The 71666-nt window shown below is 46.0% G+C and overlaps 3 protein-coding genes across 3 annotated transcripts; all 3 read right to left on the minus strand.

The window, feature by feature from the left end:
* Positions 1–7529: 7529 nt before the first annotated feature.
* Positions 7530–15154, minus strand: LOC307137893 (vitelline membrane outer layer protein 1-like). Its single transcript, XM_079835900.1, has 5 exons — positions 14712–15154; positions 13401–13522; positions 13192–13305; positions 8061–8242; positions 7530–7988 (listed from the first exon to the last, which is right to left on the minus strand). Exons 1-4 carry the CDS (start codon positions 14916–14918, stop codon positions 8062–8064), a joined length of 624 nt encoding a protein of 207 aa, XP_079692026.1. The 5' UTR covers positions 14919–15154; the 3' UTR covers positions 7530–7988; position 8061.
* A 22646-nt stretch (positions 15155–37800) lies between these two features.
* Positions 37801–43924, minus strand: LOC307137892 (vitelline membrane outer layer protein 1-like). Its single transcript, XM_079835899.1, has 4 exons — positions 43621–43924; positions 40288–40424; positions 38480–38593; positions 37801–38135 (listed from the first exon to the last, which is right to left on the minus strand). The coding sequence occupies exons 1-4, from the start codon at positions 43819–43821 to the stop codon at positions 37952–37954; spliced, it is 636 nt and encodes a 211-aa protein (XP_079692025.1). The 5' UTR covers positions 43822–43924; the 3' UTR covers positions 37801–37951.
* Positions 43925–50655: 6731 nt separating this feature from the next.
* Positions 50656–54697, minus strand: LOC307137896 (vitelline membrane outer layer protein 1 homolog). The gene is made up of 5 exons (XM_079835903.1): positions 54282–54697; positions 53940–54049; positions 53710–53820; positions 50993–51174; positions 50656–50918 (listed from the first exon to the last, which is right to left on the minus strand). Exons 1-4 carry the CDS (start codon positions 54453–54455, stop codon positions 50994–50996), a joined length of 576 nt encoding a protein of 191 aa, XP_079692029.1. The 5' UTR covers positions 54456–54697; the 3' UTR covers positions 50656–50918; position 50993.
* Between the last annotated feature and the right edge of the window lie 16969 nt (positions 54698–71666).

Consider the following 71666-nt stretch of genomic DNA (forward strand, 5'->3'; position numbering starts at 1 on the left):
GGTTACATGGATCAAAAAAACAATACTGGGCTTATTTTATTTATTTATTACTTTTTTTGTGGTGGGGCCAGTGAAAATTTTGGCAGGGCAAGTAGAAAAAAATCCTTATATAAAAAATGAAAAAAAAAAAAACCACCAACAGACGCGTGAGCTCCATGTAGAACGGAAAAGGTGACAATACTAAACAGACAAAATTAGTTTTTTTTTCTTAACAACAACAAAATCCGGAGAAACAACTCAAGCAAAGCCTCCTCGGTTGTGTTGTAAATAGTTGTGTGATGTGTAAATAAATGTTGTTTTATATTTCACGAGTTCGCACTTACATATAATTTATAGAGAGTAATTCAATGCGTATTTGGCGTGCTGTCCGGGGGGAGGGCTTCGAGCTCGGAATTAGGCCTGAACCCAGAGAACCCCCCGTGTATGTAAGTGGTTTTAGAGTTAAAAGGTGTGACGAAGGGGTGGTGGAAGGGTTGCTGAAAACTGTCAACAAACGGAGGTAGGACTGCTACGTGTATATATACCTCTATTGTTGATTAGCTGAGTGCTCTCCACCTGTATCAATTATCTGAACGTGCTTCTCCCGAACCTTGTTTATAAAACATAATTTATGTACCAAATTTATGTGCACTCTTGTCATTTCAGCTCACTGTAGAAATGCACCAATACAAACATCCGCTACTGCGTGCCACGTCTGACAACACCGCGTATCCGTAACACGCCCGCTCCTCGACACTAGTAGTTTCGGGAGTTCTACCACCCCCCCTGAAAGGGGAAACACTGATATGAGACAAATGTGTTAAAAGCAACAAAATATCAGTGTCTAATTCGTTTCCTAATGAGTTTCATGTTAGAGTTTCACAACCTAAAACTAATAAAATATCAACGTATAAATGTTAGAATCTGATGTTGTGTGGACGTTGGATTTTGGTCATCATACCTCATGACTAAATGTCAGTATTTGATGTCAATATGACATTGGCTCAACGTTGGATTTTGGTTAGTTAATCAGATAACCAAGGGTTAGAGGGAGTAGCACGTGCTGGCCTAAAAGAAAGAGGGCAAATACTGTCTAGACAAGAAGTTAAAGTGGAGCATAACGTGTCAGTTGTAGTGTTAACATCCATAGAGGAGAATTGTGTGGATGAGGGAAGGGAGGATGACAGAGCAGAGGAGAGATGAGAAGGAGAAAGTGAGCGCAGGTTTCGCCTGAAAGTAACTGGTGGAGGAACTGGTGGTGCATGAGTAGTGAGTTGAAGATTGAATGTGATGAAGAAATGATCTTAGATGTGTAGAGGTTTGACCAAAATGTTGTCTGTAGAGCGTGTGTAAATGAGGTCCAGATGGTTACCAGATTTGTGGGTATGTGAAGTGATGAGGCGTTTGAGATCGAATGATGCTAGGAGGGAGTGGAAATCTGAAGCATAAGATTTGTCCAGGTGAATGTTGAAGTCGCCAAGGACTTTGAGTGGGCTGCCATCCTCTGGAAATGAGGACAGCAGAACATCTAGCTCATCAACAAAGGTGGTCAATGGACCAGGGGGTGGTGAATGACTACAATATGGATTTTAAAGGGAGTCGTAAGCGTAATAGCGTGGTATTCAAATGTGTTGTTATTGCAAAGAGATGTGTGAGTTGAGTATTTCCAGTTGTTATAAATGAGAAGACCTGTGCCTCAACCCCTCCCAGTCTGGCGAGGGGTGTGGGAGAAAGAGAAGTTATTAGAAAGAGCAGCAGGTGTTGCTGAGTCTTCTGGGCGGACCCAATTCTCAGTCAAGGCCAAGATTTTTAGAGCGGATTGAGTGGCAAAGGCTGGAATGAAGTCAGCTTTATTGACAGCTGACTGACAATTCCATAGCCCCATAGAAAAAGAGGGAGGGGCATTAGCGGAGGAGGGAACAGGACGTAGATTGGCAGTGTTACAGTGTTGTGTAGGCCTACGTGTAATAGTGGGGCGTGGTTGAGAGATAACGGGAATGGACTGGACACACATGGTTAGAGAGGAAAGGAAGGTGAAAGAGGACAAGAAACTGAGATAACTCGGTGCCTTACCGGAGTCCTTGCATCGGAGGAGTCGCGCAGAGGAAGAGTCGAATACAGATGTCTTTACCCGCGTCAGTCTTCACACACGGAGGCTGAAAATGCGGGCTGAACGCTTCCGCTGACGCTTCCACGCCAGCTTTGGAACGCTCGTTAAATAGATACTATTCACTGCTTGAGTGAGCTCAGCTGGAAGCTCGGCAGGCTCTGATAATTATACTTAAAGGGGTGGTAAAACACATTCTTTTGAAGGCTTGACTGTGTTTGTGGGGTGCACTGTAACATGTGTTCATGCTTCGTTTTAAAAAAAATTGCCTTATTTTTCATATATTTGACCTTTATTCTACACTGCTCTGTCCCTCCTTGTAAAACGGTCTGATGCTTTCCGGGTTGTATGAAGCCAGTCCCTCAAAAATACGCAGTGGGCTCTGATTGGTTAGCTGGCCCAGTGTGTTGTGATTCGCTAAACGCCTAGTGCACGTATGTCGGAAACGTCACGCCCCTTACCGGAGGCTTTGCTTTGGTCAGTGTTAGAAACAACGGCGTCAATAAAACCATATGAGCCCGAATCAGACCCAGAGCATTTGAGTGAAGATGATCGAGCAGAACCTGTTCAGTCCTCAAGAGTAAAGACTGCGGATCTATAATGATCGCTACTGAATGGCATTTTAACTTTTGTATTTTTAGAACGATTATAGCCAAATATCTGTCGCAAGAACTAACCCAAAACAAACACTAAGCACTGGCTTTAACTAGTAAGTTAGCCAAATCACACACAGAACCATGTTTAGCATGCCTGTAGATAAACAATACATAAAAGCTCTAATCAAAGAATCATTTACACTAATGTCAGGTTCGCTGTTGAGATTTTAACGTTAGTGTTTGTAACGTTAGGTGTTCGTCGGATAACGTTAAGTATGAATGAGCATTTAACAGACTGGTTTGCAGAACAGCGTTGTCATCTGTTTACTTCCTTGCTACAACCTATTACAGGAAAACACATCGATGAAAAATAAATCAGACTTACAGGTTGTGGCCCGTGAACAGCTTCTGTTTGTAAATCCAGCTTTCAGGACAAGCCGTTGTGCATATCCTGTAATGAACTCGCGAAGTTTGTGGAAGTTTGTGTTGTCCTCCGTGAAATGTGCAGCGCGCGCGTCGTGCATCCACGCACCGGCAGTGTTTTTTTCACGCAGCTGACGTTGTGCAAATCTGGCATTGAAATCGCGAAGACGGTGGATGTTTTCCTCTGTTAGATGTGCTGCAGGGAGCCCCGCGCGCGCCTGATTCCCCGCTGACTCAAACACACGTGCATATAACATGCTGTATGTTAAACGCTCTGCAACGCACCCCCGTCCCAAGGAAGGCTGAACAGAGCAAGTACCCCAGACCTGCAATCCGGATGAAAATAACAGCGTTTCCTCGGCATCGCGGCAACAACACTCCAGCCTACTATACCACAACAGCGCCGCGATACAAAATGGCCTCACCCCCCCTTATTTAATATTCTCGGAGGAGGGGTTTATGTAAATATTGAGCCTGTTGATGTCACAAAACCCTGGAGGAATGTGTGTAGTCGCCTACTGGCCGTTTGCTGTAGTTCTTAGAAACTGATTTCTTTAAAAGCAAATATCTCCCTTTGCTTTAAACTTTGAACGTTGTAACTTTGCAGATGTTGTTTATGCTCAAGCAGCAACATTACACGTTAGCTAAAGTTAGAATAGTGAAATCGTGGTTTACCACCCCTTTAAACACACATGAATGGCTTCAAATCAATACCAATCTCTGCCTGAATAGGGCAACTTACTTAAGTGCAAAAGGCTCGCTCAGTAATAGCGAACTCAGATATTATTCAAATGCAATTTACTATGACAGGATAAATTACAGACAGACAGAATAAAACGCAATACCAGTAGGAGAATCAACACTGTTCTAGCAAGTACTACTTTAAGCCGTGCAACAGAAATGCAGAATAAGTTCAAACACTTACATGCGCTCTCCCGAACTGCTTCACGCGCCGTTCGCTTCCCGGTGTGGTTAGTTAAAACCACAACCTGAAACCAACACAATAATGATGTTAGAATTTGACGTTGTGTGGATGTTACTATTGCGACATTAAGGAGATGTTGGGTTTTGTTCATCATACCTCATGACTAAATGTCAGTATTTGGCGTCAATATGACGTTCGCTTGAGACGTTGGCTCAACATTGGATTTTGGTATACCACAACCTAAAACCAACAAAGGATCAACGTCTAATGATGTTAGAATCTGACATCAATATGATGTTGGCTTGAGACATTGGCTCAACGTTTGATTTTGGTTGGTTAATACCACAACCTAAAACCCACAAAGGATCAATGTCTAATGACGTTAGAATCTGACGTCAAAATTACATTGGCTTGAAACGTTGGCTCAACATTGGATTTTGGTTAGATAATACCACAACCTAAAACCAACAAAGGATCAACGTCTAATGATGTTAGAATCTGACTTCAATATGATGTTGGCTTGAGACGTTGGCTCAACGTTTGATTTTGGTTAGTTAATACCACAACCTAAAACCAACAAAGGATCAACGTCTAATGATGTTAGAATCTGACGCCAATATGACATTGGCTTGAGACGTTGGCTCAACATTGGATTTTGATTAGTTAATACCACAACTTAAAACCAACAAAGGATCAATGTCTAATGATGTTAGAATCTGACGTCAATATGATGTTGGCTTGAGACGTTGGCTCGACGTTAGATTTTGGTTGGTTAATACCACAACCTAAAACCAACAAAGGATCAACGTCTAATGATGTTAGAGTCTGACGTCTATATGATATTAGCTTGAGACGTTGGCTCAACGTTAGATTTTGGTTGGTTAATACCACAACCTAAAACCAACAAAGGATCAATGTCTAGTGATGTTAGAATCTGACGTCAATATGACATTGGCTTGAGACGTTGGCTCAACGTTAGATTTTGGTTGGTTAATACCACAACCTAAAACCAACAAAGGATCAATGTCTAATGATGTTAGAATCTGACGTCAATATGACTTTGGCTTGAGACGTTGGCTCAACGTTAGATTTTGGTTGGTTAATACCACAACCTAAAACCAACAAAGGATCAATGTCTAATGATGTTAGAATCTGACGTCACTATGATGTTGGCTTGAGACGTTGGCTCAACATTAGATTTTGGTTGGTTAATACCACAACCTAAAACCAACAAAGGATCAACGTCTAATGATGTTAGAATCTGACGTCACTTTGATGTTGGCTTGAGACGTTGGCTCAATGTTAGATTTTGGTTGGTTAATACCACAACCTAAAACCAACAAAGGATCAACGTCTAATGATATTAGAATCTGACTTCAATATTACATTGGCTTGAGACGTTGGCTCAATGTTAGATATTGGTTGGTTATTTCCACGACCTAAAACCAACAAAGGATCAACATCTAATGATGTCAGAATCTGACGTCAATATGACATTGGCTTGAGACGTTGGCTCAACGTTAGATATTGGTTGGTTAATACCCAAAACCTAAAACCAACAAAGGATCAATGTCTAATGACGTTAGAATCTGACGTCAAAATTACATTGGCTTGAAACGTTGGCTCAACATTGGATTTTGGTTAGATAATACCACAACCTAAAACCAACAAAGGATCAACGTCTAATGATGTTAGATTCTGAAGTCAATATGATGTTAGCTTGAGACGTTGGCTCAACGTTAGATTTTGTTTGGTTAATACCACAACCTAAAACCAACAAAGGATCAATGTCTAATGATGTTAGAATCTGACGTCACTATGATGTTGGCTTGAGACGTTGGCTCAACGTTAGATTTTGGTTGGTTAATACCACAACCTAAAACCAACAAAGGATCAACGTCTAATGATATTAGAATCTGGCTTCAATATTACATTGGCTTGAGACGTTGGCTCAATGTTAGATATTGGTTGGTTATTTCCACGACCTAAAACCAACAAAGGATCAACGTCTAATGATGTTAGAATCTGATGTCAATATGACATTGGCTGGAGACGTTGGCTCAACGTTAGATATTGGTTGGTTATTACCACAACCTAAAACCAACAAAGGATCAACGTCTAATGATGTTAGAATCTGACGTCAATATGAAGTTGGCTTGAAACGTTGGCTCAACATTAGATTTTGGTTAGTTAATACCACAACCTAAAACCAACTAAGGATCAACGTCTAATGATGTTAGAGTCTGAAGTCAATATGACAATGGCTGTAGACGTTGGCTCAACGTTAGATTTTGGTTAGTTAATACCACAACCTAAAACCAACAAAGGATCAACGTCTAATGATGTTAGAATCTGACATCATTATGATGTTGGCTGGAGACGTTGGCTCAATGTTAGATTTTGGTTAGTTAATACCACAACCTAAAACCAACAAAGGATCAACGTCTAATGATGTCAGAATCTGACGTCAATTTGACATTGGCTTGAGACGTTGGCTCAACGTTAGATTTTGGTTGGTTAATACCACAACCTAAAACCAGCAAAGGATCAACGTCTAATGATGTTAGAATCTGACGTCAATATGATATTGGCTATAGACGTTGGCTCGACGTTAGATTTTGGTTGGTTAATACCACAACCTAAAACCAACAAAGGATCAATGTCTAATGATGTTAGAGTCTGAAGTCAATATGATATTGGCTTGAGACGTTGGCTCAACATTAGATTTTGGTTGGTTAATACCACAACCTAAAACCAACAAAGGATCAACGTCTAATGATGTTAGAATCTGATGTCAATATGATGTTGGCTTGAGATGTTGGCTCAACGTTAGATTTTGTTTGGTTAATACCACAACCTAAAACCAACAAAGGATCAATGTCTAATGATGCTAGAATCTGACGTCAATATGATGTTGGCTTGAGACGTTGGCTCAATGTTGGATTTTGGTTACTTTACAACACAACCTAAAAACAACTTAATATCAACATCAGCTGACGTTGGTATTGGACATCAAATTAACGTTGGCATTAGACGTTGAGCTGACGTTGAATTTTGGTCACTTGACGTCGCAACCAAAATGTAACCAAATATCAACGTCTTATAACGTTGTGTGCCTGCTGGGTATACTGTAAAATATTATCGAAAAGAAATGAATATCAGCAAGCCAGTGGTTGTGTTGAGTATAAAGATAGGAGATTTAAGTTCATCCGTAGACATTAATTCATGTATGAAGTAAAGTAAACTAGTATAATAGTAAATAACTAAACAAAAAAACACATTAACAATGCTGAGTTAAATAAACAACCCAACATGTGTTTCTGTTATAGATTACCAAAATTTTGTGGTTTTTAAACCCGTGTTTTTAAGAGTTTTGAATTTGTAGTTTGAAGTTGTGTTGCATCAAATAATTCAGAATTTGCATTGTGCCATTTTAGCTCAAAAATAAAATTAATAACATATTGATGAAAGAATTATACCTTTAGAAAGGCAACAAGTTGAGGGTAACAGGGTTGTCAATATCACACTTTAATTGAATGCAGTGTTTATGTAGAGTATGCTGGTCATTCCCAGGTTATGCATGAACGGATAAGACAATTACTTTGAATGCAATAGAAGTGGCTTTAGATTGAACCATCTGCCACGTGCACTATACTGATGTACAAGTGTTGTGCAGAACAATGAAACTACAACAAGGCACTGTTTAGAAAGACTTTAATGCTGATATTTGGCACCAGTTGACTGACAGCAGAAGTTCAGGAGTCTTTACTCCAATAATAGGCGGGATGTCCAGTAAATGACCTGATCGTCCAGTTAGGCTTTGTTTTGTGATAATGACCGGCTGACTGTGCATTAGATTTACTGTTGAATGACATGGTTCATGTTGGTTTATCATAGTATGATGATCAATTATTACAATTCATTTGATCTTCTTGCTGTTCTTGTCGTCCTCATACACCTGAAAGAGAAAACAGATTTAGTTGATCTGCAGTGTGTGTAAGTCCGAGTGTTTTATTGAGATTCACATCACCTTAATCACAGCAGTACATGACCACGTCATTGAGAGCGGTGTCATCTTCATTTCCCTGTGGCTCTTCTATCTTAGTCATGAGGCCGCAGATTCCTCTTTTATCACACTTTGGGCTCCAGTCGCCCCATTCACCCCAGAATGTGCCGTCACCCTCCAGCACATTACCACCACTGCACAAGAACCTGGAATAAATTCAGATGTGACAATATTATGATGCAATATCGCCTCGGTTACGACTGTAACCTCGGTTCCCTGAAGAGGGAACGAGCGTTGCTCGAATGACGCTATGGGGAACGCTTGCGTGATGAAGTCATGAAGCACATGTGAAATCAGTCCAATAGTGTGAGGTAACGTCAGGGGCGGATGACGTCATGAACCAGGAAGTATAAAGCCTGCCAAAACAAAGCCGCGCTAGCTTCGAAAGTCTGAAGTAGTCGCTTTGACAGGCATGTAGGAGATATGGCAGGACGATGCAACGCTCGTTCCCTCTTCAGGGAACCGAGGTTACAGTCGTAACCGAGGCGTTCCCTTTCAAGGGAACTCCCGTTGCATCGAATGACGCTATGGGGAACGTTAATACCAACGCCACCATAGCGAGACGTGCCTGTCCAGTGTGAAAAAGCAGCACTAGGACGACAAAACCCCAGACCCTGGTGTAGAGTCCAAGTCCAAAGAGTAGAACCTGACGAATGTATGCGGTGAGGACCAACCCGCCGCATCACAAACGTCCTGCAGAGCCACTCCTGAAATAAGGGCCTTAGAGGCCGCCATACTCCTAGTAGAGTGGGACCGGACGGCCAAGGGAGAAGGCCGTCCGACCGACTCATAAGCCAGTAAGATAGTCTCAACCACCCACTTGCTCATTCTTTGCTTAGATGCTGGGGACCCCTTGTTGGGGGGCCCGAAGCACACGAACAGTTGTTCTGTTTTACGCCACAGGGCAGCTCTGTGGACATACGCATCTAAAGCCCTCACAGGGCAAAGCAAATAATTTTTCTCCTGGTCCGGATTGAGGAAAGGTGGAGGACAGAAGGCCTGAAGAATAATAGATCTAGCTACGTTAGTAGGGACCTTAGGAATATAACCTGGCCTAGGATGAAGGAAAGCCTTGACCATGCCAGGTGCAAACTCCAAGCACGAGGGTGCAACAGAAAGAGCCTGAAGATCTCCTATCCTCTTAAGAGATGAAATAGCAAGGAGGAACAGAGTTTTTAAAGTCAGAAACTTAGCCTGAACCTCTTCCAGCGGCTCAAAGGGAGCCTGGGACAGGCCCTGGAGGACCGTAGCCAGGTCCCACGCCGGCACCCTGGTGCGAACTACAGGCCTCAGCCTCAAAGTACCACGAAGAAAACGAGACACCAACGGATCTTTACCCACAGATAAGCCACCCAGAAGAGTGTGGTAAGCACCAATGGCCGCCACATACACTTTCAATGTGGAGGGGGATAGACCTGCATTAAACCGTTCCTGCAGGAACTCCAGCACTGTACCAACCGGGCAGTTAACTGGGTCCTGGTGACGGCTACTACACCAAGAAGTGAACACTGTCCATTTCAGAGCGTAAAGCTTCCTCGTGGATGGAGCTCTGGAGTGAAGAATGGTATCTACAACCTCGGTTGAAAGACCCGACCTTATGAGCTGGGCCCCCTCAGAGGCCACGCCCATAGATTCCATAGTTCTGGACGGGGGTGGAATAGTGACCCCTCTGCTTGGGACAGAAGGTCCCTCCTGACCGGCAACTGGAGTGGATGCCCGTCGAGGAGCGACACTACATTGGGAAACCATACCCTGCCCGGCCAACGCGGGGCTATCAGAATAAGGCGCACTTGGTCCCTGCAAACTATCTCCAGAACTTCCGGGAGCAGAGCGTTCGGGGGAAAAGCATACAGGCGCAGCCTCGGCCACGCCTGTACCATAGCATCCAGCCCCAGCGGAGCTGGATGCGTGAGGGAGAACCAGAGTGGACAGTGAGACGTCTCTCGAGACGCAAACAGATCCACTTGAGCCCGGCCGAACAACCTCCAAATCTGCTCCACCACCTCGGGGTGGAGCCTCCATTCCCCGGGCCTCAGCCCCTGCCTCGACAGGACGTCTGCTCCTATATTCTGGGCCCCAGGGATATAAGCCGCTCTGAGGGAGAGGAACTTCCCCTGAGACCACAGGAGGATCTGGCGTGCCAACTTGCATAGCGGACGTGAACGCAGACCCCCCTGGTGATTTATATAGGCGACCACCGATGTGTTGTCCGTACGAACCAGCACATGCTGGCCCCTGACGTCTGTGAGGAAATTCTTGAGGGCAAGAAACACCGCCAACATCTCCAGGCGATTGATGTGCCACGAGAGGTGGTGGTCTCCCCACAGACCCTGAGCTGAGCGACCCTCCAGGACCGCTCCCCAGCCTGTGAGAGAAGCATCTGTCGTTAGTATCTTGCGACGACCAGAAGCTCCCAACACAGGACCCTGGGACAGGAACCATGGTTTCTTCCACATAACCAGGGCACGTAAGCAGCGCCGCGTAACCCTGATCATGCGAAAAGGGTTGCCCCTCGGGGAAAACCCTTTGGTTCTGAGCCACCACTGTAGGGGTCTCATGTACAGCAGTCCAAAAGGTATCACGTTGGATGCTGCTGCCATCAGACCCAGAATTCTTTGAAACTGTTTTATAGTGAGTGACTGGCCTAGTTTTACTCTCTTTACTGCTGACAGTATAGACTCTATCCGTGCCACTGACAGGCGCGCCTGCATCGACACTGAATCCCATACCACGCCTAGAAAAGTGGTCCTCTGAAGTGGAGAAAGCACACTCTTTTTGGCGTTCAGCCGTAACCCCAACTTCTTCATGTGAGCGAGAACGACATCTCGATGCCGAACCGCTACCTGATGCGAATGAGCTAGAATCAAACAATCGTTGATGTAATTCATGATACGAATCCCCTGCAGGCGCATAGGTGCCAGGGCTGCATCTACGCATTTCGTGAAAGTGCGGGGTGAAAGTGCTAGACCGAATGGAAGAACTCTGTATTGGTATGCTTTCCCCCCGAAAGCAAACCTCAGGAACTTCCTGTGATATGGAAGGATGGAAATGTGGAAATATGCGTCCTTGAGATCTATCGTGACAAACCAGTCCTCGGACCTGATCTGTGGCACGATTTGTTTCAAGGTTAACATCTTGAACTTGAGTTGCATGACCGCCTCGTTCAGCACCCGAAGATCTAAAATGGGACGCAGACCCCCATCCTTCTTTGGAACTATGAAGTACCGGCTGTAAAACCCGGCTTCCCTGTCTGAGTGAGGTACATATTCTATGGCCCCTTTCTCTAACAGGGCTTTTACTTCTTGTTCCATTACCAGAACCTGCTCGGGGCCCACCACTGTGGGTAGGACCCCCATAAACCTGGGCGGGCGAGACCCGAACTGTATTTGATACCCTTTTTCTATAGTGTGCAGGACCCAACAAGAAACATTTGGCAGTAGCTTCCACGCTGCCAAGAAGTTTTCTAGAGGTACCATCCTCTCGAGAATGGCTTCTGGTTTTTGTTGAACTGTCAGAACGGTGCCCTGTAACGGCGAACCGGCAGGGAACACCTGAACTGACTGCTCTAGGACCCTCCTTGGAGGGGGCATGCAGCCCAGGACCACTACATTTCTGGGTGGACCCTGGGATACACACTCTTGGGAGACCGCTGCGCCCTGTAACACCAGAGGTGGCAGGGTTGGCAGACCGACCTCCAGAGGGCGCCGAAGGGAGACAGGCACCGTATAATGAGGTGTACACTGCTTCCCTTCGGGGAGGAACGCCCCCATAATCCTGACCCCTCGGGCGTCTGGACCTTTTCCCCGCAGCCTTCTTGGAAGTAATGACGGTCCGCAGATCCGTCTTACCCCTCGAAGGCTGCGGCAGATTGCGCTTCCCGTGTCCCCAATCTTTCTGAGGGGGAGCACGGGAAGCCACACTCTGTTTCTGAGTGGCACGGTATGAAGAGCTGGCTTTTGATGTTTGGGGCTGCTCTCTGTGATCGGCAGCCCCAGTGAAATGTGAGCGACGGGGGAGGAGCTTCTGGAACGCGACCATCTGTTTGGATGCCTCTTGGAACCTCTCAACAACAGCATTAACTGTGTTGCCGAAGAGGCCCGAAGGAGACACGGGCGCGTCCATCAGAAAGTTCTTATCTTTCTCCTTAATCGAACTGAGATTCAGCCAGAGATGTCTCTCAGTAGCCACCAATGCTGCCATAGAGCGGCCGATTGATTTAGCCGTCTCCTTGGTAGCCCTAAGAGACAAATCTGTGGCCCGACGTAGCTCATACACTACTTCGGGCCCAATTCCCCCACCCTCATCAACATCACTTAATAATTCAGCCTGGTAGGCCTGCAACAGCGACATGGTGTGTAAGCATGCTGCAGCCTGACCAGAAGCTGAATAAGCCTTACCCACTAGAGCAGATGTTGTGCGAACTGGCTTAGTGGGTAATGCCGGGGCCTTTAGGGAAGATGCCGAATCAGGGGATAAATAGCTCGCTAAATTATCTTCTATTTTGGGCATCTCCCCATAACCGTGCTCTTTATAGTTTAATATAGTGGAATAGTTTGATGTTTGTGCACTATACACCCTATATGAAACTGGTTTCTCCCATGATCTCGACACCTCAGTGTGGAGATCAGGGAAAAACGGCAGACCCCGGCGTTGAGGTTGTGATCGAGTCGGCAGATAACGTTCGTCTAACTTGCTTTTTGTACGAACGTCCTGCTTATCAGCGGGCCAATCAATGTTTAATCGCTCTACAGCCCGTGTCACAACCTCAACTAGCTCTTCAAATGCTTGTGACTGAGGTGCCCAAGACTTCCTGGTTCATGACGTCATCCGCCTCTGACGTTCCCTCACACTATTGGACTGATTTCACATGTGCTTCATGACTTCATCACGCAAGCGTTCCCCATAGCGTCATTCGATGCAACGGGAGTTCCCTTGAAAGGGAACTGATTGTGCTGTTGGATAGAATGTCAGTCACGTGATCGCCTGCAGCCTCTTGCATTCGGCTTACTCACAAACATGAACCGCACGATGAGGGAAACCCGAGTCTTTAAATAGCAAAATAAAACCAGGACGACTTATAGCATCACATGCTCACCTGATGTTGTTTGCGGCCGTGTTATCTCCACTTCCTTGGGGGGATTCGACTCTCAGCTTGAAAGCTGTGAAGAATCCAGAAGGACAATATTTGACAACTGTCCGCTCACCCCAGCTGAAGAAAAGACAGAGGTTTCTCAATCAAATAAAAATCCTCAATTTACTTATTTTAAACATTTACTGCAAGAATTGTTAATCTAAGTCCATTACTATCCTATCCCAGATGCAATCGAGGTGATGTCATTCGAGGATAAAAGTTGTTCGGACCGATCGGTACAGTAAAGATGAATCCCATTGAGCGCTGTATTATCACCATTGATAAGATCTTTCACCTTAAAACAACAACAACAACATTGAGGCAATCTTCCATTTGAAAGTTAACTCTAACCCAACCCATAGTAACATTTACAGGGTTTCTGCAGGTTTTATGAAGGTACATTTAAGTTTAAAACTAAAATTTAAGGAATAAATTGAAGGGAACATAACACGTCAATATATCAATATCCATTGAGTTGCATTCGTGACGTCAAAGAAAATAAAATTTCCAACAGATCTCCATAACTTTTATCCATAAAAAACAAAAAACAAAAATATATATATATAAAGTTTGAGATTAGAAATCTCATGAAATCTTGTTAAAAAGATTTTGTGATTAAAACAAGAATACGTGTGCCAGTGGGCTCTTAATCCCAATGGAAGTAACTTTCATACCCAATGACAAAATCACTTAATTGTGTTAAATTTCTCAAAAAACAAGACTTAATGTCTTCATTTTGCATGTCAAGTAAATGTGTCTTGATTTAAAGAGTTGACATGGAACACAAATCCTGAGGAAGCATTAAATGTAGGGTCCTATGAAATCTGTTATTTTGTTTTATAGTTTTTCATTTCTGGACTCCGCATTTATGGTGAATTCAATCGTACTGATTGTCATCTTCGGAAAACAAACGAATACATTTAATGAAGTCGGAAAGAGAGCAACTACCACTTTGATGCTAGAGATCGTAAATCTAATCCATAGGAATCAAGCGGTTTATTCTGATTTTACTGAAGAGACTCGATCGCTTTATATGATGAACGAAAGTTTTACGGGTTTGGAACGACATTAGGGCGAGTAAATGAAGACAGGAATTTAACTTTTGGGTGAACTGTCCCTTTAAGTGTTCTGACCTACTTTTGATTCATTCATCCAAAATTTTACAAATTCTGTGACTTTCTGCATTATACAGTAAATACCATTTTAATGAATGATTCTACAATCCCGTCCACGTTCTCTGCACAGAAATCATAGGGCCCTAATTTAAAGACATATTTAATTTAAGATATTAAGATCTTAAATTGTGTAAAGGTCAAATTAAGACTTTAAGACCCACAGAAACCCTGCATTTCTCTTCATGCTCTTTAGTATTACACAGACACCTTAACAAAATCAGGTGCAGTCTCCTGGAGATAATTAAATAACTAACAACAACTCCACAGTTAATGAACCTTTGAAGCACTAAAAGTCAATGCCCAACTTACCCTCAGACTAAACCCTGCGGCGTACGTTCCATCGGGACACATGCTTTTATTCATCCAATACCCCCAGATCGCTCCATTCGTCACATTCAGCTCTGATATGTATTCTCTGCTTGAGTTCTGCTCAGAGCTTGTCTCTTTGGTCTGAACGCTCACATGCTGCCCAATAATTGCTAGCAGTGAAATCGCAATGAAAAATAAGTGATCCATTGCTTGAGCTCTGACCTGATTGAGAGATGAATCTTCAGATGATCTGAAGCCTCAAAGCGATCAGTTGTAAATGGGCGGCTCAACCCCTGTGATGTGAGAATGATCAGGCAGACTCAGAGACAGTGCAGTACCACAACACTCTCGAGTGAAGCCTCAGATTTATACACAAGATTGAGCTGAATCATCCATAATGGCCATCCAAACACAGCACTAAAAGATCAACCCCTACCATATATGGCATTTAAAAAAAAATGTCTTTCTTTAACAGTATGTACTTTTATCTTAACACCTTTGACCTTATTATCTATTCTCAGGTTAGGTAAAGTAAGTCGGGTCAATGACAATTTGGTCAGAAGACACTAAAAATCAAAGCCTCTGTAGTTTTTGTAATCAATTAAATTTATTTTGAATGGTTACTTTACTGAAATGTATTTAAGTATTAAAGAGTAAAATACAATAATCATGCTTTGAGTCAAAGATGTGGTCAGCTCTGGGCTTCTAGGCTTCAGGACTTTGATTACTTTCATATCTTATGTTAAGTATTTTTGTTTAATATCTTCATTTCTTTTCGATTTGGGGATTGTAGGGGAGGGTGCCATTTTTGGGAGTTTCATTTCAGGGAGAAAGGGAAGTTTCACGTCATTTATTTTTCGGATGACCTCTTTCTATGTAATTTACTAAGATTTTTGGGTTAGTTACCTTAAATTTTGTTTGTTATTTTGGCCTAGCTCTCCCCTGAAGTCATTATCCCCGGTTTTGATTATTATTTTCTTTGACATTATTATTTCTGTTGTCCTCATTGTGATTTGTTATCATTCTTTATCTTTTCAAATTAAAAGAGATTATTTGAATTGGTTGCTGTGTTGATTTTGGGACAGGAGGTTGGATTATCCTGGTTCTCTCTTTCTTTTTTAAATTTAATTTTAAATGTTTTCTTTGTTTTGTTGCTGACTGCCCAACTCTAGACGAGTAGTTATGTAACATTTGTTTCGAAATGTGATGTTCTCAGAACATTCCGAGAATGTCCTGGCAATGCTTATGGGACCATTACTGTAGGACGTTCCCTCTACACTAAATTTGCAGGACCATTAGGGCACCAACCTAGAATATTATTATTTTGGTCCTATTGACTGCCCAACCTTAGATGAGTAACCTATTTTATTTGGAAATGTGATGTTCCCAGAACATTCTCAGAATGTCCCCCCTGTTAAATACAAACACTTGCTGGCTATTTAAAGGGAGTTTGGAGTTAAAGTGTAATACTAATCTTTTATTTTGTGTTAGCTTGATGCTAACTGTAGTTCCCCTTCGTTCAGTCACTACGACGTAACGTTAGTGACTAACGAATGGGGGTTTCGCTTAGAAGCCTATCAACTTCGAGTTTTGAGAAAACGCCCAATGGCGTGCCAATGCCATGGGGCATGCGGAATTTGCATACGTAGCTCCGCCTCACTGCGTGAGTATATAAGGAAGTACGAGGCAATATCGCATTATGTTTCTGCTTTCGGAGCCAAGAGTACCTACCTCTTCACTCCTACAGCCTTCTGAGACTCTGTCAGCTTCTTCGAGACGAGCAGCTTTCCAGTCGGTGTTGGTGTGACGGCGCGTTCCAGTGATCGCATACTTCCTGCCTGCTGATCTGTGCAGTGGTTTGCATCCAGCTGGTGTGTGTTTCCCTGGGCGCTTCGGCATCGGCTGCAAAGTTTCCTCTCACAAAAGAGCTTGCACGTGACGCGTCCTTTTCAGGATGTTTCGTCCGTGCACTTCTGGGTGCGGTAGATCGCTTTTTTCTTTCGACGGGCACGAGCGCTGTGTGACGTGTTTGGGCTTTCAGCACGCTCAGGCAGCGCTCGTGGATGACTCATGTTCTCTCTGCGGGAACCTGGCCATCTCAGTGCTTCGATCGAGACTCCGTGAATTCCGTGCTGATGCCGGGATGAGAGTCCCCTCCGCCACCCCCCAATCTGCGGTCTCCTCTGGAGGCGGCACTTTGGCTGGTGACCAGGGTGATCTGAGGGTGACGGTGTGGAACAAAGCTCCGACGCTAGTTCCTCGGCCCACACCCCCCTCTCAGGCACTTGACCCGGCCCGCGCTCAAGCGTCTACATCGGGGCCGGCTCCTGCTGTCCCGACTGTGGCGTTTGGCGCGGCGGAGGAGGTAGTATATATAGGGGGTTTGTGGACAAAAGCCCATGTTAATCGATTGCCATTGGGCGCATAATGACTGCGAGGGATCGTAGTGCCAATTGGGAGTCCAAATGCCTGCTTTTTAATTGACCAAACTGACGTTTCGTGATTACCCCTTGCCCGCAGATTGCCCCGGGACAGGGGGTATTTGTACCATATAGGGGGCGCTGTCGAGGGCAAATACCCCCCCCCCACACATCCACGAACCCACTATTTGTCCAATTACCCACTAAAGTGGGCAAATGACCCCAGGACCCCCGCTGACCCACCCCCCCACCCCCCCCACGTCCACGAACCCACTATTTGTCCAATTACCCACTAAAGTGGGCAAATGACCCCAGGACCCCCGCTGACCCACCCCCCACCCCCCCCACATCCACGGACCAACTATTTGTCCGATTACCCACTAATTTTACGGACCGCCCCTGTTCGGACACGGAAGGTCGTTGGATCTTGAGATCTGAGATCCGGAGGCTCAGTGGGCCCCCAACTCGGGGCCTCGAATCGCGGAGCTCTGCAACATTCCAATTTTTTTCCCTACACCCTAGGGTCACGCCCTTTGGGTATGTTGCTCAGGGCCCCCCCAGGAGCCACTGTGCAAAATCTGGGGCCCCTGGGACCTTTCTGTAAAAATCCCACCTACCCATTAAACTAATGCGTTTGCCATAGTGGGTTCACGGATGTGTACGAAACGGCTTGGGAAAGGCCGATTGACTAGGGGAGGCCATTTTTCTTCTCGCCACGTTCCCCTGAGTCGGGCGGTCAAGTTTGGTGGCCTTTCGACCTCGTTCAGGGGTCAAAAGGTCAATAAAGGGACGAACGTCCACCAAAGGCCTACGCGTTTAATGGGAGCAATGCGGGGCTCCCATACGGAGATGGAGGGTCGTGGCCCCTTGAGGTTTGAGATTCCTACTCTCCAGGGGCCCCCGACTGATGGACCTGAAGCACGAAACTCTAGGACCTTCCTGAAAAAAGTGCCCCTCCCCCACCATCAAACCATTTTTGACTCAAAAGGCTTTTAGATGGTATGAGTGTTAGAGGCCTGAGGTCAATATTAGGGTTAGAAGTTGAAAAAGAGTTCTCTTTGCTCTAGGGCCACTCCCTTTGGGTATGTTGCTCAGGGCCCCCCCAGGAGCCACTGTGCCAAATCTGGGGCCCCTGGGACCTTTCTGTAAAAATCCCACCCACCCATTAAACTAATGCGTTTGCCACAGTGGGTTCACGGATGTGTACGAAACGGCTTGGGAAGGGCCGATCGACTAGGGGACGCCATTTTTCTTCTCGCCACGTTCCCCTGAGTCGGGCGGTCAAGTTTGGTGGCCCTTCGACCTCGTTCAGGGGTCAAAAGGTCAAAAAAGGGACGAACGACCACCATATTAGGGTTAGAAGTTGAAAAGGATTTCTCTTTGCTCTAGGGCCACGCCCTTTGGGTATGTTGCTCAGGGCCCCCCCAGGAGCCACTGTGCCAAATCTGGGGCCCCTGGGACCTTTCTGTAAAAATCCCACCCACCCATTAAACTAATGCGTTTGCCACAGTGGGTTCACGGATGTGTACGAAACGGCTTGGGAAGGGCCGATCGACTAGGGGAGGCCCTTTTTCTTCTCGCCACGTTCCCCTGAGTCAGGCGGTCAAGTTTGGTGGCCCTTCGACCTCGTTCAGGGGTCAAAAGGTCAAAAAAGGGACGAACGTCCACCAATAGCCTACACGTTTAATGGGAGCGAGGCGGGGCTCCCATACGGAGGAGGAAGGTCGTGGCGACTTGATGTTGGGGATTCCGAATCTCCAGGGGCCCCCGACTGACGGGGCCAGAGCCCGAAACCCTGGCATGTTCCTGACAGAAGTGCCCCAATTTTATCCAACTTTGACTCAAAAGGCTCTTAGATGGTATGAGTGTTAGAGGCCTGAGGTCAATATTAGGGTTAGAAGTTGAAAAAGAGTTCTCTTTGCTCTAGGGCCACGCCCTTTGGGTATGTTGCTCAGGGCCCCCCCAGGAGCCACTGTGCCAAATCTGGGGCCCCTGGGACCTTTCTGTAAAAATCCCACCCACCCATTAAACTAATGCGTTTGCCACAGTGGGTTCACGGATGTGTACGAAACGGCTTGGGAAGGGCCGATCGACTAGGGGACGCCATTTTTCTTCTCGCCACGTTCCCCTGAGTCGGGCGGTCAAGTTTGGTGGCCCTTCGACCTCGTTCAGGGGTCAAAAGGTCAAAAAAGGGACGAACGACCACCATATTAGGGTTAGAAGTTGAAAAGGATTTCTCTTTGCTCTAGGGCCACGCCCTTTGGGTATGTTGCTCAGGGCCCCCCCAGGAGCCACTGTGCCAAATCTGGGGCCCCTGGGACCTTTCTGTAAAAATCCCACCCACCCATTAAACTAATGCGTTTGCCACAGTGGGTTCACGGATGTGTACGAAACGGCTTGGGAAGGGCCGATCGACTAGGGGAGGCCCTTTTTCTTCTCGCCACGTTCCCCTGAGTCAGGCGGTCAAGTTTGGTGGCCCTTCGACCTCGTTCAGGGGTCAAAAGGTCAAAAAAGGGACGAACGTCCACCAATAGCCTACACGTTTAATGGGAGCGAGGCGGGGCTCCCATACGGAGGAGGAAGGTCGTGGCGACTTGATGTTGGGGATTCCGAATCTCCAGGGGCCCCCGACTGACGGGGCCAGAGCCCGAAACCCTGGCATGTTCCTGACAGAAGTGCCCCAATTTTATCCAACTTTGACTCAAAAGGCTCTTAGATGGTATGAGTGTTAGAGGCCTGAGGTCAATATTAGGGTTAGAAGTTGAAAAAGAGTTCTCTTTGCTCTAGGGCCACGCCCTTTAGGTATGTTGCTCAGGGCCCCCCCAGGAGCCACTGTGCCAAATCTGGGGCCCCTGGGACCTTTCTGTAAAAATCCCACCCACCCATTAAACTAATGCGTTTGCCACAGTGGGTTCACGGATGTGTACGAAACGGCTTGGCAAGGGCCGATCGACTAGGGGACGCCATTTTTCTTCTCGCCACGTTCCCCTGAGTCGGGCGGTCAAGTTTGGTGGCCCTTCGACCTCGTTCAGGGGTCAAAAGGTCAAAAAAGGGACGAACGACCACCATATTAGGGTTAGAAGTTGAAAAGGATTTCTCTTTGCTCTAGGGCCACGCCCTTTGGGTATGTTGCTCAGGGCCCCCCCAGAAGCCACTGTGCCAAATCTGGGGCCCCTGGGACCTTTCTGTAAAAATCCCACCCACCCATTAAACTAATGCGTTTACCACAGTGGGTTCGCGGATGTGTACGAAACGGCTTGGGAAGGGCCGATCGACTAGGGGGCGCCCTTTTTCTTCTCGCCACGTCCCCCCGAGTCAGGCGTAAAAGTTTGGTGGCCCTTCGACCTCGTTCAGGGGTCAAAAGGTCAAAAAAGGGACCGAAGCCCACCAGAGGCCTGCACGTTTAATGGGTTGGAGGCGGGGCTGAAAAGGATTTCTCTTTGCTCTAGGGCCACGCCCTTTGGGTATGTTGATCAGGGCCCTCCCAGGAGCCAATGTGCCAAATCTGGGGCCCCTGGGACCTTTCTGTAAAAATCCCACCTACCCATTAAACTAATGCGTTTGCCATAGTGGGTTCATGGATGTGTACGAAACGGCTTGGGAAGGGCCGATCGACTAGGGGAGGCCATTTTTCTTCTCGACACGTTCCCCTGAGTCGGGCGGTCAAGTTTGGTGGCCTTTCGACCTCGTTCAGGGGTCAAAAGGTCAAAAAAGGGACCGAAGCCCACCAAAGGCCTGCACGTTTAATGGGTTGGAGGCGGGGCTGAAAAAGATTTCTCTTTGCTCTAGGGCCACGCCCTTTGGGTATGTTGATCAGGGCCCTCCCAAGAGCCAATGTGCCAAATCTGGGGCCCCTGGGACGAACGTCCACCAAATGCCAGCACGTTTAATGGGTTGGAGGCGGGGCTGCCGTTCGGAGGAGGAAGGTCGTGGCGCTTTGAGATTGGAGATTCCCACTCTCCAGGGGCCCCCGAATGATAGACAAGAGCACAAGAATGGTGGCCCTAGACCCTTCCAGACCCCAACGGGAGCCCAAAACACATGACGTCCCAATTCCCAATTAAGCAGTAGCCAAATAAGTGGTCCACGGAGACTGTCATTTCTATGCAAATTAAGCACTCAAATGAGTTGAAAGTTACATCAATGTGTTCAGTTGAGTGTGCCAAGTACAGTAGAGGTGTTTAATTGACAATAAATGTTAAGTATCATCCATAAACACTGACTCCATGGACCACTTATTTGGCGCCCACTGCTTCAATGAGAAGTGGGACGTCTTTGCTTTTCCAGCTCCGAATGTCCGAAAGTTGCTCCGATTGTCTCCAAACTCTGGATTCCGATAGGGGGCGCTGAGGCGCAGATAGGAGCACAAGAATGGTGGCCCTAGACCCTTCCAGACCCCCACGGGAGCCCAAAACACATGACGTCCAATTCCCAATTAAGTAGTGGCCGCCAAATAATTGGTCCACGGAGACTGTCATTTCTATGCAAATTAAGCACTCAAATGAGTTGAAAGTTACATCAATGTGTTCAGTTGAGTGTGCCAAGTACAGTAGATGTGTTTAATTGACAATAAATGTTAATTATCATCCATAAACACTGACTCCATGGACCACTTATTTGGCACCCATTACTTCAATGAGAAGTGGGACGTCTGTGTTTTGGGCTCCCGTTCGGCTCTGGAAGGTACTAGGGCCCCCAAACTTGCGCTCCTGTCTATGTCTCGATGCCCTCTACCAGAATCCAGAGTTTGGAGAAGATCGGAGAAACTCCAAAATTACCCTCCAAAAACACCAAAGGGATACCCCTTACAGTTTTTTGGGGTCGGAAAATAAAGTTGCTCCGATTGTCTCCTAACTCTGGATTCTGATAGGGGGCGCTGAGGCGTAGATATGAGCACAAGAATGGTGGCCCTAGACCCTTCCAGACCCCAACGGGAGCCCAAAACACATGACGTCCCAATTCCCAATTAAGCAGTAGCCAAATAAGTGGTCCACGGAGACTGTCATTTCTATGCAAATTAAGCACTCAAATGAGTTGAAAGTTACATCAATGTGTTCAGTTGAGTGTGCCAAGTACAGTAGAGGTGTTTAATTGACAATAAATGTTAAGTATCATCCATAAACACTGACTCCATGGACCACTTATTTGGCGCCCACTGCTTCAATGAGAAGTGGGACGTCTTTGCTTTTCCAGCTCCGAATGTCCGAAAGTTGCTCCGATTGTCTCCAAACTCTGGATTCCGATAGGGGGCGCTGAGGCGTAGATAGGAGCACAAGAATGGTGGCCCTAGACCCTTCCAGACCCCAACGGGAGCCCAAAACACATGACGTCCAATTCCCAATTAAGTAGTGGCCGCCAAATAAGTGGTCCACGGAGACTGTCATTTCTATGCAAATTAAGCGCTCAAATGAGTTGAAAGTTACATCAATGTGTTCAGTTGAGTGTGCCAAGTACAGTAGATGTGTTTAATTGACAATAAATGTTAATTATCATCCATAAACACTGACTCCATGGACCACTTATTTGGCACCCATTACTTCAATGAGAAGTGGGACGTCTGTGTTTTGGGCTCCCGTTCGTACCGTGATTCCCCGAATGACTTGAAATTTTGCACAGTGGCTCGTGGGGGCCCCTTGAGCGGCATACCCAAAGGGCGTGGCCCTAGTGCGTAGGGAAAAAAAATGGAATGTCGCAGAGCTCCGCGATTCGGGGCCCCGAGTTGGGGGCCCACTGAGCCTCGGGATCTCAGATCTCAAGATCCAACGACCTTCCGTGTCCGAACGGGGGCGGTCCGTAAAATTAGTGGGTAATCGGACAAATAGTGGTTCCGTGGGAGGGGGCGTGGCCTGGGGGGGGTCAGCGGGGGTCCTGGGGTCATTTGCCCACTTTAGTGGGTAATTGGACAAATAGTGGGTTCGTGGATGTGGGGGGGGGGGTACGGTGGGTGGGGGGGGGTCCTGGGGTCATTTGCCCAACTTAGTGGGTAATCGGACAAATAGTGGGTTCGTGGATGTGGGGGGGGGGGGGGGGGGGGGGGGTCAGAGGGGCCCCGGGAATCGGGGGTAAGTGCGAAAGCGTCCAATGGCAGCCTAAACCAATGGCCCGAGATCCCATTGAACTAATGGGGCCGTGGACCTGGTGGTGGAGCCACACTGTGGGCGAAGGCAGTACTGCATCTGTGGGCCTCATACTTGGGGGGGCTCCCGTCCGGCCCCCGGTGGGGTCAGGCCCCCCGAAATCCCGATCAGGGTCATCGAGCGGCCGGGGAGGGTCGTCGGGCGTCGTCGGCCGGACCCCCAAAAATTTCGGGGGGGCGGCGCGCAGCGTCCGAGAACAGCCTACCGCGAACCCACTTTATAATGGACCGTTTGGACGCTCTGATAATTTCTGAGCTACCTAGAGGAAGTGATGTCTATCGCCGCATCACAAGGTGGGCTGGAGTCATCTGAGGATGATGATTCGGCTGTGCTGCCACCTTCGGGTGCGCCAGCATTGCCCGAGTCGGACCCAGAGTTGACAGCCATGCTCTCTCGGGCCGCCGCAGCGCTTGGACTGGAGTGGAACCCTCCGCCTCAGCCCGAGCGTTCGCGGTTGGATGATTGGTTTTTGGGGGCAGCGCGTTCGGACACCCGTCCGGCCGCTCCCCCAATACCTTTCTTCCCCGAGGTGCATGAAGAGGTCGCGCGTTCCTGGAAGGCCCCGTTGTCTTCCCGTGAACGTTTGGCGGCCTCTTCCGCCTTCACCTCTCTCGATGGAGCCGCGGCTCATGGGTACACTGGGGTCCCCCCAGTCGAACGTTCTGTTGCGATGCAACTGTGTCCTCAGAGCGCTTCGTCCTGGCGTGGTGACCCTAAGCACCCCTCCAAAGCCTGTAGGTTTTCGTCATCCCTGGTGGCGAAGTCCTATAGAGCTGCGGGGCAGGCCGCCGCTTCTTTGCATACCATGGCAACTCTTCAGGCTTACCAAGCCAAGTTGCTGTGTGATATGCACGAGAGGGGGGCTGATCCAGGACTCAGCAATGAGTTGCGTGCCGCCACCGACCTCGCTCTCCGGGCGACGAAGGTGACCGCACGCTCCCTGGGTCAGGTGATGTCCACAAATGTGGTCCAGGAGAGACACCTATGGCTCAACCTGTCCGATATGCGCGACGCTGAGCGAACACGTTTCCTCAACGCCCCCATATCGCAGGATGGGCTATTCGGCGGAGCGGTCGAGAGCTTCGCCCAACAGTTCTCGGCCGCTCAGAAGCAGACTGAGGCTATAAAATATATCCTGCCCCGGCGGTCAGCTGCTGCCTCCACCCCACCGCCCGCGCAGGTGCCTCAGCCTGCTCGCCGCCGAGGATGCCCTCCCGCGGCTTCCTCCGCCTCTGCGCCACCCAAGCAGCAGCCTCCACCCGGGCCGCGCAGAGGCAGCCGCAGGAAGGCGTCCCAGTCCGCTCCAGCCCCGCAGCCCGCGAAGAAACGCCAGGCTAAGCGGCGCTCCTGATGCGGACGGCTCAGGGATGGGCAGTTCTTTCCAGGAGACGGCGGCAGGGCCGCTCCTTCCCCCGGTGGAGGGCCGGGGGAGAATCTTTTGTTCAGCTGCTGGCCCCCGGGTCAGCAGCACCCTAATGTGGTTAAAGAAAGAACTGACAACCCCATCCCTGAGCCCCCAGAGATCGGTGACGGCAGTGCGCGCCACCCTCGGGTCTCGCCACTCTCGTCCCTCTCTGTCGCCAGCCCCCTGGCAGAGCAGACCCCAGTGGAACGCGAGTCCTTCCCTGGTCTCCTCTGTCAGGGCGCAGCCGTTAACCGTGCTCCGACCCGGGGACGCCCAACAGCCTCCCCTGTCCGCGCCGGTAACGCTGCCTCGCTGCCCCACCCAGGGTACGCCTGTCGTCCGTATGACCCCGTTGGTGCAGTCTCTGGAAGCATGGCTTCAGCTTCCGGGGCTGTCCCGCTGGGTTGCCCGGACCATCAGGCTCGGCTACGCGATTCAGTTCGCGCAGGCTCCTCCCCGTTACAGGGGAGTCCGCTATACCGTGACCGGGGCCCATGCCCCCGTCATGCGTGCGGAGATTCCCACTCTACTGGCGAAGGGTGCGATCGAGCCTGTCCCTCCGGCCGAGATGGAGTCAGGGTTCTACAGCCCGTACTTCATTGTACCCAAGAAAACCGGTGGGTTACGACCAATCCTGGACCTTCGCATCTTGAACCGATCCCTTCACCGGCTTCCGTTCAAGATGTTGACTGCGAAACGCCTTTTCGAATGCGTTCGTCCGGACGATTGGTTTGCAGCGATCGACCTGAAGGACGCCTACTTCCATGTCTCCATCCTTCCTCGACACAGACCGTTCCTACGGTTTGCTTTCGAGGGGCGGGCATACCAGTACGCAGTTCTCCCATTCGGGTTATCTCTGTCCTTTCGCGTCTTCACGAAGATTGCCGAGGCAGCCCTTGCGCCCCTTTGGCAGCACGGGGTTCGCATCCTGAACTACCTCGACGACTGGCTCATACTAGGCCACTCTCGAGAGCAGGTTTGCGGACACAGAGATCTGGTTCTCCACCACCTAACCCGTCTGGGCCTTCGGGTCAACTGGGAGAAGAGCAAACTCTGCCCCGTGCAGAGGATCTCTTTTCTCGGTATGGAGATCGACTCGGTCGCCATGTACGCGCAGCTTTCGAGCGAGCGCGCGCAGTCTCTGCTGACTTGCCTCCGACAAATCGAGAGCAAGAATGCGGTTCCACTGAAACTATTTCAGAGGCTCCTGGGGCATATGGCATCTGCAGCCGCGGTAACGCCGCTCGGATTGCTTCGTATGAGACCGCTTCAGCACTGGCTTCGCGATCGAGTCCCGAGATGGGCATGGCAGTCTGGCACGCTCCGGGTCCAAGTGACTCGGGCCTGCTTACAGACACTCACCCCGTGGTCGAACCTCAGCTTTCTACGGGCCGGTGTGCCCTTAGAACGAGTTTCCAGGCATGTTGTCGTATCGACGGATGCCTCTGCCACGGGTTGGGGTGCCATGTGCAATGGACAAGCAGCCGCGGGCTCCTGGACAGGACCCCAGCGCCTCCTGCATGTCAATTGCCTCGAGTTGCTGGCAGTACGGTTCGCCCTGCACCGCTTCCTAGCGTTGCTGAAGGGCCAACATGTGCTTGTCCGGACAGACAACACGGCCGTAGTAGCGTACATCAACCACCAGGGCGGTCTACGCTCCCGCCGTATGTCTCAACTCGCCCGCCATCTCATCCTATGGAGTCAGAAGCGCCTGAGGTCCCTTCGTGCTGTCCATATTCCGGGAGTCCTGAACCACGCAGCCGACGAGCTCTCGCGGTTCCAGCCTCTCCCGGGAGATTGGAGACTCCATCCCCGGACGGTTCAGCTGATTTGGGAACAGTTCGGCGACGCACAGGTAGACCTGTTTGCCTCCCACGACTCTTCCCACTGCAGCCTGTATTATTCCCTGACCGAGGGCACGCTCGGCACGGATGCACTGGCGCACAGCTGGCCGCGGGGCCTACGCAAATATGCGTTCCCCCCAGTGAGCCTACTCGCACAGCTTCTGTGCAAGATCAGGGAGGACAAGGAGCAGGTCCTTCTGGTCGCCCCATACTGGCACGGCCGGACCTGGTTCCCCGAACTCATACTCCTTGCGACAGCCCCTCCCTGGCCTATTCCTCTGAGACCGGACCTCCTTACTCAGAGACGGGGCACCCATTGGCACCCGCGTCCCGACCTTTGGAACCTCCACGTGTGGCTCCTAGACGGGACCCGGCAGGTTTGAGTGGCCTACCACCCACTGTGGTCGCCACCATCACTTCCGCTAGGGCAGAGTCCACTCGGCATGCCTGTGCGTTGAAGTGGAACCTCTTCGTCACCTGGTGCTCTTCCCGCCAAGAAGACCCCTGGAAATGCCCGATCGGGTCCGTGCTTGAGTTTCTCCAAGAGGGGCTGGAGCGAAGGCTGTCTCCCTCCACCCTCAAGGTATATGTGGCCGCAATATCTGCCCACCACGATCTCTTGGAGAACAAAAAGGTAAGTCAGCACGACCTGGTCATCAGGTTCCTGAGGGGAGCTAGGAGACTGAATCCTCCTCGCTCTCCTCTCGTACCCTCTTGGGACCTCGCAGTAGTACTAACTGCTCTGCAGAGACCTCCCTTCGAGCCTTTGCGGTCGGTCGATATTAAGTTTCTGTCTATGAAGACGGCTCTGCTGACCGCATTGGCCTCAGTCAAGAGGGTCGGGGACCTGCAGGCATTTTCGGTTGACGAAGCGTGCCTGGAATTCGGGCCGGCTAACTCTCACGTGATCCTGAGACCCCGGCTTGGATATGTGCCCAAGGTTCCCACCACTCCGTTTAAGGACCAGGTGGTGAACCTGCAAGCGCTGCCTTTGGAGGAGGCAGACCCAGCCTTGGCATTGCTCTGTCCAGTACGCGCCCTTCGCGCCTACGTAGACATGACGCAGTGTTTCAGGACCTCAGACCAGCTCTTTGTCTGTTATGGTGGAGAGCGGAAGGGAAGTGCTCTCTCAAAGCAAAGGCTGTCTCACTGGATAGTGGACACCATTGTTTTGGCTTACCAGCAGCAAGGCCGACCATGTCCCCTTGGTGTGAGGGCACACTCCACCCGGAGTGTGGCTTCCTCTTGGGCTCTAGCGCATGGCGCCTCGCTAGCAGACATCTGCAGAGCTGCAGGCTGGGCGACACCCAACACATTCGCCAGATTCTACAATCTCCGAGTGGAGCCAGTGTCCGACTTTGTACTCGCCCCCCCGAGGGGCCGGTAATGGGCCAGGTTCAGGTGTCTTCGCTTGCTCGCCACTCCACTCCACGGACTGGATACGTGCGATATTTCCTCAGGTGAGCTCCTCGAGAGCCCTGAGCTCCTCCAGCACTGTCGACGCCGACATCAGTTCAGTCTGCCCTCTCGAGCCCAGACCCTCATGTCCGGCCAGGTGCCCCATGTGCATGGTTCCCTCCGGCGACCCCCACATGTGTATTTCACCGTAAGTCTCCGCAGTGAGCGGGTTTCTTCCCTTGGCGTGTCCCCGCCACCCCTAGGGTTAAAAATCCACCTTCGGCTGGTACCCTAGAGATCTTCCGTATGCTACCCCCTTTCGGGTCATATGTGTCTCTTAAGTCCTCCCCACGGGTAGGCATCTTTGGCATTTCCTCACTGGGATATGCTTCCCAGTGTACCTTGGTAATCCTGTGTTAAGTGGGAGTCCTTCGTCCGTACTAGTCTTACGACAGGGTACTCACACTTACGCAGGGCACTGGAAGACAGCTGAGTGGCGGGATTATATTGGGACCCCCATTCGTTAGTCACTAACGTTACGTCGTAGTGACTGAACGAAGGGGAACGTCTCGGTTACGGATGTAACCCTCGTTCCCCGAGGAGGGAACGGAGACGTAACGTCCCCTTGCCACATCCAGCTGTGCTACCTGGAACGCAGGAGTTCAGTCTTGGCTCCTCAAGCAGGTAACATAATGCGATATTGCCTCGTACTTCCTTATATACTCACGCAGTGAGGCGGAGCTACGTATGCAAATTCCGCATGCCCCATGGCATTGGCACGCCATTGGGCGTTTTCTCAAAACTCGAAGTTGATAGGCTTCTAAGCGAAACCCCCATTCGTTAGTCACTAACGTTACGTCTCCGTTCCCTCCTCGGGGAATGAGGGTTACATCCGTAACCGAGACGTTCTAATGCACCTGTCACGCCAAGAGCTATATTTTATTTCACACAAGATACCAAGAGCATGCTTTTTCTGTTTGTCTGTTTGCTAAATAGACTTCAGATTGTAGGTTTTAATGTAAAGTGGGATGAATGTGGGGTTGATGGCCAATCCAGAATGCCTGAATAGGCTATAATGGCTGAATACAAACAAAATAATTACTATAAAAGAATAATGCGGATTAAGTCATTCATGACAGACGTGTGAAAAGTAAATTGAGTGAAAACAACAGAGAATGAATTGAGTAGTTGAAAGACTAGCAAGTAGACTGCAAGTACGTGTTACAGGCCAATAACATAATGATAGCATCTTATCTTAGCATTTGCTAAAAACTCACATGACATGCCATACAATATGCTTCATAAAATTCATAATTTTTGAGTTCCCTTTCGAAAGGGAACTTGCACTGCGTCGGAAAGACGCTACGGGGAACGTCTCAGTGTGACAGGTGTCTGAAGCTACTATCGAATCACGGCAAACTCGTTGACCGACAACAGCCCATGACGTCATCAACGTGCGACCCGGAAGTATATAAGGGCGCCTTGCCAACACATACACATCTTTTTCGTCTTCAGGGACTGTCTGTTTGAAGCAGTACTGCAGATCGTAATACTAAGAAGTGAGAATGAAACGCACAGAGAAGAGGCAGAGTTTCCGGAAGTGTGCTGATCCGTGTCTGAGGTTTCTGACACACACACTCTGTGCGTTTTCTTCCTGGGTGAAGAGCACGAACAGGCAGTTCTTGAGGGGGCTGCCTGTGCAAATTGTGAGTGTTTTCCGCTGAGAACGCTCCTCTCTCGTCTGGCCCTCTTCTCGAGGGAGGAGGGCACAGCATCTGGTGCTGCCGGTGTGAGTCCCGCTCGTGCTGAGGCAGAGCAGCGACGCACATCGTGGCGTTCCCAGATGGAGCTCGCCGATCGTTGTTCTCTCGATGATCTGGCGGCTGACGAGGGTGAGCTGCAGGTTGACGTGGAGAATGAGAGTTCTCCGCCAAGCTCTGCAGCTAGTGCTCTTCTGGACGGGCAGGAGATGGCAGAGGAGGGTGGTAACAGTGAGCAGGAGCAGCCTGGATCCTCTCAGCCACCCTGTCCCGCGTATGCTGAGTTGTTGGATGCTATGAGGCGCGCTGTGGGCAGGCTGCAGCTGCCTTGGCGGCGTGCTAGGGGAGAGATCGCTCGTGGCAGACTTGACGATCGGTTTCTTCCCGGCCATAGACCAACACCTCAAACGAGCCTTCCATTCCTCCCGGACCTTCATGTTGAGGTCCAGGCGGCATGGAAGAACCCATATTCTGCCCGCATCCACCGACATCAGCGAGCTAGCTTCGCTGATGTTGAGGGGATGGGTGAACATGGGTATGTGTTGATGCCCCCCATGGACGAGACGTTTGTGAACTATCTTGTCTCTGGGCGGACATCGACACTGAGAGCTCCAACCCTGCCATCCAGACCGCTGAAAGCAACCTCGCGGTTGAATGGCAGGGCGTACGCGGTGCCAGCAGGTCAGGCTGGTGCGACCCCACACACAATAGCGGTACAGCAAGCTTACCAGGCAGATCTGCTGGGGGATCTCGATCAGGGGGCGGGGCTGTCCCCTGAGGCGGCTGACCTTAGCTGCGCCGCACCACAGATCTGGCTCTCCGGGCCACCAAGCAGGATGCTGCCGCGATCGGTCGATCGATGGTGGTGATGGTGGCTACGGAGAGGCATCTGTGGTTGAGCCTGGTCGACATCTGGGAGAAAGAAAAGGGCTTTCTCCTTGATTCGTCGGTTTCACCTACTGAACTTTTTGTCACCTCCGTGGAGGCGGTGGTTGGAAATTTCAGGGAAGCAAAGGCACGCTCAGCTGCATTCAAGACTTGCATACCGCTGAGATCTGCGTCCACACCCGGGCAGGCGGGACTTGGTCCTTCACGGCTTGAGGACTTAGGCAGGACCAGAGGGAAAGCGTCTCTTCTCGTGGGCCCCCTCCGTGGAGGAGTAGGACACAGAGGAGACGGGAGTCCCACAGGAAAAAGGATCTGAGGGAGGTGATCCAGGACAAACGCGTTCGGCGCTGGTGATGGATCACTTCCCTTGAAGGCGTTTACATGGGCCTATGATGAGTGGAACTATGTTCTGATGGCCCGCTTTGGCTTGGTTAGTGAGAACGTCGCTTCCCGGCATGCAAGGGCGGTAGAACATCGCGGTGAGAACTGCGTGGTGAGTCTTCGCTCTACGTGCCGCAGGTGAGAGTGGTCTTTTTTGTATGATAACACTAAAAGATGTATTTCTTTTCGTTCCCTGTATAGAGTATGGGTTTTACGTCAACCGTAAGGAGGAGGAAGTTAACTGAAGTTTCCCCTGTAGGTGGTTTATTACAGCGCCAGGCTCTGGGCTGTGGAGGTGAGCGTGTGTTGGCTTTCCCCGTTGTGGGCAGGCCACCGCTCATGTTGTTCTGATGTATGTAAACTTAGGCTTCCTCTCATGGTGAGAGTTATGTTGAGGCCGCCGCTCATTTCCACCGAAATGTCAGCGGAGTACTAAGCGGTAGGAGTGTTTGCTACTGCTTAGGGTTTTTTACTATGTGTCTTCGGTTCCCTTAAGCGACCGCAGGTTAGGGTTAGGTGGTTTGTTTCTTCTAGAGCGTGTTTACTAAAGACTGATGCTGGAGCTTCAGTTGGGTATATTGGCCTAGGCTTTAGGGATGATGGAGGTGCGTTTCTGAGGCGCTGTCACCTCTGGCTGCTCATTACATGAATTTGAGCCCATATACCATCCCTGCGTTATCAGCCTCCTCTCATGTGAGAGTCGCTCAGTCAGAGCCCATTCATTTTTCTAATGTCTGGGTGTGTAGCAGCTGCGACCAGGCAGCTAGCCTTAAGAGGCCTCCTGTGGGCGACCCCAGTTTTTTGTGAATTGGTTTGATATGCTTCCCAGAGACTTTGGCTTTGTGAAGACTTGTTATCAGCTGGTAGGCTCTACGGAGCCTCCCTGATAACGAGTCCCCATCAGTGCAGTGGGTAGTTATTAGTCAGCCAGTAGTCTAACTGTCAAGGTTTTCTTAGCAGTCAGTTGACTCTTGCTACCAGGTGGTAGGCTTCACCAGGCCTCCTTGGAGGCGAGTTCCAGAGTTGGATACTCGGGTAGCTAGCGTGGCTTGCTTTCAAGTAGTAGGCCTCACCAGGCCTCCTTGAGTACGAGCCCCCAGGGTCTTTTGGTTACTCTGACAATTTGCATAATTGCTATCACAGTTAGTAGGCCTCACTAGGCCTCTCTGGAGGAGTGCTCTGAGTCTCAGTCACTTGACGGGTTAGCATTTTGGTGCTAGCAGGTGGTAGGCCTCCCTAGAAGGCTTGCTATCAGATAGAAGGCCTCGCTAGGTTTCTTTTTGAAGGTGAGCTCCTGAGGCAGGGTGCTCTTGCAGCTAGCATGACTTGCTATTGGGTGGTAGGCCTCACCAGGCCTCCCTGAAGGTAAGTACCGATGTATGGCATCGGGATAACTAGCCTGGCTGGCTATCAGGTTATAGGCCCCATCAGGCCTCCCTGAAGGCCGGCTGTCAGGTGGAAGGCCTCACCAGGCCTCACTGAAGGCAAGTACCGATGTATGGCATCTGGTTAAATAGCCTGGCAGGCTGTTAGGTGGAAGGCCTTACTAGGCCTCCCCGAAGGCTTGCTATCAGGTAGGAGGCCTCAGCCAGGCCTCCCTGAAGGCAAGTACCGATGTTTCCCATCCGGACAGCTAGCCTGCTGGCTATCAGGTTGTAGGCCTGATCAGGCCTCCTTGAAGGTGAGTACCGATGTACGGCATCTGGGTATGTAGCCTAGCAGGCTATCAGGTGGAAGGTCTTACTACGGTCACAGGCCTCCCTGTTAGATCAATCCGTAGGTCTGTCCGGCCTCCTTATTGCTTCGAAACACAAGCACTTGATAGATCCGTGATTTGAGCAGTTAGACTCCCCTCACTAGCAAGGGTTGTAAAGCGCTACGCTGAGTGTTGCTCTCTAGGATAACCCGTCTCTGGGATCCGGGCTAAGAAGGACTGCCAGTTTTTCAGTCCCTTAGTCTGGATGCCTCACTGAGGCACCGTCTGGAGGCTCTGTTTCTGAACAGACAGGGTTGGCCAAACCGAAATGTCCAAACACTTAGGGCACCAGGTCAGGCCTCTCTGGTGGCACTCGGGCGAATATGTTCCCCGGGTAGTGATTTGGCTGGGGTTCCTTCGGGTCCCCTAGCTACATTCCCTTAAAGGGACCCCTTCTGTTGAAGTAGTTGGTCCCGGTCCTTTGAGCAGTCTGGATAGGGCCTCATGCAGTTGCATTAAGGTTCCTCTTTAGGCGTAAAGCTTGGGCTATGACCCTAGGGGATGCTGAGGGGGAGTGGCTCATGTTTTTCAGTTGAAATTGCTTGTGCTGACAGTTGTCACTGCCAGTGGGCAGACACTCCCCTCAGCATGGTGGCGTTGGTATATCGTTCCCCGTAGCGTCACTTCGACGCAGCGCGAGTTCACTTTCGAAAGGGAACGTCGACGTATGTAACCTCTGTTCCCTGAGAACAGGGAACGAGATGCTGCGTCTCCTGCCATGCCTCGGGGCCTGTCTGCCAAACAGTCCCTTCAGACGAGAAGATGTGTATATGTTGGCAAGGTGCTAGGGCTGTACGATTAATCGAAACATAACCGAAACCGAAATTCAGAACCTCTAACCGACGTATTTTCCCCTTGTCGGTTATTTCGGTTTTAGTCATTGTGATTCCGCCCCATTCAGTCACATCAAGTGCAGTTTGCAGGCACACAGAGAAATGTCTTTGTTATAGATGCCCAGAATCACTGTAGTAACTGCATGTTTTATACAGTTTATACAGGTCAGTTAATTGCCGTTCTTACAGCCTACTCGCTGCCACACACAGACACACACACACACACACACACACACACACAGACAGACACACGGCGCACGCAAGCCCCGAAGCCAGACCGCTTTCACTTTCGTTCTCATAAAGTTTGTCAAGTAAATGCGTTTAAAGGCTTGAACATTTAAAGCGATTGTGCACTATTCAAAAACAACAATACGGAAAATGTATCCAGTGCTCAGCTTTTTCTGTGACCCAGAGAGCCGAGCCGTGTCGCGTCTCTGACAACGCGCGCGCCCTGAAGCCAGACCTCTTTCACCTGCGTCCTCACAAAGCTTTGTCATTTGTATGTGTTTTAAGGCCTGCCAGTAAGGCCAGTTTTAACATTGAAGCGATGTTAGACCATCAGATGTGTATTATGTTGAACTAATGCCTGATATATTGTGACACACGAACACTCAGACAGAAGCTCGCACATCACGTGAAGATCGCGCGCAGAGGAGCGCAGAAACGCAGTGTCAACACTGTCCTGTGACTAAAGTAAAGTCACTAAAGTAGCTTAGAAACTCAACCGTTATAGGCATATATTTTAATACCTTTGAAGTAAGTACAAACCACAGCTTCATGATGAATAGAAACTGTATGAGTAATTCACACACACTATCACTCTCTCATTAATGCATTCAAATAAATGTAATGTAGGCCTACTGTGCTAATTTATCTGCATCTGATGTACAACCAGGGGCGGTTCTAGGATTTTCATTTTAGGGAGGCTTAGCCCCCAGTGAGGGTATTTTAGGGTCCAAATTGCGCTATTAACTAGTAGCTTAAGATGTTCTGAAGGCCAAAAAATTAGATAACAGTAGCTTGAAAACCATGTCACTGGGCAGTAGATTATTTGTCTTTCTTATCTCCATATCTCTCTTTTTTCTCTGTTTTATCTTGCCCAGTCTCTTCCCCTCCTAACGCTGAGCTTTAACTGATATAGTTTTTCCATTTTCGTCAGAGAAGAAAGTAAATATGGTTTACATATTAACATACTGATATTTATATGTTTTATGAATACTTTTCTTAGACACGTTAATTTACTGTTTATTAAAGTTTTAAGTTTATTAAATTCATTCACAAAATAAACACATTCATTACTAATCTTATGCCCAATACAGGCTGAAATAGCTGAGCTTTTTTATTTATTTACTGAAGGCTACAAATGGAATAATATTAATTTACAATATGTACACATTCATTATTAATCTAATGTCTAATCTGAAGAAAACGGTTTTGTTAATACTGTATTTCTTGTTTGTTAATTACATTATGAATCACATTGGCCTATTTTCAATTCAAATTGGCGAAATTAGACAAAGGTGTAGGCTATTCTTTGCCTGAATATTTTTGTCTTTGTTTAACATTTCTGACTTAAAGAAGCAGAGTCTTAGCTCACATTTCTCTCACTTGACGTTGAGTCGTGCTGCTAAAATTCGCGTTTAGCCTCAGCAGATTCTGTGTGAACATAAAGCCCGCCTACACTGATTTAATTGGTTTTCTCAAATATTTTGACATTGACGAGCGATGACAGACCAATGAGGCTCAGATGAACACACACACACCTCTGCTTCTGACGTGCGCTCTGCTCGGCGCCGCTGCGGATTGAAGAACACGCTGACTAAAATAGCCAAAGCCTCCCGCCAGTTTCGGGATTTTCGGGTTTCATATGCTTTAAAGGTTAATCACACATTTTTTAGGGGGGCTGGGGCAGAAGTTAAGGGGGGCTGATGCCTCCCTAAAAAGGGTCTAGAACCGCCCCTGTGTACAACAAACAGAAATCTCCCCCATAGACAATAACTGCTGAAAGTGGACCGTTTCCTTCAAGTATTTTTAAATCACAAAGAAATGCACTTTTTCATTAGAAAAATCCACCTTTAATAGTAGAAAATATTTACAGTAAGAACCTTATCAGGAACCTACTCAAAAACCTTATGAGGGCAAAAAATGGAAAGAAAAAAAAAGAAAGAAAGAAAAATAATCGTTCATTAATCGTAATCGAGGTAAAATATTCAATTAGTCGAGGTTTTTATTTTTGGTCAAATCGTCAGCCCTTTAAGGTGCCCTTATATACTTCCGGGTCATGGGCTGTCGTCGGTCAACGAGTTTGCCGTGATTCGATAGTCAAGTCAAGTCAACTTTATTTATATAGCGCTTTTAACAATGCAGATTGTTTCAAAGCAGCTTTACAGTGTTAAACAGGAAAATAATGCAGCATAACTTTATTCAGCCGTCTAGCCATTCTGGAGAAAATGGTTATGTCATCAGTTCATTTAAATTATCATACAGTGACAGTGTGGGCTTTAGATCAGTAATTAGATCAGTAATTTAGTTTATATGGTTAATTTAGTTTAATAATTAGATTTATTTGGATATTTAGTAGAAAAATGTAGTGTCCGATAGTAGCTTCAGACATCTGTCACGCTGTGGCGTTCCCCGTAGCGTCTTTCTGACGCAGTGTCTCGTTCCCTGTTCTCAGGGAACAGACTCTACATACGTAACCCAAGAAGATTTCATCCTCAGATTAGAAATGAAGCATGACCACACTTGTGGATTCACAGAAGTTGTGATTATAATTGTTATACTACATTCACATAATATTTCTTGCATTTAATAATATATTCTTAATATTTTGTATTTTTGTTTTTATGTTTGAGCCTATAAATATTCATATTAATAACAGTCTTGAGCTGTAAATTCTCTTGTAAAGTGTTGGCTTTCTAAATATATGTTGGTTATGAGCAGCAGCCTTTTCATTTTGAGTATGTCATTTATGCCCCACTTGCCAAAATGGAGGGTGTCTGGAAAGGGGTTAAGCTTGTACTGAGCTCGAGCTAGTTTGCAAAAGCATCAGTGTTTATCCATTTTGTTCCAATCACTGAAACGATATGATTGTGCAAGTCACACAAACACACTTTAGACAAACACTGAGCTGGTTGAATTGGCAGTAAAAGCATGTGCCCTTTGCCCTACAGCTTTGCTTGATAATGTTTATTTACACTTTTGATCAGTGTGTGAATGGGTGAATGTGAGGCAATGTGTAAAGTGCTTTGGATGGCCATTGGTCTGTTAAAAGCGCTATATAAATGCAGTCCATTTACCATTTACCATAGAGGAGGACGCTTCCCCTAAAAAAATTTTGGGAGGGGGCACCATATTTCAAGCTCCGATGGCCACGGAGCTTGGCCCATCACAGTGTTCGCCATGTTCAGGGCTTATGATCACTAGTCCTGTGTTTTCTGCACCTTCATGTCCTGTGGTTACCCCACCTGAACTTGCAGACAAGATGGCCACCACACCAGTGTCTTCAGGCAAGATGGTTGCCATGGCAGAACCTCCAGCTACCATGGACACTATGCCAGAGTCTCCAGTTGCCTTGGACACCAAGGCAGAGTTCCGGGTTGTCATGAACGTAATTACCACCTGAGGGCACTCCAACCCGGATTGTCATTTCATCAAAGACTACATTACCCATAATCCTTTGCCCGGACTCATCATCACTCATTGTTTGCACCTGTGTCACATTACCTCATTACTCCATTACCCCAGCCTATATAAACCATGTTCACTCTGTCATTCACATCGAAGTCTTGTAAGTTGTATCACTGCATTTCTGAGCGTTTCCCTGGTTTCATGTCTGTCGGTTTTTGGATTACTTGCCTGTTCCGTGGATTACCCTTTTGCCTGTCTCTCTTGTCTTGTTTGCCTTATTGGACTGATTACATGTTATGACCTCTTGCCTGTTTGATGACTACGAGTGTGGATTACCCTTTAATAAAGCTGCGTTTGGTTTCTCAACCATTGTCTCGGAGCAGTATGTTACATAAAAAAAAAATGGTTCTTGGCTCGTAATCATATGGGGAACATTTTTAGTGCTATATAGCACCAATTTTGGTGCTTCAGCGGTTCTTCAGAGGTTCCTCACCGGTTCTTTGACTAAGGTGCTATATAGCACCTCTGAAGAACCACTGAAACACCAAAATTGGTGCTATATAGCACTAAGGGGAACCTTTTTATGATTACAAGCCAAGAACCATTTTTGGTGCCATATAGATCCTTTTTTTTTTTAGAGTGAACAGAATGGTTGTGATGCACTGCCAACACACATTTCTGTACAATCAACTTGTAAAAGTGCAAGTACCATTATATGACCCCTTTAAGAACTGACCCATGAAGAAACACTCCATATACTTTATTAATATTTTTAATTTTTAATGAGTTCAATCACAGCAGAACATGCGCACGTCATTGAGGGCCGTGTCATCTCCGACTCCCTGCGGTTGCTCCACCATCGTCTCGATGCCACAGATTCCTTTTCCTCCACATTTCTCACTCCAGTCGCCCCAAATGCCCCACGATGTCCCAGATCCCTTCAGTGTTTCGGCATTCCCACTGCAGTTAAACCTGGTGAAAATTCAGCACATAAAGGTTTTTTATTGGCATCCATGGCTCCATGAAGAGCCTTTAACATCAATGGAACCTTTACATTGCAGAGAAGGTCATTTATAGTGGGGAAAATGGTTCTTTTAAGAGCTGTCTACAGAACAGTTCTTTGGAGAACCCAAAATGGTTCTTCTATTACAAAACCTTTATTTTTTAGAGCGATATTTTGGTGTTGAACGACTCAGTTTGACCAGGTCACTTGATATCTGTGTTGAATGAGCCTCATGCAGTGACGTGTTTATGCAGCTTGTTATGGAATGCTGTTATGATTCCAAAATAAGTTTTTAAATAAATAAAACCATCACCTGATGTTGTTTGCGGCCGTGTCGTCCCAAGTCCCTTGGTAGGTTTCCACTCTCAGCTGAAAGGATGTCAGGAATCCATTCGAGCACCATTTTATATCTGACCATTTACCCCAGCTGAGAAAAGAATGTGATAAGGGTTATTAGTGGTTAAACCGGTTATCAATTATGTTTTTTTCAGCTTTCATCAGTGTGAAATGTTGCTGTTTGAGTATGAAAAATGTTTCCAAAGTCCCTCCAGCGGGAGTTATTCTCTCTATCATTATCATTGTCAGAATAAAGGGGCGGGGCCTAGTTGAGTTAGTTAGTAGTGTATTGAAACTGGCGGTCATGGTAAGGGACAGGGCCCCGTTCTCACTCCTAAGGCATCAAAATCCAAAGCATGGTCAAGGGCTTTCCGCGTCACAATAAAGACGCTACTAAATCGACGCGCTGAGTGCTCCATTCATTTCAATGAGAACGTCACCTTTGACGTCAGTCACAGACGCGTTGGGTGTGAGAATGTTATCGTCATGATGATCATATATTGGGTGATGATTTTGCCATTATGACATGTTGGACTGTGATTCTCAATTTAATCAGCCAGCATAATTTTATTTACGCTATCTAGACACGTTTTAACATGTAACCCAACCCCATTCCATCCCTAAACCTACCCATTTGTGTGGTATATAAAACACAGATATAACAGGCAGATACGACTGCATGCACAATTTATTCAAAAAGTACAAATATTCCGAGGCCAAGCGATTGATTTGTGTGAAGAAAATCCCCAAAAAGCGATCAGCATCTCCATCCGCAGAAGATCATGAACACATTAAATTTCAAATATTGCCGCCCGTTACGTCAGTTTTCATAGTGAAATTGCATTGGCTCTCGTATGTCTCGTGACCAATTGCGTCATTACGTCAGCTTTGATTGTAAAATGTCATTGGCTCTCATGTGTCTTGTGACAGATCGCGTCATGCTAAAGAGTCGTGTGTATTATTTGAATGAGATATGAATGAATGAAGCGTTCACGGAGCGGCGGGATCATCATTTCAATGATTAAAACATTAAGATCAACTCTGTCCTTTACATAAAGACATAGTGTGACTTCAGAAGACTTGGAATGCAACATGAGATAATACTTTTATACTGTTTTTGGTCAGTTTTTGCAATAAATACCTGTGACTGTACTTGTATTTGCCTGTTACGTGTTTTATATTGTTGAGAGTGGGTAGGTTTAGGGTGGGAGTTGGGTTAGCTGCTCCAAAATATAAAAGTAACCTTTAAATATGAATAAAAATATTAATAAAATCATATCTGCTTTTACAAATGCAAAGAATAAAATGCATCTGACGCATTGGGTAAACAACTGAAATGAATGGAGCACCAGAGCGTCGATATAGTGACGCCTAGGGGTGACTTTAGCGTCTTCGTTGTGACGCGGAAGGCACTTGACAATGCATCGGATTTTGACGCCTTGGGAGTGAGAATGGGTTGAATCACAACACACTGCTCCAGCCGACCAATCAGAGCACATTGTGCTTTTCAGAAGGAGGGGCTTCATGAAGACAGGAACTAAACAGAGCGTCACTGACAGACTGGGAAGAGAGGAGCCGCAACAATGGAGAATATGAGGGAAATAATGGAATGGTTGTTGGAAGCTTAATGGTGGTGACGTTCGTTTATAGTCTACGTTTATCTTTATCTTCAGGTGACTATATGAAGCTCTCCATGAGCAACAGCTCTGTGTGTCATCATAATAATGGCAGCCCACTAGGTTTTGGTACAGCTTCTCTGTGTTACGTCCAGTTTAAACGCTTCACCTTCCTACGTCGGATTGAACGGTGGCGTAGTCCTCGTACGGGCCTGATGAGCTTTTGGACGGGTCGATGCAGTGAAGGCGAATCCCATTGAGCGCTGTGTTATCACCAACCAGCAGAGATTCCCACATCCCTGCCACCTTCAAAAAAACATCTGTTTAGAGCAGTGTTATTAACTTAAATTAAGACAAAAACTAAAACTGACTAAAATACACAACATAAACGAAAATGTGAAGACTTCAAATATTAATAAATACTAATACTATATTAATGACGCTAAATTAACCCTGGTTTAGAGCTGGGCGATAGGATATTTTACATATGGCCAGAGGCGGACAGTAGTGAAGTAGTTTTACTTTCCAAGTAATTTTACTGTTTTTTAATTTTATTTTCATATAATTAAAATATATGTACTTTATCAGTGATTTTCTTTGGAAAACTTTTACTTCACAACATTCCAAAACATAATATTGTAATTTTTACAGCACTACATTTCATATTGAATATCATTTCACACTTAATTACATTAAAAATGTAGTGCTGTATACTTTTACTTAAGTAAAAATAATTCAAAGTTTTACTTGAGTACAAGTAAGAAAGTACTACATTTTTAATGTAATTAAGTATTAAAGGTAAATAAATAAAAAAACCTTTTATTTATGAAACGTAGTGCAGTAAAAAGTACGAAATTATATATGTACTTGAGTAGAAAGTAAAAATACTTTAATACTGTCCGCCTCTGCATATGGCGTCGTTATAAATGATTTGCTACACTTTTTTTGTGAGTATACTGTATGTATGTGGGTAAAGTTGGCTATATGTACAGTACATAGACTGTATAAAACAAATGGCTAGTAGTGACAGCAACAGCAATCCACCTGTCACTCAAGTGGCCACGCCCTTAATGGGATTGACTCTCTTTTGGAGCCTGTCTCTAGCGGCCAGTCGATGAATTGAGTTTAAGTCACTTCCGTGTTGGCTTCAAGAGAGAGACCGGAAGGTCGCCGCTTGGTACAGTATAACAATAGCCAGGTGAAGTGAGTAAATCGCTTTGTACAATTTTGTACAGAATTTTGGTCGTATCGCCCACATTATATGATACAAAATGCAGGGACCCACTTTATATAAGGTGGCCTTAACTACTATGTACTTACATCAAAAACTAAGTACAATGTACTTATTGTGTTCATATTGTATTGCAAAACACTTTTGCTGATGTTGAGGTGGGATACGGGTAGGGTTAGGGACAGGTGTGGTGGTATGGGTAAGTTTAAGGGTAGGGTTAGGTGTAAGGGAAGAGTCAACAGTGTAATTATAAATTAATTACAGAAATTAATTACAGATGTAATTACATGCAGGTATTTTTTTAAATGCAAGTACAATGTCAAACATGTACACAATAAGTGCATTGTATCAAATTATTAATTTAAATCATGGGTGTCGGAAGCAAAAGAAAATGTGGGTGGGTCCTCTCTCAGAAATATTTTACTGGAGTAGATGCCATTTACATTAAGTACAAATATACCACCTTGTTTGCTAAATGTACGGTTGGGATAGTGTCGGGGTAAGACGCATGGCAAGTTTTGACTCAAATTGAATCCGCCTTTTGCCAAACTCACTCTACTCTCTTGTCCCATCACATATAAGATCGGAAAGGCATTTATTTTCAATAAAAATGAAGAAAATATTAGAAAATTGGAAATAAAGTGTCAAACATGTGTTTAATAACAAGTGTTTATCGGTTAGGGGTAGGTAAACAAGAGACGATAAAAGTGAGTGGGTCCAATATCATTAATCGTAAAAAGTGGGTGGGTCTTGTCCCACCCACACACAACGGTTCTGACGCCCATGATTTAAATGTTTATACATAGTGTAACGATTCACCAGTGTGAGTGCCCCTGATCACCACCAGAGGGCACTCCAACCCAGACTGTTATTCCATCATAGACTACATCACCCATAATCCTTTGCCCGTACTCATCAACACTCATAATCTCTTCCTATATCTAGCATGTTCTAGCTTCATTGCATGTGTTACTACTGGATCTGAGAGCAATTTTCCCTGGTTCTTCTCTCTTGGTTTTTGGATTTCTTGTCTGTTCTTTGGATTACCCGTTTGCCTTGTTCCCATCCTTGTGTGTTTTGTTTGTTTGGACTGCCTGCCTGTTTTTGACCCTTTGTCTGTATTTTGGATTACGCGTCTGGATTGTCCCTCTACTAAAGCTGCACTTGGATCTCCGACCCAAAATCTCGGAGCGGTTCGTAACACATAGCTAAGGCCACCTAATATAAATGTATCCAAATGTAATCCAAATGCATATTGTATAGACTGCAAAAAAAAAAAAATCTGTCATTAATTCCTCACCCTCATGTAGTTCGACACCCGTAAGACCTCCGTTCATCTTCGGAACACAAATTAAGATATTTTAGTTTTTAGGACCTTTTATGGGTCTTGAGAGTGTAAAGTGCATTGTGCCAATGGAGGCCTTTCTGAGCCATCGGATTTCAACTAAAATATCTTCATTTGTGTTCCGAAGATGAACAGAGGTCTTACGGGTGTCCGATGACATGAGGGTAAGTAATTAATGACAGAATTTTCATTTTTGGGTGAACTAACCCTTTAAGATTTTTTTCATTCCCAATTCAAGATACATTTACTAGAGAAGCAAAATGAAACTGAAGTCTTGTTTTAATGAGAAATGTAGCTGCTTCTATTTCCCTCATTTGTAAGTCGCTTTGGATAAAAGCATCTGCTAAATGACTAAATGTAAATGTAAATGTATTAAAATTCGAATATCAAGAACTAAAATCTATTTTTTTACACAGTTCTCCTTTAAATGAGTCACACAAGGTGATTTAGTAAGGTTTGTGTTCATCAATTTACTCGTGTTTGTCATTATTTACCGGCCAATAAAAGCACATCTTAAACCAGACGCTAACTGGTAGATTGTTAAACATTATGCAAATGATCCGACTGCGTCTGTGTCCTTTCATTTGCAGAACTTTCCACTACCATGGAATTGCGCTCTCACGCTGTTTAGTAAATGTGGCCCTTATATCTAAAGCCATTTTGCTTCTCAAGTAAAACTATCTTTAGTCAAGCCAAAGGCAACTCATGTTGCATTCCAATTTAATATTGGTTGACATTAACATTAACCAGTAGTCCGCATGACTTGGATTGCCCAAAAAACAAATTAATTCTGATAACATCACAATAATCACTTATAACCACAATAATTGTTCAGGAACATGAAATAAGAAAGTAAATAAAGTCAGCTTTGATTTCTTTGGTCACATTTTTAACAACTAAACCTCACATTACTAATAGTTACTTACCTTCAGACTAAACCCTGTGGCATACATTCCAGTCGGACATATTTCCTTCTGCCCCCACGAGCCCCATCTCATCCCGTTATGGACCTTCAGCACTGATCCGATGGGTCTGCTGATGGAGCGCTCGAAGCGTCCGACTGTGCTCACATACGGCCCAAAAACAGCCAGAAGCAAAAACAGCGTCAAAGGAAGATTTCTGGACATGGTTTGAGAGCCGTCCTGATGTCTTCTACTGGAGCCCAGAGCAGATGTGTGTGTGTGTGTGTGTGGGACTCAATGTGGGACGTTGACCCTCCACTAACAGAGTGATCTAAGTCCAACCTGCACTGCAAATAGAACATCTATCGATGTAAATGATCAGTGGCTCAAGACCAGATTTGATCAATATTATGATATGGACAACTACAGTATACACACACAAACACTATATTGTTTTTTATCCAGATATATTAAAGTTTTGGTTTGCTGTATGAACTACGGTGAAAACATTTGAGAATTTTGTGCAGTGTTTTGAGAAAACAACTGGCATGAAATCAAGGAATATTTACAACCTGTTTAGGACAATTACAAAGTGTTCAGATTACTGTGTGTTAACTGCTCTGAGAACAGTGACCTGAGTTTAGAGAAATGAGTCAAATCGATTGAGAAAATCTGTTTAAAGAGGTTTGAATTTGTGTTGCATCAAATCATTCAGAATTCGCATTCTGCCATTTTAGCCAAATAACCACATTTACACTTGAATGTAATGATGTGTTCCTGTAGAGTACAGATACTGGTCATTCCCAGGTAATGCATGTTCCCTTTCGTTCAGTCACTACGACGTACGTTAGTGACTAACGAATGGGGTTTCGCTTAGAAGCCAATCATCTTCATCGTATTCAACAGCGCCCAATGGCAGTGCCAATGCCATGGGCATGCGGAATTTGCATGCGTAACTCCGCCCCACCTCGTGGGTATATAAGGAAGTACGCTGCGAACATCGCATTATGTTTCTGCTTTGGAGCCAAGAGGATCTCTTCACTCCTACAAGCCTGATCTGAGTCATCGACAGCTTTCGAGACGAGCAGCTTTCCAGAGGCGTTGGTGTTACGGCGCGTTCCAGTGATCATCATACTTCCTGCTTGCTGATCTGTGCAGTGGTCTGCTGACAGCTGGTGTGTGGTCCCTGGGCGCTTCGGCGTTCTCTGCGAGGCTTTCCTCTCATAAAAGAGCTTACACGTGACGCGTCCTTTTCAGGATGTCTCGTCCGTGTACTTCTGGGTGTGGTCGGTTGCTTTCCTCCTCTGATGGGCACGAACACTGTCTGGTATGTTTGGGCTTTCAGCATGCTCAGACAGCGTTCGTGGATGCGTCATGTTCTCACTGCGGGAACATGACCATCGCAGTGTTGCGGTCAAGACTCCATGACCTTCGTACTGAAGTGAGAGTCCCCTCTACCACACCCCGATCTACTGAGTCCCAGAGGCCCAGTACTTCGGCTGGTGGTCAGGGTGACTTGACGGTTACGGTGTGGAACAAAGCCCCGACGCTCATGCCTCGGGCCACACCCCCGTCTTGCACATTGCAACCCGCGAGCGTTCAGACGCAGATCGCGGGGCCGGCTCCGGCCCCCCCGCGCATCTCGTTTGGCGCTCCGGAGGAGGATGCGATGTCGATCACCGCATCACAAGGTGGGCTCGAGTCCTCTGGAGATGATGACTCGGCTGTGCTGCCGCCCTCGGGCGTGCCAGCATTGCCCGAGTCAGATCCAGAGCTGACAGCCATGTTGTCTCGGGCAGCCGCGAGTTTAGGGATCGAGTGGAACCCTCCACCCTGTCCCGAACGCTCAAGGCTCGACGATTGGTTTTTGGGGGCTCGCGCTGACACCCGTCAGTCCTTGCCCTCAATACCTTTCTTTCCCGAGCTGCATGAGGAACTCACGCGGTCCTGGAAGTCCCCGTTGTCTTCCCGTGACCGTTCACTGACTTCCTCCGCCTTCTCCGTCCTCGATGGGGCGGCAGCTAAAGGGTACACTGGGGTCCCTCCAGTTGAACGTTCTGTTGCGATGCAACTGTGTCCGCAGAGCGCTTCAACCTGGCGTGGTGATCCTAAGCACCCCTCCAAAGCCTGTCGATTCACATCAACCTTGGTGTCGAAATCGCACAGAGCCGCGGGGCAGGCTGCCGCTTCGTTGCATGCCATGGCGATCCTCCAGGTCTACCAGGCCAGGATCCTCAAGGACATGCACGAGGGTGGAGTTGATCCGGGGCTCTTAAATGAGCTGCGTGCCGCCACCGACCTCGCTCTCCGGGCGACGAAGGTGACCGCACGCTCCCTGGGTCAAGTGATGTCCACAAATGTGGTCCAGGAGCGTCATCTGTGGCTGAACCTGGCCGATATGCGGGACACCGAGCGGACCCGGTTCCTCGATGCCCCCATATCCCAGGCCGGCCTCTTCGGCGGGGCGGTTGAGGACTTCGCCCAACAGTTCTCAATCGCCCAGAAGCAGACTGAGGCTATTAAGCACGTACTGCCCCGGCGGCCAGCTGCTGCCTCCACCCAGCCGCCGGCGCAGTCAACTCAGTCTGCTCCACGCCGAGGACGCCCTCCTAAGGCTCCCGCCCCTCCCACCCGGTCCAAGCAGCAGCCTTCACCCGGGCCGGGTCGCGGAGGAAGCCGTAGGAAGGCGTCCAAGTCCCCTCAGGCCGCCCCGCGCCCCGCTAAACGCCAGGCCAAGCGGCGCTCCTGAGACGGACGGCTCAGGGATGGGAAATTCTTTCGAGGAGATGGTAGCAGGACCACTCCTTCCCCCGGTGGAGGGCCGGGGGAGAATCCTTTGTTCAGCTGCTGGCCCCCGGGTCAGCAGCACCCTATGTTGGTCAAAGAAAGAATTAACACTCCCATCCCTGAGCCCGCAGAGTCCGGTGATGACGGTGCGCGCCACCCACGGGTCCCGCCACTCGCATCCCACTCTGTCGCCAGCCTCCTGGCAGAGCAGACCCCAGTGGAACGTGCGTCCTTCCCTGGTCTCCTCTGTCAGGACGCAGCTGTCAACCGTGCCCCCGCACCGGGACGCCCCACAGCCTCCCATGTCCGGGCCGGTGACGCTGCATCGCTGCAAGCCCACACCGGGTACGTCTGTACACCGTATGACCCCGCTGGTGCAGTTTCTGGATGTCTGGCTTCAGCTTCCAGGGCTGTCCCGCTGGGTCGAGCGGACCGTCAGGCGCGGCTATGCGATTCAGTTCGCACGGGTTCCTCCCTGCTTCCAGGGAGTCCGTTCCACCATGATCGGGGCCAACGCCCCCGTCATGCGAGCGGAGATTGCCACCCTACTGGCGAAGGGTGCGATCGAACCTGTCCCTCCAGCCGAGATGAATTGCGGGTTTTACAGCCCGTACTTCATTGTACCCAAAAAGACCGGTGGGCTACGGCCAATCCTGGACCTGCGCATCTTGAACCGTTACCTTCACCGGTTTCCGTTCAAGATGTTGACAGCGAAACGCCTTTTCGAATGCTTTCGTCCACACGATTGGTTTGCAGCGATCGACCTGAAGGACGCCTACTTCCATGTCTCCATTTTGCCTCGACACAGACCGTTCCTACGGTTTGCTTTCGAGGGGCGGGCATATCAGTACGCAGTTCTACCATTCGGGCTATCTCTGTCCCCTCGCGTCTTTACGAAGATTGCCGAGGCAGCCCTTGCGCCCCTTCGGCAGCACGGGGTCCGCATCCTGAATTACCTCGACGACTGGCTCATACTGGGTCCCTCTCGAGAGCAGGTTTGCGGACACAGAGATCTGGTGCTCCATCACCTAGCCCGTCTGGGCCTTCGGGTCAACTGGGAGAAGAGCAAACTTTGCCCCGCGCAGAGGATCTCTTTTCTCGGTATGGATATCGACTCGGTCGCCATGTGCGCGCAGCTTTCGAGCGAGCGCGCGCAGTCTCTGCTGACTGCCCTTCGACAAGTCGAGGGCCAGAGTGCGGTTCCACTGAAACATTTTCAGAGGCTCCTGGGGCATATGGCATCTGCAGCCGCGGTAACGCCGCTCGGATTGCTTCATATGAGACCGCTTCATAACTGGCTACGCGATCGAGTCCCGAGATGGGCATGGCGGTCTGGCACGCTCCGGGTACTAGTGACTCGGGCCTGCTTACAGACACTCACCCCGTGGTCGAACCTCAAGTTTCTACGGACCGGAGTGTCCTTAGAACGAGCTTCCAGGCATGTTGTTGTGACAACAGATGCATCATCCACGGGCTGGGGTGCCATGTGCAATGGACAAGCAGCCGCGGGCTCCTGGACAGGACCCCAGCGTCTTCTGCATGTCAATTGCCTCGAGTTACTGGCAGTACGGTTCGCCCTGCACCGCTTCCGAGCGTTGCTGAGGGGTCAACATGTGCTAGTCAGGACAGACAACACGGCCGTAGTAGCGTACATCAACCACCAGGGCGGTCTACGCTCCCACCGTATGTCTCAACTCGCCCGCCATCTCGTTTTGTGGAGTCAGAAGCGCCTGAGGTCCCTTCGTGCTGTCCACATCCCGGGAGACCTGAACTGTGCAGCCGACGAGCTCTCACGGTTTCAGCCTCTCCCCGGAGAGTGGAGACTCCACCCCCAGACGGTCCAGCTGATATGGGAACGGTTCGGCGACGCACAGGTAGATCTGTTTGCCTCCCAGGACTCTTCCCATTGCTCCCTGTATTATTCCCTGACCGAGGGCACCCTCGGCACGGATGCACTGGCGCACAGCTGGCCGTCAGGAATACGCAAGTATGCGTTTCCCCCAGTGAGCCTTCTTGCACGGGTACTGTGCAAGATCAGGGAGGACAAGGAGCAGGTCACGTTGGTCGCCCCGTACTGGCACGGCCAGACCTGGTTCCCCGAACTCTTACTCCTTGCGACAGCCCCTCCCTGGCCTATTCCTCTGAGACCGGACCTCCTTACTCAGAGACGGGGCACCTTTTGGCACCCGCGTCCAGCATTCTGGAAGCTCCACGTGTGGCTTCTGGACGGGACACGGTAGGTTTGAGTAGCCTTCCACCTGCGGTGGTCGCTACCATCACTTCCGCTAGAGCTGAGTCTACACGACGTCTCTATGCGTTGAAGTGGAACCTCTTCGTCACATGGTGCTCTTCCCGCCAAGAAGACCCCTGGAAATGCCCGATCGGGTCCGTGCTATCGTTTCTCCAGGAGGGGGTGGAGCGAAGGCTGTCTCCCTCCACCCTTAAAGTTTACGTGGCCGCAATATCTGCCTACCACGATCTCCTGGGAGACAAAAAGGTAAGTCAGCACGACCTGGTCATCAGGTTCCTGAGGGGAGCAAGGAGACTGAATCCTCCTCGCTCTCCTCTCGTTCCCTCTTGGGACCTCTCAGTAGTCTTAAGTGCTCTGCAGAGGCCTCCCTTTGAGCCTTTGCGGTCGGCCGAGATTAAGTTCTTGTCTATGAAGACGGCTCTGCTGACCGCATTGGCCTCGCTTAAGAGGGTCGGGGACCTGCAAGCATTTTCGGTTGACGAAGCGTGCCTTGAGTTCGGGCCGGCTAACTCTCACGTGATCCTGAGACCCCGGCCCGGATATGTGCCCAAGGTTCCTACCACTCCGTTCCGAGATCAGGTGGTGAACCTGCAAGCGCTGCCTTTGGAGGAGGCAGACCCAGCCTTGGCATTGCTCTGTCCAGTACGCGCTCTCCGCGCCTACGTAGACAGGACGCAGTGTTTCAGGACCTCAGACCAGCTCTTTGTCTGTTATGGTGGAGAGCGGAAGGGAAGTGCTCTCTCAAAGCAGAGGTTGTCTCACTGGGTGGTGGACACCATTGTTTTGGCTTACCAGCAGCAAGGTCGACCATGTCCCCTTGGTGTGAGGGCACACTCCACCCGGAGTGTGGCCTCCTCTTGGGCTCTAGCGCATGGCGCCTCGCTAACAGACATCTGCAGAGCTGCAGGCTGGGCGACACCCAACACATTCGCCAGATTCTACAATCTCCGAGTGGAGCCAGTGTCCGACTTTGTACTCGCCCCCCCGAGGGGCCGGTAATGGACCAGGCTCAGGTGTCTTCGCTTGCTCGCCATTCCACTCCCAGGACTGGATACGTGCGATATTTCCTCAGGTGAGCTCCCCGAGAGCCCTGAGCTCCTCCAGCACTGCTTACGCCGACATCAGTTCAGTCTGCCCTTTCGAGCCCAGACCCTCATGTCCGGCCAGGTGCTCCGTGTGCATGGTTCCCCTCCGGCGACCCCCACACGAGTATTCCCACCGTAAGCCTCCTCAGTGAGCAGGTGTCTTTCCCTTGGCAAGTCCCTGCCACCCCTAGGGTTAAAAATCCACCTTCGGCTGGTACCCTAGTGATCTTCCATATGCAGCCCTCAGCGGGTCATATGTGTATTCTCTAAGTCCTCCCTACGGTAGGCATCTTGGCATTCCCTCACTGGGATATGCTTCCCAGTGTACCTTGGTATTCCTGTGATAAGTGGGAGTCCTAGGGCCTTAAGTGGCGGGATCTCACACTTACGCAGGGCACTGGATGACAGCTGAGTGGCGCTGTTGTACAGGATCCCCCATTCGTTAGTCACTAACGTACGTCGTAGTGACTGAACGAAAGGGAACGTCCGGTTACGTATGTAACCCTCGTTCCCTGAGGAGGGAACGGAGACGTACGTTTCCTTAGCCACGTCAGCTGTGCTGCCTGGAACGCGGAGTTCAGTCTTGGCTCCTGCAGCAGTAACATAATGCGATGTTCGCAGCGTACTTCCTTATATACCCACGAGGTGGGGCGGAGTTACGCATGCAAATTCCGCATGCCCATGGCATTGGCACTGCCATTGGGCGCTGTTGAATACGATGAAGATGATTGGCTTCTAAGCGAAACCCCATTCGTTAGTCACTAACGTACGTCTCCGTTCCCTCCTCAGGGAACGAGGGTTACATACGTAACCGGACGATATTTACATTAATAATCAGAATTAAAATTAAAAGTCACTTCAGACTGAACCATCTGCCACATGCACTAATGTAATGAACGATCTGATGTAAAGCAAAACAATGAAACTACAACAAGGCACTGTTTAGAAAGACTTTAATGCTGATATTTGGCACCAGTTTTGACTGACAGCAGAAGTTCAGGAGTCTTTACTCCAATAATAGGCGGGATGAACAGTAAATGACCTGATCGTCCAGTTAGGCTTTGTTTTGTGATAATGACCGGCTGACTGTGCATTAGATTTACTGTTGAATGACATGGTTCATGTTAGTTTATCATTGTATGATTATCAATTATTACAATTCATTTGATCTTCTTGCTGTTCTTGTCGTCCTCATACACCTGAAAGAGAAAACACAGATTTAGATGATCTGCAGTGTGTGTCAGTCCGAGTGTTTGATTGAGATTCACATCACCTTATTCACAGCAGAACATGCCCACGTCATTGAGAGCGGTGTCATCTCCTTTTCCCTGATCTGGTTCTATCTTCGTGCTGATGCCGCAGATTCCGGTTCCCTGGCACGTTGGGCTCCAGTCGCCCCAGTAACCCCAGGATGTGCCGTGACCCTCCATCTCAGAACCATCACTGCACAAGAACCTGGAATAAATTCAGATGTTACAATATTATGATGCAATATCTGATTGTGCTGTTGGATAGAATGTCAGTCACATGATCGCCTGCAGCCCAATCACATCCACGAACAGCAGCTGAGGCTGAGAGTCTGATATTACAGTGTTTTACAATCACTAGGACACATTTCTCAATACTTGGGTCACTTTTTCAAAACTCTTCACACAGTTCCTCTAACACACTTTCAGCTTGGCACAACAGTTCATTTCACATTCAACATGCAATAAAACTACCAAAACACTTCATTCATGTCTCAAAACAACTCATTCTTCCAGAACACCAGCAAAGGTTTGACCAACAAACACACTTTAGCACTCATAAAACACAGACCTAAAAACACAAACATCAGATAGCATTATACAATCATTTATTTAGTAAAAATTCTTTACAAAACCAGAATAACACTCTGTAGGGTTGTAACAACATAAACAAGCCTTACTGCGCATGTGCGCTTCTGTGGCCCAAACTTAACTTCCGGTAGTCGTCCGCAGAGAATCAACAACAACAGAGGCTGCGTTATCTTTCTTATGCGCTATCATCTTTCATTTAAATTGGGCAGCATTATCTTAATTTACATGTTTTTATTGTTTTAGCATGTTTATTATAAATTATCTCCCATTTCTGTCTGCAATATAGAGTGGGGGAAACGCCCTCCTTAAAGGGTTAGTTCACCCAAAAATATAAAATCATACATGAATTACTCTCCCTCATCTCAACCCGTAAGACCGTAGAGAAGAAGAGAAATATCTTAAGTTGTGTTCCGAAGATGAACGAAGGTCTTACAGGTTTGGAACGACATGAGGGAGAGTAATAATGACAGAATAACATTTTTGGGTGAACTAACCCTTTAAAGACGTGTAATGCCGTCCGCTCTCATTACGCGCATCACACGCTGCGCATAGGGCACCAAGTGCTCAGGGGGGCACCACAAGAAAATGCTCGCAGCATCCACCACCATCCATCACCCTAATCAAACCTCCCCCTCCCTCCCCATTTCCCCCTCCCTTTTTCCTGTTTCAAGTCACAGAATGCAGATATACCAACGATGATGTATCTTGTGAATCTATTGTTTTAACCCTTTCATGTTTGGTGTCCTTTCAAATGTCTCAGTGCGATTGGTAAAATGGTCTCAGTTTCACTGCAGTCACTGGTAGTGTTAGAAAGACTGAAAACAACTGAGAATCCTGTTCTCCCTTTTGAGTGGTCTCTTCAGAGATATCTGATCCTCTCCCCCAAAACCAGGTGTTTGTGTTGCAAATATTTACAACCCTTTTGTTCTAGTCTGAGTATATAAGGAAGGGTAACAGAGCTGCCAGGGGGGAACATTCTACAGCCAGAACCCCCATGTGGTGCTGTGTCAGTGTCTTTGAGACACACACACACACACACACACACACACACACACACACACACACACACACACACACACACACACACTGTGTGTCCTGTGCCAGACACGATGACTCTTACTTTGCGATTGTGCTTTATGTTTCTACGCTGATCAGTAGTGTACCATGAATTTACGTTTAATTCTTTTTATTTAAGTTTGTCTGGCCAAAATAAATTTTACTCTTGATTTATTCTCTATCTTTCTGAAATCATTATTGTAGTGTCGCATGTGGAGTAAGTCGGAGTTACCGCAGATCTTTCTGTCAGGACAGATCACACCGAGGACTCCATGACGAAAGCATTGAGCCAAGCATGAGGGAAAATCCGATTTCTGACTGTCACTGTTATTAGATAATTATTATTATAATTATTAAATGAGATATACTAAGATGTGAGATGGTGGTCCAGTGGGTTAAGCCACTGAACTGATATGCAGAAGGTTGCTGGTTCGATCCCAGCGGTCACCACCAGTGTGTCCTTGAGCAAGGCACTTTACTCCATGTTGCTCCAGGGGATTGTCCCTGTAATACGGGCACTGTAAGTTGCTTTGGATAAAAGCGTCTGCCAAATGCATAAATGTAAATGTAAGAAAAATCAACGACCTAAATTAAATCACAACGAATCTTATGTTCAGCGGTTAAGTTACAAACGTAGTACCTAAAGTCACATAAAATTGGAGTCAAATAAAATTCAGATTGAAAATTAGATATCAATAAATTAAGAGAACTTCACCGAAATGCTGAAAAGGCTTTGACCAAGCCGTTAGAATCTGTTTTTTTGGGCTTTGGGTTGAGTTTACACATGTAAAAATGTGCACATTGGCCTGTAGGTTCATAAAGTTTTGGTCGTGTTTGTGTCTAAGTGAGAGAAGAACTCTGTAAATTGAAAGATGTCGTGATTGAATGCGTTTTGTGCCATAGCAATGATAAATGATCCACAGTTTAGCCCTCACAGATTTCTGTTGTGATCCTGTGTGAAGAGTTTTGGAAAAGTGACCCAAGTATTGAGAAATGTGTCCTAGCGATTGTAAACTGCAACTGAACAGCCGATGGGGAAACTGAGTCTTTAAATAGCAAAATAAAACCAGGATGACTTATAGCACCACATGCTCACCTGATGTTGTTTGCGGCCGTGTCATCTCCATCTCCTTTAGGTTCGACTCTCAGCTGGAAAGCGCTCAAATATCCAGAAGGACACCATTTGACATCTGTCCACTCACCCCAGCTGAAGAAAAGACACAGAGGTTTCTTGATCAAATCTATAATATTTTCAAGAAAATCCTTAATTTACTTCTCTAGCTTAAACATGTAATGCAAGAATAGTTCATAATGTAAGTCCATTACTTTCCGGTGTCGGACCCAGTTGAGTGTACAACTCCTCTGGACTGTTCGACACAGTAAAGACGAATCGCATTGAGCGCTGTATCATCACCATCACCAACAGGTTTTTCCACCTTAAAACAACAACAACAACACTGAGGCAATCTTTCATTTGAAAGGGAGTTAACTCTAACCCAACCCATAGTAACATTTCTCTTCATGCTCTTTAGTTTTACACAGACACTTTAAAAATCAGGTGCAGTTTCCTGGAGATAATTAAATAACTAACAGCAACTCCACAGTTTTGAATCTTTGAAGCACTAAAACACCCCAATATTAGCAAAATAGAGTCAATACCCAACTTACCCTCAGACTAAACCCTGTGGCGTACGTTCTATCGGGACACATGGTCCTCTCCCTCCAAGTCCCCCAGGGCCCTCCATTCGGCACACGCAGCGCTGATCTGAATCCTCTGGCTGAGCTCACATGCTGCCCAATAATGGCTAGCAGTGAAAACGCAATGCAAAATAAGTGATGCATTGCTACAGCTCTGACCTGATTGAGAGATGAATCTTCAGATTATCTGCAGCCTCAAAGCGATCAGTGATCAGTTGTAAATGGGCGGCTCAACCCCTGTGATGTGAGAATGATCAGGCAGACTCAGAGACAGTGCAGTACCACAACACTCTCGAGTGAAGCCTCATATTTATACACAAGATTGAGCTGAATCATCCATGATGGCATCCAAACACAGCACTCAAAGATCAACCCCTACCCTATATGACATATTAATTTGTTTTGTCTTTGTTTAACGGTCTGTACTTTGACCTTATTATTTATTCTCAGGTTAGGTAAAGTAAGTCGGGTCTGGCCTAATTTGGTCAGAAGACTTCTCTGTGGGATGTTATTGCTCAAAGCCTTAAAACAAAAAAAAAACACAAAAAATGAAAGGCTCTGCATTTTTTTTACCAATTAAATTTATTTTAAATGGTTACTTTACTGAAATGTATTTAATTATTAAAGAGTAAAATACAATAATCATGCTTTGAGTCAAAGGTGTAGTCAGCTCTGGGCTTCAGGCTTCAGGACTTTGATTACTCTTATATCTTATGTTAATTATGTTTGTTTAGTTTCTTCATTTTGATTTGGTTCATTTTGACTTTTTGATTTGGGGATTGTAGGGGAGGATGCCATTTTTGGGAGTTTCAGTTCAGGGAGATAGGGAAGTTTCATGACATTTATTTTTCGGATGATCTCTTTCTAGGTAAAAAAAGATTTTTGGGTTAGTTAATTTAAATTTTGTTTGTTATTTTGGCCTAGCTCTCCCCTGAAGTCATTATCCCCTGTTTTGATTATTATTTTCTTTGACATTGTTATTTATGTTATTCTTTTTGTGATTTCTTATCATTCTTTATCTTTTCAAATTAAAAGAGAATATTTGAATTGGTTGTTGTGTTGATTCTGAGACAGGAGGCTGGTTACACTCTCAGAATGTTCCGAGATGGCCATGATTTTTTAATGGTTTTATTTATAGGTTCTGAATCTTATTTTTTCCTATATATGCATTGTGCAATGTGGCAGTCCACAGGTGTTTGAAGACGATGTTGATGAAGAAGAAACTTCATCTTCATCACCAAAACTAGGTATACTCATGATGGCCTATTTATAAACCTCATTGTTGTATTGCATAAAAAATTTTTAAATAATTGAATTGGCTCATTGTTCTGAAAGAGAAAAAAGCTTTAAAAAGTCACACCTTGTCAGGACTTCTGAAACTTAGGACCCAGATGCAGAGTGAACAACGAAGACTTTATTAACAAGACTCTAGACAGGGCACAACAAGGAAGTAACAAGGAAGTGACAAGGTGTGAGTTTAAACAGCAGGGCAGGGGACAGACACCATGATGACAGGCAGGGTGACCATTGAGACCAGTCCAGGGAGATCATGAACTTGAGGATGGCTTGGGAGGCAACACCAGGCAGATGGTGGGAAAACACAGGCAGGAACACCAGGAACCTGAGACTTGATGTCCTCTCCCAGAATCAGCTCCAGTCTTAACTTCCAGGGATATAGAGACAATGGCCAAGGAAACACACACACGCGCACGCACGCACGTGTCCAATTTTGGTGAGCTTGTGCAAATTGTAGCCTCTTTTTCCTATTTGTAGGAAAATTTTGTAGGACCCTACCGGGTACCACTCATTTCCTAGATAAGTGGTACCTGGTGGGGTCTTCTGCTGTTGTAGCCCATCCGCCTCAAGGTTGTGCGTGTTGTGGCTTCACAAATGCTTTGCTGCATACCTCGGTTGTAACGAGTGGTTATTTCAGTCAAAGTTGCTCTTCTATCAGCTTGAATCAGTCGGCCCATTCTCCTCTGACCTCTAGCATCAACAAGGCATTTTCGCCCACAGAACTGCCGCATACTGGATGTTTTTCCCTTTTCACACCATTCGTTGTAAACCCTAGAAATGGTTGTGCGTGAAAATCCCAGTAACTGAGCAGATTGTGAAATACTCAGACCGGCCCGTCTGGCACCAACAACCATGCCACGCTCAAAATTGCTTAAATCACCTTTCTTTCCCATTCCGACATTCAGTTTGGAGTTCAGGAGATTGTCTTGACCAGGACCACACCCCTAAATGCATTGAAGCAACTGCCATGTGATTGGTTGATTAGATAATTGCATTAATGAGAAATTGAACAGGTGTTCCTAATAATTCTTTAGGTGAGTGTTTTTGTTAGACTGCTTTAGCCATAACCTCTGATTAATGATCGGACTGGCGAGTTTGTGAGTCGTGACCGTGGGCCCGTATACGACCATTGTGAGGTCCCTCTGCGACTCTGAGAACCATATGAATAATTTCAATAAGAATAAAGAGTTAAACAGAATATTTAACGTATAATACACATTTCTAAATTATTAAACATATTTAGAAAACCATTTAATTAATGGAGTCAGATGAAATAATGAGGATATAAGGAAACGTATTTAATTTAATGCTGTTGTGTTGCGTAAAATGAAAGACAGTAACATGCAGATACCCCTAAACGTGCCATTGGACGCCGAGAATTGGACCTGTGGGCGGGCTTACAGTTGTTAACCAGTTCTTTGTTGTTATCTGTTGTCGTAATCTGTTGTGCGCATGCCTCTCAGGGGTACAGTATTCTGTGTTCAGTGAGTAAACAAAGCGTTGTCTTTTCCTGAACATTACACTCACATTCGGCCCAGAAACAGCCAGAAGTGAAATCAAGGTCAGAGGAAATAATTCTGGACATGGTTTGCATGTGTGTTGGTTAACTTGGTTCCTCTGTAAAGCTGAGAGGGACATTGACCCTCCACTAACAGCATGATCCAAGTCTGACCTGCACAGAAAATAGAACATCTAAATGTTATCAATGTAAATGATCAGTGGCTCAAGACACATAAGACAAACACCAAACAGGTACAATACTCGGACAACAACTACAGTATACACACGCACAAACACAGACACTCACACACTCCAATAATGTGAGATTATGTTTACAGTTTTTTACAATCACTTTGGCACTAATTTCAGAACTTTGACATAATTTTCCAAAACTCAAAACGGTCATCACTTGTAACACAGGCTGTCCAATGTTCAAAACATTGCATTGTGCATTCATATATTGCACAATCATTGGTTCAAAAAACAAATTTATTGTGAAATACCATTGAAACGTTCATTTAGATCACCCACACACAAGCAACCGATAGTTTCAGAGTGTCATTGTTCGTACAATCATTAAATATTGTAGTACAAAACAGGTGATACATGTTTCCTTATGGTACTACGTGTAAATACATCCCTGTAAAACTAGAGATAATACTACAGACACAGTGGAATCATTGAAGAAAATCTGAAATATATTGATGAAAAACAATACAGTACAATCACAACATAGGTTTATTTGAATCAAAGAGAAATAATTAGCATAGAAAAGAAAAGACAGTACTGTAAAACATCAAATGCAGTGTTCTTCAACTTGTACTGTAAAAAAACAAAAGTGATTACTGTACTTCTAGATTTGGTCACAGGTTCTCATCTACATAATTTTCATTAGCCAAACATCTTGGAAAAAAACATTTCTGGCATGGCGAATCCAGGCCTGACACTGGTCTGCAGTGATGTCATTGCATGCGTGATCCATGGCCTGCAGAAGAGTGACTTGTTCATGAGGGCACATATCATAAACCTTCTCCATGTGGAGAAAAATTCCTCCATCAGGTTAAGGACAGGAGAGTAGGGGGTAAATGGGCCTGAAACCATGTTTGCAAGCACAATGACATAGGTCCCGCCATCAGCTCTACAGACCTGATCAAGCTCATCAAGGAGAGCTGCATTATATGATCCAATATGAGGTCTGCATCCCACCACACCATCTTCTGATATAGCTGCACACATGGTAATGTTGGCCCCTTGTTGTCTAGATACTTGGATGGTTGCCCGCTGGCCAATGCAATTCTGACCTCTCCTCCTTGTCTTAGCCAGGTTAAAGCCTGCCTCATCCAAATATATGAATTTGTGATGATTGTCATCAGCATCCAGCTCCATCACCCTCTAAAAATACATTTTGGAAAGAGATTTACTGATGTAGAATTTTTAGAGAATTGTATTACAACAGCCATTTCAAAACTGAACATACTCAGCCCTCATTTGCTTCACCTTGTCTGCATTACTTTCAAAAATACTTTCACCTGGGGCCTTTTCAGCATGTGTGCAATAGTTGGCAAACTTATGGATTCCACATTGTTAAACATGTCTTCATTGTCCAAGATATGCTGCGAATTTCTGTAAGGCGAATATCATTTCTGGCCCTAACCAAATGGACCACAGCCTGCTCTTGTTGGTCAGTCAGAAGCTTGCCTCTGCCTCCCCTATTTGGCCTAGTCTCAATTCTACAGGAAACATTACAGTAAGAAGACACTTGGTCACATCACCTACTCTTATGTAATTGAATTCATGATGTTTGTAATAGTATTCAGTGTGTTATCTGGTGTGATAAAGTTATGACGCAGCCATGAGGACCATCTGTGCTATATCAGAGTTTGCTGCCAATAAATGTTCTCACTGTACTATATGACTGAATCTACTGTAGTTGAGCTTTATAAGGGTGAGTTACAGTAATGTGACAGTCTCTGCCATGGTAATCTGTTTTCAGTATCACATGGCTGTAATGTAAAATGCTGTATTTGATACCATGTCTCCCTTCTTCTGATTTCTGATCATCCTGATGTTACACTGTTATTGACTATTTCCACTCCATTACACTTTATTCTGCTCTATTCACAAATTGCAGATATTTCTGTCCCACCTACCCATAGACATTATGATTTTTAAACTGTACAAACACTATATTCTCTCCCCTTACACATACCCATCACAGAAAAATGTCTGCATTTTTCTCCACCAAAAAATGTCCCTGCAAGGGATATTAGGATATTGCCATCTTTATGGGGACATTTTTCCCCCCATAATGTAGAGTTTACCAGGCCACACACACACACACACACACACACACACACACACACACACACACACACACACACACACCTTATAATCTAAGATAAATCACTTATAATATAAAAATAATTCATTTCAAATGGTTATTCATTTCGGAAATTGCAAACAAAGTAGAAACTATGTCTATATAATCAATATCTAAAGAAATCTATTGGTGTTGTAACAAAGCTGAAATACAAAAAACAAAAACAAATGTAATCTCCGCCCACTTCCGTTGCCAAATTGGAAAAGGAAATGAGGTAATCAGATAAAAGGAGGACTTTAAATGGAAAATGAGGGGAGAAAAAAAGGAGTTTTTGTGGAGAGAGGTGTTTGAGTTTGTGCGAGTGCGGGAGAAGTGAGAACCGAAAAGCCTCAATCCATGTGCGCAGAGAAGCCAATAACTCCGCGTTGAATGGAAGAACTGTTGCTGTGGTGTTAACGTCCCGAAATCGTAAAGGAAAGGTGAAGGTGAACGTATTTCCACTTACCTGGGTGGCGGTGACGTTATCCCTCTGAACGCTGGGCCGTTGCTGGAGTGGACGCGGGAGTGTAGTTCCAACACTCACACTCCCAGAGTGAAGAGGTCTCCAGCGCCAAACGTTTGCAACAATCTGGTGTAACGATCGTCGGAATCATCCGTGCTGTTTCCCAAACAAAGAGACTCAACATTGCGGAAAGTTGTGGCATCCCTGCATACACACCGGCTGGTTTTCCCCACACACACACACACACACACACACACACACACACACACACACACACACACACACACACACACACACTCACACGATTCACCTCAGCACTTTCCACACTCCCTATTAACACGATACTCAAACTAAGACGTGAGTAGTGTAACTCCATTTTTGTTTTCATCGTATTTAATTTGTTTGTTTTTCTTCTTTGACTTCAGTTTGTTTTGCCATTTTCTTTTCTTTGCCCCAAATTTTTGACTGTTTTCTTATCTTGTTTATGGGAATATCCTGAATCTGGTACTTTTGAAATGAAAATTATTTGAATTAAATTTGGTATTACGTTTGTGTTTATCAACCAGAATTGAGAGTGCATTGTGGTTATATTGTTTTTTGTTTGTTAATTTTCCCGTCTTCTGTGAAATACAACCTTCTTTTCTAAACCACATCCTATGTTCTTTGTGATTTTTATATTGAAGTTTGACTTTGAGTTTGATTTATGTAACGAGTGGCATTTCATGCTATCTGGGTTTTTGTTTAAAATATGACAGGATTGTCTGTCTGGCGCCCGAATTAATGGACAGAAATTAACAATTATTTTGATTGTTTGAATTTATCGGGCCGCCACCGTTACAGAAGTGGCGCCCGAACAGGGACCTGAACTGATTATTATACTATCACTTTGACTTGATTTTTCTTGTGGTTGTTTGAATATGTGATGGTTTGAATATTTTGCTGTGATTTATATCACTTTGGACTTTGAACTCTTTTTGTGTGAATTATCTGAACATTGAACTGAACTGGTTCCTTTGATGCTGATTGAACTCTGTGCCAAGTATTTCACACCACAAACAGTGGGTCAAATTGTGAAAAAAAAAAAAAAAATTCCTTGTGTAAATACTTGAGAAATTGTAAACTTCGTAGTTTGTTATTTTGGTGCCCCTTTGCCCCGAAAGAAAGACACCTGATGAATAGTATTTCCTTTTCTGGATTGTGAAAAATGTAACCACTGTGTAGTTTGTTATTTTGGGGCCCCAGAAATTGAAGAAATTGAGACAGGCCAAATAGTAATTGCATTACATATTTTTTATTTTTCACAAGTCACCATTGTTATTTCCATACACGCATTAACCATGGCCAATACCTCTGTCCCCTCTCCAACCACTTGGGTGGAAATTGATCCACCTCCAGACATATCAACCCCTGTCTGGCATCCGGATCAACAAATGCAGCCGCAACCTAGATTTTTCCCACAACCACTTGTTCCCACTTTTTATTCCACACCCACTCAGTTTAGTAGTGTCCCATCAGGAACCCATGTGCGTTTTGTCACCCCCAATCCAGATGGCAGTCCATCAGTTCAAGTTCCGAACTGGAAAGGAGGATCGGATTCCATGCAATTATGCACCTCACCTGAAGTTTCACCTCCATCTTCAGGAACACATGATCTGCCTGGTTACCTCCCAACTCCTGGAAGGGAAATTCAACATTTTACTACGCAAGTACAAGGTAATTGGGACAACCTATTTGACTTCATTAAACGACAGGAAAAAGCTGTGAATGAACTCACACAAGAGCAAAAAACAACCACTTCCCACCGTGATAAACAACTTGGAGACTTGACGGCTGAAATGGCCAAAATGGAGGCTAACCAACAGCAAATTCTCACCACGTTAACTTCAACCAAAGCAGATCCAACAGATTCCGATCAGCTAGTTAAAGCCATGAAAATGATGATCACACAGGAGCTACAAACCTTGGAGTCGACCTTGATTTCTGAAGTCCGTTTCATGGTGGATCAACTTCAGGTTGAACTTCAGAGAGATATCACTGCTACACAAAAGAACCTTCAAAAGGATCATGAGCAGCTCTCCGGTGAATGTAGTCACTGCATCACACAAATTGACAAGCTAACCACACAAGTAAATGAGCTTCAAACAAACATGACGAAAGCCAAACAGCCAGAAAAGGAAATGGCGGATCAGCAAGATAAAGGGATAACCCCACCACCCCCTATTGTCCCACTTACCACATCCTCATCAACAGTAGCAAGTGTTCCAGTGGGTCCTCTTATGTCGGCTGGGAAAAGTGACCATTTGAAACTGACCTTTCCCACATTTGGAAGACCGTCTGATGACGTTGATCCTTTGCTATATCTAACCCGGTGTCAGGACTTTTTAGCATTGCACCCACTTGCCGAGGTGGACCTCCTGGCGACCTTCCGCAGTGTACTCCATGGGACTGCACGTGACTGGTGGGAGGTGGCCCGATTTTCAATAACCACATTTAATGAGTTTGAGTCTGCTTTCCTCTCTGCTTTCCTCTCCGAAGACTACGAAGATGAGCTGGCTGAAAGGGTCCGCACAAGACATCAAGGAGAGAGAGAATCAATCAGAGATTTCGCTTTTACCTATCGTGCCCTTTGCAGACGATGGAAACCTTCCCTAACTGAAAATGAAATAGTTAAAATGATTCTCAAACAAATAAAACCTTACCTTGCCAGCCAGCTACGTGGTCGTGTAAGCAACGTTGGAGAACTGGTAAAACTGGGGCATCAGATTGAGAAAGACCATGAGCAACAACTGCAATATGAAAAGAGTGTTAGCAGAAAATTGTCCCAGGAGGTAACTCAAAAAACCGTCAGCAGCGCAACCAATGTGCAACCCCAAGTGCAATGTTGGAGATGTAAGGGACAGCACTCACCTGGATGTTGTCCTCTTTATGCAAACCCATCATCAATTCAACCTGCAAAACCACAGCAACATCCTTTCACTAGTCAACGGTCATTTCATTCCCGGAAGTCCGGAAGTCAAGCAACAAATAATTCGGTGACAGCAATAACAAGTAAGATCCTACCCACGTCCAAGAAACCACCCACTTCACCAAAGCCTGTTACTCCTGTGGTCATTCCTCAACAGCTGGTTGTTCCAATCCACATCGGAGGTTGGTCTGGAAAGGCCATCGTGGACACCGGGGCCAGCTACACCATGATCCATGAAAGTTTGTGGGAAAAGCTCTCTCCGCAAGAGAGCCTCCAACCTTGGTCTCTTGGTCCGTTGTATTTGGCTAATGGAGAAGCAGAGGTTCCTTTGGGGTGGCTGCAGCTACAAATACATATGCACAACAAAACTTTCACTTTACCTGTTGCTGTCCTTTCCCCTAAAGCCCTGGCCTATGCTGTAGTCTTGGGACTGGATTTCATCTTTTTCAGTGGCCTGCAAATCAATGTAATCGACAAAAAATATTCCTTTAAGAACTCGCCACAAGAAGATCATCCATTTCAGCCAGGCAATGCAAGTGTACCTAATATAAGTACTCAATGCAAAAAGGCTGGTCAACATGCAAAGATTTTTAATCAAAGCCTCTCACTATTGAGTTCTATTCCTCCACCACAACCTGAATGCCGGTCATCTTCACTTGTCATTACAGATGTACAAACCTTGATTGATAGTGCTGTGAGTGAAGCCCACATATCCCCTGCTGAGAAAACTACACTGAGAAAAACCCTGGAGTTCAACCCTCAAGTGTGTTCTCTTCAACCAGGTCGTACTGATGTCCTCCGACACACTATTTACACACAGCATCAAGTGCCCATTAAACAGAGGCCTTACCGCATGTCCCCTGGCAAACGAGCAGTGGTAGAAGAGCAACTCGTTGAGATGTTGAATGCAGGAATTGTGGAACCTTCATATTCTGGCTGGGCCTCCCCTGTCGTCCTTGTTCCAAAGAAAGATGGCAGCCTTCGATTTTGTGTTGACTATCGTAAGCTCAATGCCATCACAGAGAATGATGCTTACCCACTTCCAAACATCACAGAGATCCTTGAATCTCTCTCTTGAGCGGCCATCTTTTCAACAATTGATCTCAACAGCGGCTACTGGCAGGTGGGCATGGACCCTCAAAGTAAACTGAAGACGGCATTCATCTCTCCATCAGGACTTTTTCACTTTAATGTCATGCCCTTTGGGTTAAAAAATGCACCTGCTACATTCCAACGTCTAATGGAGACCGTATTGGGAGACCTACGAGGAACCATTTGCTTTGTCTACATTGATGATATTATCATATATTCACCCTCGGTAGCTCAGCACTTCCAAGACCTCCAGACTGTTCTCCACAGATTGCAGGAAGCAGAATTGACCATAAACCTGAAGAAAAGCAAGTTTTGCCTTAAAGAGCTTGCATTCTTGGGGCATGTTGTTAGTATCAACGGTATCAAGGCAGACTCATCCAAAGTTGAGGCTATTAGATCTTACCCTGTGCCCCGAAACCTCAAAGAGGTCCAGCGTTTTCTTGGATTAGCGGGATGGTATCACCGTTTTGTCCCTGATTTCTCCACGATCGCTGAACCCATCAATTCCTTAAAAAAGAAAGGACATTCTTTTCACTGGTCACCCCAATGCCAGGAAGCTTTTGAGAAATTGAAGTCACATCTCACCTCACCTCCTATTCTAGGCCATCCGAATCTCCAGCTTCCTTTCATGGTGTATACAGATGCCAGTGATACGGGACTCGGCGCTGTACTAACACAACGGAAAAACCAGGGACTGGAGGAAGTCATCGCGTACGCAAGCCGCACCCTTAACAAAGCTGAATCAAACTACTCTGCTACTGAGAAAGAATGCCTAGCAGTCGTATGGGCACTGGAAAAATGGCAGCATTACCTGGAGCACAAGATGTTCACGGTAGTCACAGACCATACTGCACTTCAGTGGGTCATGAGTTCCCCGAAAACCACCAGCCGTCTCATCCGGTGGGCCCTACGATTACAAAGGTTTGATTTTATCATTGAGTACCGTAAAGGCAACCTAAATGTAGCCCCTGATGCTTTGTCCAGGATTTCCAGCTTACCGGGTTGCAGCTTGTACTCTAGCGAGAAAGAGGTTGTTGAGTTTCCAGTCTCCACGGTGCCCATTTGGGAGGAACAACATAAAGATCCTGAAATTATCAAGGTGTTTAAAGCATTGGCGGAGAATAACAACTGTGTATTGAAAGACAAATATGAGGTTGGGGATGACGACCGACTATATCATAAGACCCACCTGTCGGATGGTCAAGTTCACTACAGAGTGTACCTGCCTAGCAGTCTCAAACCAACAATCCTTCAACACTACCACTCCCATCCTTTAAGTGGCCATGCAGGTATCTATAAAACCTACAAGCGTCTGCAAGATGTTGTTTTTTGGCCCGGGATGTGGACCGACATCAAACAACATGTTAAGTGCTGTGTAAAATGTCAAACACTTAAAAATGAAAACCGCAAACCAGCTGGGAAAATTCAACAGACCTCCACCAGTCGTCCAAACGAGATGTTGGGAGTAGATATCATGGGTCCTCTGCCGCGCAGTCCCCAAAGATATGAGTATCTACTAGTGTTTGTGGATTACTATTCCCGATGGGTGGAACTATTTCCCTTGCGAAAGGCTAATGCTCAAACTGTTGCTTCACATCTCAGAGAAAACATCCTCACACGGTGGGGGGTACCGGATTTCATCCTGTCTGACCGAGGCACACAGTTCATGTCAGCTGTCTTTCAAGACGTCTGTGCTAAATGGAAAGTTACACAGAAAATGACTACAGCATACCATCCCCAGACAAACTTAACAGAACGAGTGAACAGAACATTAAAACAGATGATTTCTGCCTATGTTAATGACAATCATAAAAAGTGGGACCAACACTTACCTGAACTAAGGTTCGCCATCAATTCAGCGGTTCAAGAAACCATTGGTATGTCTCCGGCCGAGCTTCATCTAGGGAGAAAACTGCAGGGACCAATGGACAAGCTGCTGCATGGACAAAATCTCTCTCCATCTGCTCCATCCTACGAGGTCACCGAACATCTTTGCACGTTGCAAGCTAGAGCCAAAGAATGCGCCAAGAAAGCATCAGAAAGACAGCTCCGTAGCTACAACAAAACCCGAAGAGAGGTCACCTATAAAGACAGAGACCGTGTATGGCTGAGAAATTTTCCACAGTCAAGTGCACTTCACCATTTTAGTGCTAAACTTGCCAATAAATGGAAAGGTCCCTACCGAATAATCAAACAGTTGGGACCGCTGAATTATCGAGTGGCATTAGAAAACACTGGTGAAGATGTGCGTACTGTTCACGTATGCAACCTGAAGCCATGCTTTCCCACCGCTGAGGAATTAAACCATATGGAAAAGTCGAAACTTATGGAAATCTTCCACGAATCCACTGACGAAGAAGAGTTTCTTGGGTTCTGACAAAAATACTGCCTTTTTAACAACCTGGGGGTTGTTTTATTTCCAGGGAGGGAGAGTGTAACAAAGCTGAAATACAAAAAACAAAAACAAATGTAATCTCCGCCCACTTCCGTTGCCAAATTGGAAAAGGAAATGAGGTAATCAGATAAAAGGAGGACTTTAAATGGAAAATGAGGGGAGAAAAAAAGGAGTTTTTGTGGAGAGAGGTGTTTGAGTTTGTGCGAGTGCGGGAGAAGTGAGAACCGAAAAGCCTCAATCCATGTGCGCAGAGAAGCCAATAACTCCGCGTTGAATGGAAGAACTGTTGCTGTGGTGTTAACGTCCCGAAATCGTAAAGGAAAGGTGAAGGTGAACGTATTTCCACTTACCTGGGTGGCGGTGACGTTATCCCTCTGAACGCTGGGCCGTTGCTGGAGTGGACGCGGGAGTGTAGTTCCAACACTCACACTCCCAGAGTGAAGAGGTCTCCAGCGCCAAACGTTTGCAACAATCTGGTGTAACGATCGTCGGAATCATCCGTGCTGTTTCCCAAACAAAGAGACTCAACATTGCGGAAAGTTGTGGCATCCCTGCATACACACCGGCTGGTTTTCCCCACACACACACACACACACACACACACACACACACACACACACACACACACACACACACACACACACACACACACTCACACGATTCACCTCAGCACTTTCCACACTCCCTATTAACACGATACTCATACTAAGACGTGAGTAGTGTAACTCCATTTTTGTTTTCATCGTATTTAATTTGTTTTTTTTTCTTCTTTGACTTCAGTTTGTTTTGCCATTTTCTTTTCTTTGCCCCAAATTTTTGACTGTTTTCTTATCTTGTTTATGGGAATATCCTGAATCTGGTACTTTTGAAATGAAAATTATTTGAATTAAATTTGGTATTACGTTTGTGTTTATCAACCAGAATTGAGAGTGCATTGTGGTTATATTGTTTTTTGTTTGTTAATTTTCCCGTCTTCTGTGAAATACAACCTTCTTTTCTAAACCACATCCTATGTTCTTTGTGATTTTTATATTGAAGTTTGACTTTGAGTTTGATTTATGTAACGAGTGGCATTTCATGCTATCTGGGTTTTTGTTTAAAATATGACAGGATTGTCTGTCTGGCGCCCGAATTAATGGACAGAAATTAACAATTATTTTGATTGTTTGAATTTATCGGGCCGCCACCGTTACAGTGTACCAAATGATTGATTGATTAACCATTAAGATTAGTGGATTAAATGACAGACAAATGTATTAAACTGAATGAGAAGAGATGCAAATCAAAAGTTTGAAGTTTCTGTGAATGAAACCTTTATAAAGATGAAATACTTATTTTGTGTAGTGAAAAGGATACTTTGTGGTTTTGTGTATTGTACAAACTATGTGAAAATATGCTGAAATGTTTGAAAAAAGTGCACATTTGATGATCTGTTGTGATATTAGCACCATGAGTTTTGAAAATGTACACCTTGCTTGTGAAAATAGTACCAAAGCGAATAAAAAAACTATGTTTTGGCCTTCAAACTTCTTAAAAAAGCACATATGTAGATAGTTTTTTTTTATAGAACCCCCCTAACTAACTCAAATTTGGAACCTCACTGATTTTAAAACCCTGCCTATGGCCCTAAGTGATTTCTAAAGTATTTATCTTTGTTTTAATAACTACTCAACCTTACCTTACACATTAATACTGGAAAAAGAGCCCCTTTGGTGTAAAAACACATTAAGTCTTTTTCCGGTGCGATTTTGAATGACCATTCGCCGAAAGCAAGGGCTCCCCCTCCTTACAAAAGCCAATTTAACCACTGCATACAACTATGCATTAAGAGTAATGGAACAGTTACGGATCGCTTTGAGCAGTTGTATCAATTGATAGTTGGATTAATGTAATGAAATGAAAAGACACTCATCTGAAATGTAATGTGTGAATTGCCTTTTGAAATAGTAGTACTTTGATGTTAAGTTGTGTGTCATTTTCACTCTAAAAAATGCTGGGTTAAAAATAACCCAGGTTGGGTTGAAAATGGACTAACTCAGCAATTGGGTTGTTTTAACCCACACTTTAAAAAATGTAAGGCCTCTCCAATTAAAAATGTTCTAGTGAGCGATCACATCTAAATTTTTCAATTGGCCAAATTGAATTTCTGTGAATTTAATTTTATCCATTGTGGCAACAGTCTGTTAACATGGTCTCAATTAGAAATAATATGTTGAGCCAATGGAAAAATGTAATTTACCAACACTGTAAAAAATGCCAGGCCTCTCCAATATAAATTTTCTAGTGATTGGTCACATCTAAATTTTTCAGTTGGCCAAATTGAATTTAATTCACAGAAATTAAATTTGGCCAACTAAAAAAATTAGATGTGACTAGTCACTAGACAATTTTAAATTGGAGAAATGTTTTACAGTGAAACTGTGAGGTTGGTCCAATTCAATATTTTAAATTGTAGTAACAATTGTTTATATCTCACTGTCCCAAAAGACAAACATTACTAAAAACATAAATATATTAAGCAAAATGAACACAGACAACAGGGTTGACATTTTATCACATTACTTTATTACCAAGTCAATTCCAACACAGGATATTTGGTGAAAATACCAGGTGATTTTTGTTAAATAAACAAATTATAATAGTTTTATGTGTATTGTATCCAAGCAATTGAAAAAAAATAGCATTTTGATCACTGGTTGTGAGTTTTGTGTCTAGAGTTTTGAAGAATTTTGTCAATGTTCTGAAATTAGTGCCAAAGTGATTGTAAATCACTGTAATGTTATGATGTTCATTTCTAGATATGGATGTCCTACTCAACCATGAATGCAACTTAACCAAATTTTAAAGTATTACAGTTTTTCTCAGTCGATTTGACATATCTCCAAATGAATGTAGTTGCTCTCAAAACAATTACCACAGTAAACTAAACACATTGTATTCACTGCATAATGAAGCACTGCAGTTTATTCTATCAATGCATTTATCAAAAAAGAAATGCTAACATCAAAACTACAAGTGTGTTCTCTGTTGATTTGATAACAAATTCAGCTCTAGATACACAAATACACGAATGAAAATACGTGGTTTTCGGGGTCTTTAATCGTGTTCTTCAAAGTTGTTTAATGACGAGTTTAGTTGTTTAACAATGAGTTTTTACCCCCCAAAAATAAAATAAGAAATTAAATAAATAAATGCACTGCAATAATTGAATCTATAAAGGATAAACTTAATACTATAAATGGACTATCATTTACATCTGGTCAATGAATTTCATCATCATCACAGCATATATTTTCACGAGTCACGGATCATGGGGAAAAAAAAAAGCTGTGAATGCTGGATCCATCCTTGTGCCTCAACTTCTCCACAGGCCTCTTCCATCGCTTGAAGAAGACTTACTGGGTTGTAAGGTCTGCAATCATACACTCTAAAAATCTAGTTATAGTTTTTATAATTGAGATCAGCTATTACAACCTGTTTATGGCAATTACAAAGTGTTCAGATTACTGTGTGTTAACTGCTCTGGGAACAGTGACCTGAGTTTAGAGAAATGTGTCAAATCGATTGAGAAAATCTGTAAAAAGAGGTTTGAATTTGTGTTGCATCAAATAATTCAGAATTCGAATTCTGCCATTTTAGCCAAATAAAAACATTTACACTTGAATTTAATTATGTGTTCCTGTAGAGTACAGATACTGGTCATTCCCAGATAATGCATGATATTTACATTACAGTTTTTTTCAATTGCTACCATCCTTTTGTCCAATCTGTAGTCACATTTTCAAAACTCTAAACACAATTAGCACAACATCTGTCTGTTGTGACCATAACACAATTCATGTTTTTTTCAAACAAAATGCAGTCAATTAACACGTTTCTAGAATGCCTACATTTTCTTTACATATAAGCACACCCAATACCAAAATCATAGATCTTTATAGTCTTTTTTTATAAATGCTTAAACGTAACATGCCAAAAATTAAGACCTAATGTTCCAAACCATGGATATAGGAAAAAAAAAGTCTCTACTTCTGCAACAATATCAGCTCAAAAGTATTGAGACAAATATTTAAAAAAAATATTCAAACAGCTGATAAGCATTTTTAAATTAACTGATCATTAGAGTAAGAAATAGCTGATTCCAATCTCAATCAGAGACATAGCCAGGTGTTGAAGACGTTCCATTACATAGACATACACAATAAAAAGGCACTCTTTGGATTGGTTTTGTTCAAAGAAACACAGAACAACACAGAGGAGCAACAATGTCTGGACGAGGGAGAAGACTAGTTAGACGAGGAAGAGGACTAGATGGTCGAGGGAGAGGACTAGATGGTCGAGGGAGAAGACTAGTTAGACGAGGAAGAGGACTAGATGGTCGAGGGAGAAGACTAGTTAGACGAGGAAGAGGACTAGATGGTCGAGGGAGAAGACTAGTTAGACGAGGAAGAGGACTAGATGGTCGAGGGAGAAGACTAGTTAGACGAGGAAGAGGACTAGATGGTCGAGGGAGAAGACTAGTTAGACGAGGAAGAGGACTAGATGGTCGAGGGAGAAGACTACTTAGACGAGGAAGAGGACTAGATTGTCGAGGGAGAAGACTAGTTAAACGAGGAAGAGGACTAGATGGTCGAGGGAGAAGACTACTTAGACGAGGAAGAGGACTATATGGTCGAGGGAGAAGACTAGTTAGAAGAGGACTAGATGGTCGAGGGAGAAGACTACTTAGACGAGGAAGAGGACTAGATGGTCGAGGGAGAAGACTAGTTAAACGAGGAAGAGGACTAGATGGTCGAGGGAGAAGACTAGTTAGACGAGGAAGAGGACTAGATGGTCGAGGGAGAAGACTACTTAGACGAGGAAAAGGACTAGATGGTCGAGGGAGAAGACTAGTTAAACGAGGAAGAGGACTAGATGGTCGAGGGAGAAGACTAGTTAAACGAGGAAGAGGACTAGATGGTCGAGGGAGAAGACTACTTAGACGAGGAAGAGGACTATATGGTCGAGGGAGAAGACTAGTTAGAAGAGGACTAGATGGTCGAGGGAGAAGACTACTTAGACGAGGAAGAGGACTAGATTGTCGAGGGAGAAGACTAGTTAAACGAGGAAGAGGACTAGATAGTCGAGGGAGAATACTACTTAGACGAGGAAGAGGACTAGATGGTCGAGGGAGAAGACTAGTTAAACGAGGAAGAGGACTAGATGGTCGAGGGAGAAGACTAGTTAAACGAGGAAGAGGACTAGATGGTCGAGGGAGAAGACTAGTTAAACGAGGAAGAGGACTA

Source organism: Gobio gobio (assembly GCF_949357685.1).
Source record: "Gobio gobio genome assembly, chromosome: 14".
Lineage (NCBI taxonomy): Eukaryota > Metazoa > Chordata > Actinopteri > Cypriniformes > Gobionidae > Gobio > Gobio gobio.

What these genes read in the sequence shown, in the direction of transcription:
- LOC307137896 (XM_079835903.1), bottom strand. Translation starts at nt 54,455, where the DNA reads ATGCATCACTTATTTTGCATTGCGTTTTCACTGCTAGCCATTATTGGG. An exon ending in CCACAGGGTTTAGTCTGAGG is followed by an intron (nt 54,050 to 54,281) that starts GTAAGTTGGGTA and finishes TGTTGTTTTAAG; the next exon opens with GTGGAAAAACCTGTTGGTGA. An exon ending in ACGGCCGCAAACAACATCAG is followed by an intron (nt 51,175 to 53,709) that starts GTGAGCATGTGG and finishes AATTTATTCCAG; the next exon opens with GTTCTTGTGCAGTGATGGTT.
- LOC307137893 (XM_079835900.1), bottom strand. Translation starts at nt 14,918, where the DNA reads ATGGATCACTTATTTTTCATTGCGATTTCACTGCTAGCAATTATTGGG. An exon ending in CCGCAGGGTTTAGTCTGAGG is followed by an intron (nt 13,523 to 14,711) that starts GTAAGTTGGGCA and finishes TGTTGTTTTAAG; the next exon opens with GTGAAAGATCTTATCAATGG. An exon ending in ACGGCCGCAAACAACATCAG is followed by an intron (nt 8,243 to 13,191) that starts GTGAGCATGTGA and finishes AATTTATTCCAG; the next exon opens with GTTCTTGTGCAGTGGTGGTA.
- LOC307137892 (XM_079835899.1), bottom strand. Translation starts at nt 43,821, where the DNA reads ATGTCCAGAAATCTTCCTTTGACGCTGTTTTTGCTTCTGGCTGTTTTT. An exon ending in GTTCAATCCGACGTAGGAAG is followed by an intron (nt 38,594 to 40,287) that starts GTGAAGCGTTTA and finishes TTCTTTTCTCAG; the next exon opens with CTGGGGTAAATGGTCAGATA. An exon ending in ACGGCCGCAAACAACATCAG is followed by an intron (nt 38,136 to 38,479) that starts GTGATGGTTTTA and finishes AATTTTCACCAG; the next exon opens with GTTTAACTGCAGTGGGAATG.